Below are 69,941 nucleotides of genomic sequence, written 5' to 3' on the forward strand. Positions count from 1 at the left end.
CTTAAGTACTTATATTGGCTAAATATGCCTCTGAATCATAATGCACACCTTGACTGTTGGTACATAAAACACATGCAGTCCTATATCAGTGAAAACAACGGTCATAAAAAATGTGTGATAGACCCCCGGACCCAAGCGTGAGGATTTTTTTTGAAACTGGACCCATTAGGATTTTAATTGCCTACCCCTGCTATAGGGTCTATAGCATATAACCGCATTTTCTGATTACAGTTTAATGTAACAGCAAGCTGAACTCACCGCAACTGCAAATTAAACACAGAGATTACCATGGCAACCGGTCAAACACGACGTTCTGCGCACGCATCCGCCGTGTTGATAAACAAATAACCCCCTTATTGAACGAAGTTAAACTAAGCTAGCGTCCCGTTCACAGGCACCAGAATGAACGAGTTCACAGTAACATTAATCAGGCAGTAATACAGTACGTTCAGTTCACGTTTGCCCAAAATATGAACGAATTCATGAACTATCGTTCAATGAACGCGCAACACTGGTCATTGGAAACATAAATGGGATCTGCACATTCTTTACTCTGGATTTCAAACTTCCGTGCATTGTATTGTAGAGGAATACAAATGTTGTATTTGTGTAAAAATCGGATGCATGTTAGAGAACTAACCAGTTCCTTCCTGATTGCGCCCACCCCATTGCACCTGTAGTACAAGAAGAAGCCATCACTGAAGGTCTATCCAACACCTACGCAGGCATGCTTTTTAAAGAATGTAAAGATTTCAGTGAAGCATACCACACACAGGAAAGTTGTTGGATGTGGTTGGATGTAGTTGGGTGTGGCAATAGATGTAGCCTTATGCTATGACTATTATTGTGAATAGATCATTGCAACTGTTTGTAAAAGGAAGAAATCTTCTTTTTTTCACATTATGTCAGCAGCAGACGAAACACCATTAACCATTAGTCTTACAGAAGCGGCACTTCTTAAGATCCATCATGTGTGGCACACTTTAAAATACTAATGCCTTACATTTACCTCACATTTTCCTGAGTGACCTTTTGCATGCATCACAGAAAGGAATGGCTTCATCTGCAGGAGTGGCACCAGATCTGTGAAGGCCTCACATACCTTCTGGGTGCCATGCCGTAATTCCGGCGCCTCATTGTTCCTCATTGTACGTGATATGTAGGCCTATGTTGTATTTTGGAGAGAGAGTGAGAGAGAGCGAGAGAGAGCGCGAGAGGTATAAAACTCTTTATATGTAGTAGGCCTATTCGGCATATTGAACCGTCTGCCTAATGCGCCTCCTTTTTTATAAGTCGGACAAACTGACTTTCGGACCAATGGGTTCCGTTTTCGGAACATTGAACCGTCGGCATAGTGGCATGTCGATCTAATGGGAAATATTGCGGACCATTGAGACGTCGGAACAATGAGGTCGGAATTACGGGCAGGCCCCACCTTCTGCAGGTAAGGATAGTACTTGCACATGATGTCAGTACAGAAATATGGAATGTTATGGCCCAAAGCAACCTCATTTTGTAGAAAGAGAGGATAAGCAAATATGTCTCCTCTGAAAATGTTCAAAGCTTTGAACAGAATGCCATGACGGCAGACGGCCACCTCAACTCCCTCTTCATCCACCTTTGACCCAGACTTTTTCGCAGTCTCCCTTGCAGCTGTCCACTTGGATTTACCACACACACCTCGACCAGATACTTTTAAAACATCATCAGACAAGAGTTAGCAATTCAAAAACATGAATTGGATTGCAAATGTATAAAATTATACATTTGCATTTCAACAAGTCAATTGACACTGATCCAGTGTCCACTCTGCTGATAACATCGACTCCAAAAGGTGTGGCCTGGCATTCTCCCATTTCTCTTCAGACTGTGTTTGCCGCATATCCCAGGTTCGAGTCAACATCTCTCTTGCTTCTGAACAGGCTAAATAAAGGATCATCCTCAAGGCTTTCCTGCAGCAACTGAAGCTGCATGTCTTGAGCAGAGAGTTAAATTAATACCTTAGAAAGTATGGCCGGTTGTTATTGTCTGATTTTTATCACATATAGAATGTTACGTATTTCAAGCACATAAACTGCCCCCACATAGCCACTAGGAAGCAGGATCGAACACACACGCTGCATTACCCCCACATAGCCACTAGGAAGCAGGATCGAACACACGAGCTGCATTACCCCCACTTATACCACGGTCTGCGGGAATACTCGATTCTGATTGGATGCAGGGTGTGCATTAACTCCTAATATACGGACACCTGGACAAGTAGTTCCGTCAAATTGTCTGTTTACCGTTCTCAATTAATGCGCTAGCTGGCGTATCGTCTCTAAAATAGTAGTAACCATAGCAACGGGAAACAAAACAAAGCTCAGCGGACTATAATACCTCCCGCTACCTCCCGTTCTAAAGTCGTAGCTATGGTCCGTCCTAATTACTGGAGGAGTGAACAACGTTTCCGTTGCATGAGAACCCAACGGGCGTGTAATGGTGGTTCCGGGTGTTAGTCGGACCCTCAGGCGTAACCAGGGAAACAAATGTATGTTTTGTGGAAAACTTTATATTCAGATTGTAAAACGCATGAAAATATAAATTAATGGTCTTAATTTGGTCACCGTTGGTAAGTGACCGTGGTATAAGCGGGATAATGCCTTTCGAGGTGTCCATTATCAGGAATTAATGGACGACGTGGAGGCGTGAACCGTCCTCCGCTTCGCGTCAGACGGTTCACGCCTCCACGTCGTCCATTAATTCCTGATAATGGACACCTCGTCGGGCATTATCCCTTACATAGCCACTAGGAAGCAGGATCGAACACATAAGCTGCAATAACTACTCCAGCCACAGATGGCAGCACCTTTGGACAGGAGAGGAGGGCGGGGCAATACGTCACACAGGCCACGCCTACTTGATACTAACCAGCGTGGGAGTCAGATTGAGGTCAGAAAAACATAGGCGGACCCGTCGAGAGCATTGTCTAGCTTGAAGTAGCTCTACGTTTTTTTTCCTCCACACGTGTTAGATACAATTCCCTCCCTTTTGCTTCATAGTTACCATACCGAAATACTTTAAAGGCACCCAGTGCAACTTTCGAGGCTTAAAAATAAACATTCAATTTCTAGTCTTTTTTACACGTAGTAAGTTTCAATAACTCCATACCATTACATACCGACATTTAAGCAGCAAAGATGAGACGTCGTTGTGTGGTGAGAACTGATGCAAAATCGATAACAACAACAATGCCGCCATTTTCTTTATTTTTTGTAACCTACAATAAATAAAGCAGGCTTCCAGTCAATGGAAAAATGGCTTCTCCCCACCGGCGATTGTTGTTGTTTACGATTTTCTATCAGTTCTCACCACACAACGACGTCTCATCTTTGCTCCTTGAATGTCGATATGTAATGGTATGGAGTTATTGAAACTTACTACGTGTAAAAAAGACTAGAAATTGAATGTTTATTTTTCATTGAATGTTCACATAAAGTTGCACTGGGTGCCTTTAACAAATAAAGTGAGTTAAAAGTGACCCGGATTGGACTACTTTCTTCAAAAACGCGACAAGGCAATGTAGAAATGCCCCATATGAAAAGCAAAGCAATGAAAATGATAGTTATGTTATTATAACTCTAGTTCAATGATTGTAGGCGTAGCCGTCTAGGCTTCGCCTTATGGGCTTGTCCCGTGCGCGCGCCTGCGCGCGCTGAAAATTCAACTATGCACCTATCAGCGTGGGCACCGCCCACATTTCCCACGGTATCGTGTCTATATAACGCGGTGTATACCGTCGCTCATCCTCCAAGCTTTTCTTTCAGCAATTGGAGGGTACAGCAGGTGGGAAACTAGACGGCTACGCCTACAATCATAGAACTAGAGTTATAATAACATAACTATCGTTCTATTTCATGTAGGCTACGCCGTCTAGGCTTCGCCTTATGGGCTAAGGTGAAGCTGCGAGCGGAGCCCGATCAATGTACTCCTGCTGGACCCCAGTCAAAAAGACCTAAGTCACCAGAACACATTAAGACTCAAAAAGCCAAGGAAGTGTAAAACACAACAGCTTTATAAAAAACTAATTCCTCCTAGATCAAGCAAGGCAATGATCAAGGGAGAAAAAAGTGAGTCTGTAAAGACTCCGGCTCTATTCCGTGCTTCATGGAACCCATGAAAGGAAAAGAAAAACCAGAGCAACTAGGTTTCCATTAGGTCCGCTACCACCGGGGGCGGAGCTACGGAATTCGGCTCTCCAATAATGGGACTCTCTCGGCCGTTTCTTATTTGAAGAAAACGGCGGGAGTGCCACACTGGTAAACAAAACCACCAGACAATTGGCGAGCCAATAGAAAAACCCCCCAGCCTGTTTTTCATTTGAAAAAAGGTGGGAGAATAAGACCGGTAATCAAGTCCAACTTGCCAGCCGGCGAGAGGAAATCCAACCACGACGCTTTAAAGAACATGTCTATATTCTTAAGCCGTAAAAGGGGTCCCGGACTCTAACACAGAGTTGCCGAGTGAGCCCCTGGACATATCTAACATGTAAAAACGGACAAAGGGGCCGGGGGAAGACCAAGACGCAGCCGCGCAGATGTCTTCCACCGAAACGCCCTTGAGTAGAGCCGTTGAAGCGGCCACGCTCCGTGTGGAGTGAGCCTTAACGCCCAACGGTGGGGCCAAGCCCTGCCGAGAGTAGGCTAGGCAAACACCCTCACATACCCAGCGAGAAAACCGCTGCTTAGAGAGAGCGCGGCCCCTGCTAGCGTCGCTATAACACACAAACAACTGTTGTGTGGAGCGGAACGCTGCCGAGCGATTCACGTACATAGCCAACGCCCGAACCGGGCACAGGAGATGCAACTCCGCCTCCGCCTCACTAGAATGAGGCGGGGGGTGAAAAGCCTTAAGCACAATATCCCTCGACTGAAAAGAACTATTAATGTTCTTCGGGAGGAACGCAGGATTAGGTCTGAGCAAAGCGAAGGAGCTGTCCTCGTTTAGCAACAAGCAACTCGGGCTGACAGACAGAGCGGTTAGCTCACCGGCCCGCTTGGCAGAAACCAAGGCCAACAAGAGCGCCGTCTTAAATGACAGGGCATCCAAAGGGGCCTGAGAGAGAGGCTCGAAAGGATCCCTGGACAATCCGCGCAACACGGTGGGGAGATCCCAGCGTGGTGTAAGCACGCGTGAAACAGGCCTAACCCGTCTAGCCCCACGCAAGAATCTCTTGACCAGTGGATGGCTGAAGATCGGTCCACCATCACAGCCTGCATGGCCAGCCGAAACGGCTGCCGCATAGACCTTGATAGTGGAGAAGGCCAAACCTTTTTCCAATAAGTTTTGCAGAAACGAAAGCACGCTTCCCACCTCGCATTGAGATGGGACAGCGTGGTTCGTCTCACACCAATTAGAGAAGGCGCACCACTTCGCCGCATAGAGGGAAGAAGTAGAAGGCGCACGAGCACTCTGAATAGTGGTGATAACCGTCTCAGGCAAACCTTTGCCCTGCAGGATCAACCTCTCAGGAGCCAAACCAACAGCCGTCCCGAGACATCGGGCGGGTGGTGCACCGTCCCGTGGGCCTGTGAAAGCGCATCCGGCCTGAATGGTACTGGCCAAGGCGCCGACCGCGAGAGCGCGGCCAGCTCTGGAAACCACAGAGCTGAACGGTTCTCCGGGGCCACTAATATCAGGGACAGTCTCTCCTGTCTGACCCGTTCCAGAAGAGGAAGGATCAGCTGGAGCGGGGGAAACGCATACAAGAGAGCCCGCGGCCAAGGTGTGTGTGCCAACGCATCTACCCCCAACGGGGGAAGATCCCGAGGGCTGAGGGAGAACCACCACCTGCAGTGCGTGTTCTCCCGGGACGCGAAGAGGTCCACCTGCGCTGTCCCGAACCTCTGCCAGATCAGTCTGACAATGTCGGGATGTAACCGCCACTCGTCTCGGCGGGGACCGCCTCGAGACATGAGGTCCGCCCCAAAGTTCTGGGCGCCCGCGATATGCAGGGCTCTCAGACTGCGGAGATACTGATGAGCCCAAAGCCAGAGCTCGACCGCCTTTCGGTGGAGAGCAGGGGAGCGGACTCCCCCCTGTCTGTTGATGTACGCCGCCGCCGACACGCTGTCTGTCCTGATCAGAACGTGGCGGCCGCGCACCAGGTGAAAGAAATGCAACAGCACTTTCCTCACAGCGTCGAGCTCCAACACATTTATGTGTGCTGTAGGGGGCGTGCGCCACTCGTCTCCGACCGAGTGAGAGAGGCACGTTCCTCCCCAACCCGTCAACGAGGCGTCCGTGAAGACCACTACGTAGGACGCCACCCTGCCCAGGGGAACACCCTTGAGAAGGGAGGAGGGTCCTTTCCAATATTCCAGGTCTGGCGACACCGAACGGGGGACGAGGAGCACCCTGAGCTTGTGTCGCCTGGGGTCCAACCGTTGACGAGCAAACCACCGCTGGAGTCTGCGCATAAAAAGCAGACCCAGGGGGACCACGGGGTGGGCAGCTGCCATCAGCCCCAACAGGCGCATGGTGGACAGTGCGGTCACGTTTCTGCGAACGTGAAAACGGGAGAGCGCCGACAGGATGGCGTCTCGCCGAGGAGGCGAAAGCATCGCAGTCATGGTGGCTGAGTCTAGGCAAAGCCCCAAGTAGACTGTCTGCCGGCTGGGGAGCGGGGAGCTCTTCTCCCAGTTGATGGCAAAACCCAGGAAGGAGAGATGGTTTATCACCAACATGGTGTCCCCTCTCGCGGTCTCTTCTGAGTTGCTCAGAATAAGCAGATCGTCTAGGTAGAAGAGAATCCTCTTTCCCTGACGTCTGAGCGGTTCCAACGCCGTCTCCACACACTTCGAGAAGGTGCGCGGAGCCAGTGAATAGCCGAACGGCAGACACTGGTACTCGTACGCCATCCCCATATAGGCAAAGCGGAGAAACTTCCTGTGCGCCTGCTGAACAGGGACGTGGAAGTAAGCATCCTTGAGATCCAGGGATGTGAACCAATCGCCCTCTCTCACACACCGGAACAATGCTCCGACCGTGAGCATTCTGAACTTCCTCGTGGCAACGAATCTGTTGAACACGCGAAGATCCAGAATAGGTCTCATTTCCCCTGACTTCTTGGAAACCAGGAAGTAGCGGGAATAAAAACCTAGGTGAGACTCGTGGGGGGGAACGACAGTGATGGCCCCCTTCACCAAGAGACGTGCCACCTCTGCTGCCAGAGCCGTGCTCGCAGCCGGGTCCCGTAGCGAGGTCTCCACCAACCCCATAAAGGGTGGGGGACGACGCTTGAACTGTATGGGATGGCCCCATCTCAACGTGGTGTCCAACCACGATGGCAGAACGCACCGCTCTTGCCAACACGCATAGCGGTTGGAGAGAGGGCGAGCCGACAGCTGAGGAAGACCGTCCAGGAATAACCCGTATTCCTCTGCCCCTACCGCCTCCACACTGCGTGTGAACCAAGGGGGGCTTCCCACGAAAGGGAGGAGGCTCAGCGAGCGTAGGAGACGTACCAGAACTAGCAGCCGTAAAAACAACGAGCTGTCTAGACGTCGCGCTCGTTGAACAGGGAGCGAGCCGTCCGGCCGCAGCACCTGTGCGCATGCGCATGCGCTGTCCGCAGGCTGTAGCCACAGCGCGCGGACCCATCTCCTCACCTATAATGTGGGGAACCAGGAGACCGGTACAAGCGGCCGTATCCACGGGCTCGTGCAACGGGTCTCCGATCCGTCCATGAGGCTCCAAGGGACGCCGCTTCTTAGAAGCAGGTGAACCAGAGGCCATGTGAACACGCCGTCCGTCCGCCACCCTACAGCCACCGGGCTGAGGGGGGGAAAGAGGCAACATGGAGGGACGCGCCACAAGCGTAGGACGCAGGTGGCCTAAGGAATATCGCTCTTTGGGTACCATGTACTGCCGTTCAGTCGAACGGTCTTTATTTTTTTCTTTATTGGGGAAGGAAAAAGTCGGAGCCAGCTTCCGGAACTTTCCGGTCCGTGGCGCTGCTCCACCCGTCCGCGGTGGCGGCGGCCGCGGCTGCTGCTGCTGCGGCACCGGGGCTGGAGTCGGAGGCGGTCCCCTGGAACGCTGGGCCCGGCCTGGACCCCGCTTCCTCCCGGCCTGCTGGTGGGAGGAGCCCGTGAGAATCGCCCCGAACCGGGAACGATTCTCACGGACAGACTGCTGGTGCGCGAGAACCTCGGAAAACCGGGGACCAAATAGGCCATCCGGCGCTAGTGGACCCTGGACCAGGCTGGCCCGCTCCCGTTCCGGCACCGCAGTGTGGGAGAGCCATATGATTCGCTGAATCATGGTTGCCCACGCCATATGCCGGCCGGCCGAAACGGCTATCGGCTGGCATAGCTGGAGGATGGCGCTGGAAAAGCGGGAAACCGCCAGCCATCTTGCGGCTTCCTCTGGGCCGTAGGCCTCCCGGTCAGCCGACAAGGAGACCATGGCGGAGGAGAGCATGGCGATGTTGTTGACCGCCGCCGCAGATTGAGAGGCACAAACGAACACCCTGTCCGTTAGGCCGACAATCTGTTTCTGGAGGCGGTCGGGGGGCAGCGGCTTTTCGTTAGGGTGCCATCCGGCGCCCGGACAGAGAAGCGCTGCCAGGGGAGGCTCCAGGCGAGGGATCCCCCTCGCCTGAGTGTCGGCCCACCCTTCCACGTTGGTGAAGTCCGTGTAGGACTTCACAGGGGCCTTCAGTGTAGAAGGGTCCCCACCGGCAGCACTAAAAAAGTGCTGCACAGGCGGGAACAAGGGGCACTGGGTAACCCTTCGGGAAGACGATGGGGTGCGAAAGCACTCGCCCTGCATATCATCCGATATGGGGGCGAGAGGCGGGGCCGGCATAGGAATTCCTTTGATGGCCGCCGCCTCAGCCATGATCTCCCCGAAGAGATCGGCCATCCGGCGCGGTCTCTCTCGTTCCACGGCGGTGACGGTTGAAACCCGGGAGTGGGAAACACCGGACGCCGAGTCGTCGAAGACGTCGTCCATTGAGACAGCGTCGCCGTCGGTGACGCCATCGTGGTAGTCCGGGCTGGCCCTGAACAGGTCAATGGCGTCAGCCAGGTCCACCGCCGGGGAGAAGTAGAGGTGTCTGGAGAGGATCCCTTCTTCAGACAGCTCCCGGCATGAGACACAGGTGACAGAGGGCGCCATAGCAGCCGCGGCGTGGTCGGCGCCGAGGCACCGAAAACACGCCACGTGCCCGTCACCCGGTGCCAGGGAGGCGGGACAGGAGGCGCAAAGGAGTCCTGCGAAGGACTTAGCCCCAGGAGCGCTCTCCGGTGGCCCTGAAAAGGGCCGTTTGTCCGAGGCCTCTCCCGGGCCGCTGCCACCGGCTAGGGAGATCCGTTGTTCCGTTGAAGACATCTTAGGTAGTTCTCTAATCTGCTGACAAGCACAAGTGCTGAAAGAAAAGGGAGGATGAGCGACGGTATACACCGCGTTATATAGACACGATACCGTGGGAAATGTGGGCGGTGCCCACGCTGATAGGTGCATAGTTGAATTTTCAGCGCGCGCAAGCGCGCGCACGGGACAAGCCCATAAGGCGAAGCCTAGACGGCGTAGCCTACATGAAATAGAACAGGCAATTTATACGTCTTTCCTACATAGCCACAATAATGTACAGAATGAAGATATCAGACCTGCAAACTCCTCAGAGTAAAAAGGTGACAGTGTCGGGGAGATGTACGGCTACTCGAATTCTGAGCTACCATGGGCGGGATTTAGCATGAATATTCATTATGGAGGTTTGAGCACACAATCAGACCTGCAAACTCCTCAGAGGAAAAAAGGTGACAGTGTCACGGTTTTTTTTTTTTTTTATTGTAATATACAAATGACACTAGTCTGAGTGTGACTTAACAAAACTCAGCATACTTTATCAAAAATCAATGTCAAAACATCCTTGAGGCTTATAAAAAATATTATATTTACAACTGTCACAATTTTTTGATTATTATTTTTACTTATTATTGGAGAGACAAAAAACTATTATTATTCTGTGAAGTTGATGAATTGTCACTTTTAGGTTTTCTACCCAGTTACCAAAAAAAGAAACACTTGGAATAGTATGCGCTGTGGCAAGCACATGGTTTGCATGTGTGTTACTTCGAAGGCAAAAAAAATCTAAAATACAAGAAAACACAAAAACCTACATTCAACCAGTGGGGTATGGCCCCTGACTCTCTGAGGGAGGGGGTAGCTACCTCCAGGTACCCCCTCCATGCCAGGGTGCCCTGAATTTATGTTTATTAACAGCTCCTCCACCGGGGTCAAGACAATTTGAGGGCCAGATCCAGTCTGCCGACTGTCAGCCTTTTCACGATTGGCTTAAAAAAATTGCTTATTTCAATTTATACCAATACGATGGTGGGAAAAGCTTACCAGTTTGTATGTTTTTTATACTTCATTTTTATACTTGATCCGCTGACCGCTTGGAAGCCATCGGAGTACATATTTTTTTTTAGAAGAAAGGGGTTATGTGGTAGGATCTTTAAGAATGCTTAACTGGGATATTTATATATTCATGGCTCAAATATTAACGATCATGCTTTTGACGTGTAACTAACGCATTTACGCGGTCAGCGATCCGCTGCCAGGCTTTGGTTCTCCGGGTTGCAGAGGCTTTAGCGTTCCCTTTTCTTGTGATAATGTCCTTCTCCTCGTCATAGCTCCCCAGGAGAACCTGAAGTTCCATTTCATTGAAATAAGCGGCCCGTTTCGCCATTTCGATCAGGGTTTCCATGATCCATACATCACGTCTTTTTAGGTTTGGCGGTGACGCGCACAACCCTGTGTTAACCAACCCCGAGTTGGTTGAACTAATGCATAACCGTTGCTGTGGAACCGAAAACTCTGGGTTAGTCGGCACTGGGTAAATTAACCTAGAGTTCAGCGTTGACTCAGTGTTTGTTAAACCTCCGTTCGTGGAACACCCCTATCTAGACGAGTGTTTCGCAAGCTCTCTTGCGTTGAATGGCCGCATGCATGCGGATGCGCATGAGCGGTAGCCAGGCGACCGCCTCATCCAATGGCGAGCTCAGTTGGCGCTGTGTGCTTCAAAATTCCGATTGGCCCAGAGAAATGTCAATTATAAGAAAGATTCTGAAGCAAGTGCTGAGATTCCGATTGGCCCAGAGAAATGTCAATTATAAGAATGATCCAATAATTGTTCGCAATTCTGGACCCCCCCCCCCCCCCCCCCCCCCCAAAAAAACAAAACTCTCCGGTTCTACACGATTCACGTGAATGACCAAATTGACCAAGAAAACGGCGATTGTCGCCGAAAAGCGACAAGTTTGCAGCTCTGCACAATACAATAGAAAGATTTCAAATGACAGACTTGGACGCAAAATGTAGCCCTTTATTATACAGAAATTTGCTGTTGGTGTATTAGCCTAGGACAACATCCATACCAGATTATTTATCTAAATAGCCCTTTGTTAGAATTTATTCACTTTATGCATGGTCTACGTTCGTGCAGTACTCGGAGTTGACTCTGTCCTAAACATATCTAAAAAGCGGTAGCTAACGTTAGTTGAATCAAGCAAACAAATAGCTGGTTTTTGCTCCAAAAACTTGTTTTTGCTTGACTTACCTCGAATTTAACACAAGATAGTTCCTTCAAATTAGGGTTGTACGGTATGGACTAAAATGTATATCATGTTACGTATTTTAAGCACATAAGCTGCCCCCACATAGCCACTAGGAAGCAGGATCGAACGCATAAGCTGCAATAACTACTCCAGCCACAGATGGCAGCACCTTTAGACAGGTGAGGAGGGCTGTGCCAATACCTCACACAAGCCACGCCTACTTCACATAGGCCACGCCCACTTGATACAAACCAGCGCGGGAGTGAGATTGGAGCAACATGCAAAACAATAATTCTTCAACAACAGTAATGCAACATTAATATTGTTTCAAATGTGTCTGAAGCCTAAAATCATTAACATGGTAAGAAAAACGTATCACTTTAATTGGTAGAGAATAGCAGATTGTAATTATTGTTTAAGTTTGTGTATTAAGTTTTCTAGTTTGGTTTTGTGCTCAAACAACCAAAGAGATTATAATTTCTAACCTTGTATGATTCTGTTACATTAAAATATAATCATGGAAGAATAGCATCACTCACAGGTTTGATTCGATTCCGGATACCCTCCACAAATTCTGCAACCTCCTTGTCTTTTGAAAAAAAAAGCACCATCAAAGTAACCAGAATCATCAGTCCTAGAGGAATTTAAACCTTGAAATTACTACAGGGTACACCAGAGCTTTAATCATCCAGGGGCCGGTTGCACCAACTGGGCGTAACTAAGCCTGGTCGTAACTGCTAAGTAGGTCTTAGTTACGACCTAGCGTTAGAATGGAACTAACGCCGGTTGCACCAACGGGACTTACGACTGGTCTCAACTACGCCCGGTCTTAGCCATGCGCGGCGGCCATGTGAATGTTCCATGGAATGCGCATATCACCGCGTTGCTAGGATACCTCGTGCCAACAGCTATTTACTATTTTACCAATATCCGACATGATGGAGGAAAACCGAAAGAGGAAGGGAAACTTCACCGACGTGGAAATAAGAAAATTAATCGAATTGTACAGCGAGAATAAGACGGCACTGACTGACAAGCAGTCCAATGTTAATACTAACAAAACAAAGCAGGAGACATGGCGATTTGTCATGGAGAGTCTGAACAGCTGTTCGGACTCCGGCTGTCATCGGACGGATGGTGACATAAAAAAAAAGTGGGAAGACCTCCTGTCCCGGGCCAAGAAGGACGTGTCTGCTCAAAAGCACCATCCTACCGGCGGTGGTCCTCCCCCGAAAACGTCACCTTATAGTGACATTATTGTCACTATTTTTGGGGAGGATTCACCAGCCTTCGTCGGGTTGGACGGGGTGGACAGCGGCTGTCCTCAACCGCCGGAGCCGTTGGAAGAAGGTATGTAGCCTAGCATATTTATTGAGGATGGTTTGTTAGTTGAATAAGCAGGGCTAGCCTTATTGCCCAGAATTAATAAATTCACATTTTGTTTCAGACTTGGAAAGTGCCACTAGTACCAGGTCAACACCACCACCACCACCAATAGAACCAGCAGTGGCAACCCCTTCCTGTCCAATTTCATCCCCACCCCCGGCAACGAAGCGGAGGAGAAGTGAGGACCTACAACAGGTCCTCATGGAGAAAGAAATTATCCGGGTGGAGAAGGAGACAATTAAATTAGAGGCAGAGACCAAAAAAATTGAATTAGAACAAATTAAATTACGGCTCCAAATACAGTTGCTCCAGCAACAAATTAGGCCCCAAACCATTATTTTTGAAGACCAACCGTGACCATCCCTGTACAAACATGTAAATAAATATTTTAGAGTTAGAGGATAATTGTTTGATTATATTTATTATATTATTATATTTATATTTATTATATTATATTTTCTGTGTTTTAATGTTTTACTTTTTACTGTTCAAATGAAGATGCTGTCGGACACCGAAATAAATATTCCTTTCATTCATTTTCGTTCATCCATTGTGTTAATGCATAACAATAAAACACTGCAAACGAAAGTGAGTACAATATGTATTGTCTGGTTTACAACGAGCAGGCAGTGAACATCATCAAATGACAAGGAGCTAATTGAGGTGTTTCGATTCTGTAGGAGAGATATGTTCGAATAAATAGAAGAGCTGTCACCAGATTTACAGTTCGTGTCGGCCTATAAAAAACATATACATAATTAAAACAATATTTACAACTGATTAATGAGCTGAGCACGGACTAATCGGCCAGCGATGTCCTCAGGCCGAGTGGCTTGACGCACATCTTCCTCGGGGACTGCCGGTGGCTGATGGTGTCTGGGGAGAGGGATTCTTTTGGCGATGCAAATGTTGTGCAGAACTGTGCACGCAGCTATTACTGTGCAGACCCGTTCTGGGTGCATCCGCATCTCCCCATGAAGACAGTGAAACCTAAACAAAATAAGAAAAATTACATCTATATCTAGATATTTTTTTATGTCTTTTTAAGGGATGCATATTACTTATGGTTTACCTGCGTTTGAGAACCCTGATACATCTCTCAACAACTGACCTAGTTGCGGAGTGTATGGTGTTATACCTCCGTTCTTGGTCAGTTGTTGGAGCCATTAAGCCCAGTTCAGACCAAAGATTCACCTTGCAACGGCTTGCAACTTGCAACGCCTTGCAACGAGACGGGCTGCGACGTTCTAAAACTGGGTAGTTCACACTGGCTGCAACGCGCTGCAACGGGCTGCGACGCTAGGTGGTTTCCATAGCAACTGTGAACGCTCTGGCACAGCTGAGAGCCGCAACATCATCATTTGCGTAGGTTAGGTTAGATTAGTTAAGGTTTGCGATTAGTTAGGTTTGCAATTATTTTTATTTTTATTTTACTTGAGAGTAGGCTAGAGTTACTATGTTTTGTCATTCTCCACTACATCTGCATTGGAGTAAATAGCTGGAGCTTACAGTTAGTTTAGATTACCCGTTGTTGGATACATTGCATTTTCCGTTAGTTGAATTTCAGATTGATCTGTCTTATTAGTTCACCATCGGCTCAACTACTTGGAGATGGATAACTTAATTATAAACAGGCCTAATTATGTTAGTGAGAGTGAAATGGTCGCAGTTTTTGCTGTGGCTTTAATCATGAAAAGGAGAAGACGGCGAGTTATAAAGCAAAGAATATGGAGCCGCAGTTGGGTACTTCAGCGGCAGAAACAGGGTGCCTACGCCAATCTGTGTAGAGAGCTGGAAGTCGGGGATATGTCAGCTTTCACCAATTTTACACGCCTGTCCCCGGTCCTATTCCATCATCTGGAGGATCTGGTGAGGCCTTTAATTCAGAAGACGAACACCAATTACCGGGACTGCATTTCAGCTGGCGAGAGACTTATGATAACTCTCCGCTTCTTGGCAACAGGTGAGTGAACATACTGTCATATTTACAGTTGCGCTTAAAAACTGCAAGGCATTTGTAAATGTCAACAGATGAGCGCAACAAGCGCGCGTTAACCATAGATATATATAGGCCTACTGACAGTATATCTATCTATGCACGTTAACAGCCTATACTACATACTACCAATCATATAGTGCTGCTGTCAAAATGCATACTCATATATTGGCTTGTCATTTATAAGTCTCATGTCAACCACAATAAAATACACTTTCTCTATAGGCGAGAGCTTCAAGAGCCTGGCCTACCTGTTCCGCATGGGTCACTCTACTGTTGCAGAGATCATTCCGGCAACATGCAGCGCAATCTACAGTGTCCTAAAGGATGACTACCTGAAGGCAAGTTCTTTATCGTGTGTAAAATAGCATTTAGTGAAACTTTTTACTTTTGGTTAATGTAGGCCAGTGGTTTTCAAACTGGGGCGCGCCAGAGTTCTTCAGGGGGGGGCGCGACGTGAGAAAAAAATAAACCCGAAAAAACCCTGAAAGTCGATGATTCAAATCATCAGTCGTACTTCAACTGTAGAAGTAACATAACTGAATCAATTTTCAACCGTTTATCTTCGTGCAAACCATTTAACATATCTACACACTTGTATCTTCAAGAATATCTTAACAGAATTTCGATATCATTCAAAATTTCTTCAGAATCACAGTTTTAGTTTCATACCGCTTCGTTTTCAGCTGTTTTCATTGAAGACGTCAGCCCATTCTGATACACCTACTTCTAGACATCGTAACTCATTCCTTTTTCAACCGTTTACCATCGTTCAAACCATTAAACAAATCTACACACTTGTATCTTCAATACTATCGAAACGGAATTTTGATAGCATTTATACTTTTTTCAGAATCACAGTTTTAGTTTCTTACCGGCATCGTTTTCAGTTGCTTATAATAATTTAGGTCACTATAGCAACGCCGGTAAACAAACCCCGCCGATTAGTCTAATCTCTGGACTGAAAATGCAGATCTGATTCGACTGGCAGTTTACACAGATTAAGATGTTCAAATGTATTTAAAAAAGGTTAAAGGCCATGGTGCAGGTTTTATTTTTTTCGGATTTGCGCCATTTGCGTGTTGGTAATAAACATTTTAATGGTTACCTATTGTATTTAATGTGGTTGGGTATCACAAAACGGAATTTAATACGAAAAAGTGGGTCATATTGGAGCGGTTTGCGATAGCTTCTCATTTCTCCCGGAAACCGTTGCATGACGTCACGGTAGGGAGACGACAGACGTAGCCCTTCGAGACCCATTGAGAGTAGAGAGTACGAGAGAGATAAGAGACAGATAAGTAAGAGATAAATACATAGATACATATATAGATAGCCTAGATAGATAGATGGATAGACATATAGATAGATAGAGATAGACAGAATAGATAGATATATAGACCGATATAGATATAGACCGAGAGATAGGGAGACAGGCAGACAGATAGCATAGCATAGCGAGTTAGGTAGGTAGGTGGGTAGGTAGGTGTAGCATAGCAAGTTAGGTAGGTGGGTAGGTAGGTGTAGCTTTAGAATGGTGTACAACTGTGTTTGTGCTGGGTGTAATAATTCTAGCAGAACAGGACACAGGGTCCATGCCTTTCCGAAGGACAAGGCAACCCTCAGACAGTGGGTACAGTTTGTCCGCGTTAGACGGGCAGATTTTTCTATTCCCTCGGTCACTAAGAACTCCAAGGTCTGCAGCGCTCATTTCACGGAGGAAGATTACGACCAAGGGGATATCAGGATGGTATCTCTCGGGTTAAAGAGGCTGGCACAGCTTATTCCGAACGCCGTGCCTTCTGTGCACACGCATCTCTCTGCCTGCCCTGCCCCGAGACCGAGAGGCACCAAGATCAGTGCCGCCAGCCGCAAGCGAGAGCTGGCTATGGTAAGCCTCATGGTAATGTTTACAAGCTGTGCGTTAGCTAGCCCTGTGTATACTATAATATACCGTATTCCCTTTGACACCGCCTCCACTACAGTCATGACTCATGATCAGTCTGACATTAGAAAAGAACATTTCGTGATTCATGAATATGAACCAAAACAAAATTGTCCTGAAGTAAATGTTCAAAAGCTTGTCATATCTAACTAGAAAGCGCCATGGCTAGTGTTTGGATCACTGGCGCTCATCAAGCGGCTTTCACAACAGTGTGTGTGTGTGTGTGTGTTCTATTTAGTTGATGGATTTAATTGCCCTTTTCCTGATGGAAAGTGACTATTACGGTCCTCTTTCATATGTATTTAGACGTGACTGTGTCGCTGACGCTAATTTATTTACGCAAGATGTTGACAGATGCCTCACCGTGTGAGACCACGGACAATGCTGCTACGGTAGAGGACCCCTTGCCCTACTCCACTTGTGACACTGGGACACAATGTATTTTGAAGCCCCTTGGAAGGTCTCACGGTAAATCTTGTTATTTTTTTAGTGGTTGATATGCTGTCTAAAACATACGTTGCCAAATTATATGCATGCAGGAAATTTCCAAACACATTGCTAAAATTAATACATAACCTAGATCAAAACATAACCGCTTAGATTTGCCATGATTGTCATCTGTTTGGGTATGTTTATTGACTCTGCCACAGCTGTGCAAGTGAACCTGAAGCCCAAGATGGTCAGCATGGGGACACAAACTTTCACCCCCCTCACTAGTCCTGACCCAACGGATGGAGAAGATGATCTCTCTGTCATCAGTGATGCATCATGGGTACCAGGAGACCAGATGTCTGAGGAGGATGAGGAGGTGTTGTGTGAGGAGCCATCTCAAACTTGTGACCCCCACCAAAAGTGAGATAATTTAAAGCCAACATAGACCAACTTTGAATTTTCATTTTCGTGCATCTGTAGTTTGACTGACACCCCCCCCCCCCTCTTTTTTGTTGTAGTGGCATTGACAAATTCATTGTTTGCCAAGAGGAGCTCATGGCCCTGTTTGCCATCTGTCCGGCCTGTTGTGAGAAGTCAGATAGTAGAATCGTGCAGCAGGAAGGAACATTTGTTAAAATAGAGCAGGTAGGGTTTTGTTTACACTGCAGGCCATATCTGATTAGAAAATCAGAATATCTTACTAAAATCGAATAGCCCTGACTGTCTGCCCACATTGCTCATTGCAAGTGATCAGTGCATCCTCCTATCCACATTAGTTGCTATAACAGTCTAATATCTTGTGGATTTATAATGGCTAGCTTGGTTGGTGCTGACGTTGCTTCTTTTTCAAATTAGTCTTTCCAGTTAATTTACAATGTATGTACCAGGCTTGCTTTAGTCTGTGGGTTTATGATGCCATCATATTTGAGTGTTATACACTGATTGTCATGTTTGTTTTTTTCTAAATATCTAGGTCTGTGCATGTGGCTACCAGCGTTTCTGGCAAAACCAGCCGATCCTAAACAGGAATATGCCAACCTGTAACCTCCTTTTAAGCGGGGCCATCCATTTCTCTGGATGTTTGGCCACCCAGACATTACGGATGATGACCCTGTTTGGCCTTCAGTGCATCAGCGCAAGCACTTTCTTTCGCCATCAGCGCCGTTACACCATCCCCGTCATCATTCAGGCCTGGCAGAACGAGCAGGCCAAGAATTTTAGTGACCTCAAGGCAATGGATGGAGGCCTAGTTGTTGCTGGTGACTGCAGGTAAAGCAGAATTTGTTGATTCTATGCTAGCTGCCACTAAGGGGTATGAACTTTAATAATCTCATGTCATTGTTAATTTTGTATCCTAATACTGTTCTCCACACTTTGTTTGTGCGAGAGCTCATAGACCAGTTGCACTTTTTTTTATTATTTGTTATCATGCAGGGCGGCTTTAGTTTACATTTGCAGATGTCATGGTGGATTGTCTTTACAGACACTGGTTATTAAAAACTTGAAACATAATTGTAATTTCTAATTATCCCCAGGTCAGATTCTCCAGGGCACTGTGCAAAGTACGGCTCCTACACATTGATAGAGGACAGAGTAAACAAGGTGGTTGATGTTCAGCTTGTTCAGGTAAGCCTGATGTTATTAGACAGAAAGAAATGAACTCTCTGCAATTTGTTAAATGGACTGCATCTTAATATAGCACTTTTCCACGTGTACAACCATGCATAGGGCTACACTTACACTTATGTTATGTTGCAGAGCTCAGAGGTCCCCAACAGCTCTTGGTGTGAGATGGAGGGGCTCAAGCGCAGCATTGGCTTGCTGAGGCGGAACGACCTGCATTTGTCAACCCTCATCACAGACAGACATCGCCAGGTATTTACAAAAAGAAAAATAATGTAGATTTATGAATTTCACTGAGGCTGGACGTGGCCAGACAGTGCAAGCATCCACAAAAGTTTGCTCTTTACTCCTTAGGTTGCCAAATGGGTGAGAGAAGAGCTGTGCCCTGAAGGGACACAGCATTATTTTGATGTCTGGCACATTGGGAAAAGTATGTATCCATTGTTGGAACGTTTAAGCAGTTTTTGTTATTGCATTTCGATTAATACCATTTGTTCTAAACCAGGTCTGGGGAAGGCCTTGGATACAGCCTCAAAAGACAGACAGTGTGAACAACTACAGTTGTGGAGGCCAGCCATAGTAAACCACCTGTACTGGACTGCAGCCTCAACCCCTGATGGCAATCCAGCTGTGATGGAGGCCAAATGGAGAAGCTTGGTGAATCACATTCAGGACATCCACGACCATGACACCCCTGCCTTCTCCAGTTGCGCTCATGCCCCTCTGGAGGGGGATCAACGAGATAAAGAGTGGCTGGAACCAGGTACAGTACACAGTATGTGGCATTATGAATGCTCTACAGGGTTTCCATTTAAATCATTATTTCATACTCTGGGGATCTCATAACATTCTGTTTACTGTAAATATGTTTGCTATAATTCATATGCAGGACAATTTCATGTGTTTCCACTGAAGAAAAAATATCTGTCTATTTGTATGTCTGCTGTGTGTGTGCCTACCTATCTTGGTCTCTTGCAGGCTCAATGGCAGCAGTAAAACTGGAGGGTATCATCACAAGGACATCCTTACTGAAGGATGTTCGACAGCTGTCTCCGCAGCACCAGACTTACTCCCTTGAAGCCTTCCACTCCCTGATCCTGCACTTCGCACCCAAGCACACTGGGTTTTCATACCAGGGCATGTATAGCAGGTCAGTGCTGTCCAATGGAATAACAATGCCGTATTTGATCATACATACACCAGGTTTCGAAAGTGTTCTCAAATGTGTTATTCTGTAGGCTTCTCTTAGCGGCGCTGCATTACAACCATAATGCGAACAGAGAGACCGCACGAAGAAGCGATGGTTTGGAGAGGTATAGCGTGCGATATCCACGTTTCAGAAAAGGTGCCTGGGTAGTTGTGCCCATCAAAGAGAAGGCCTCATACGGTAGGCAGTGTCATGCAGTTCTATCATATTTTGACATTAGCGCACAAGACATCTGTGACATTGATCTTTATACAGTATTTTATCATTATTATGTCTGCAGGTTATGCAACGTCATTAATCGAGGCTCTTCGGGAGAGCTACATGGATTCACCCAAGGCTCTTCAAGAGGTTAGCGCCAATTTGTCAGCCTGTGCACCCGCCCCCATCGCCAAATCCTTCGAACAAATTCCCAAGGAGGAGGCCGTCAGCCTCTATCTAGCCCAGCAGTCACGCTACAAAAAATTTAATTAGCATAGTTTTTTTCCCCACACAGGCCAATCATTTAGTTGTGAGTATGTATATATGTATATAGTAAGTATGTTATTTTATTTGGTGGTGGTTTTCTGTATGCCGCATGTTTTGTTTTCTCTTTGTGTGCTGTTTATTGCTTGGGTTTTTTGATTGTTCCAGGAAGTTTATTATAACCTTACATTTTAACCCCTTGCGCTGACCCTAACATCTGTCGACTAACATTATCTCTTGGTTATTTTTGGCTGTAACCCATTCATTCCTTTATCAGCATCACCATGGTTACCGCCTCACTGCATGTCGCATGTTTTGTTTTTATTGCTTGGGTTTTTTACTTAGTTGTGTGCACAAATCATTCCTTTACAGCTCCATTTGCCCCATAATTCATAAAAAAAATTGTAAGAATCCGAAAGGGACCTCTGTGTGCGCTTTTCTCTTGGATCACTATGCGTCTGCTCTATGTGATATCATTGCATGTATGTGTCCGTGAGTGAGTGAGAGAATGTGCTGTGTGAGTGCTGACCCTCAGGTAAGACCACACTATTGCACGATTATTTTATGTTGGTTTCTTTGTGCCTAACCCTTTTTTTCTTGATTTGTTTACTTTATCAGGCCTTTCAACCTGTCCCTTTTTTTTTCAGTAATCGATCCCCATTACTTGGGATGACCTAATAAACTGTTTTTATATGAATTCACATGTTCTGTGTATTTTATAACATTTTAAAGGCGGTTGAGCGATCGCAACACAACTAGCATGAGTTAATTCTTGAACTGAAAAATAATTGTATTCATGTTGTACGTGCCAATATGGTTTTTATTCTTCATCCAAACGAGGCCATTGAAAGCCATGATAGGTCTGGTCACCACTCTGAAATTGTTGCCTGATGGCTGAAACCAGACAGGAGGGTAGAGGCTTCCTTATATGCAGGCCAAGAACTCCATAAGCCCATCGTATAGCCTGCCTGTATGCAGTGTACCGGTATTGCCTAGGGAAATAGGTTGGAAAATAAAAAAATTGCATGCATGTTTATTGTCTATGCAACACATCTCTAGTCGCCTATAACTGTTTAAGTTGGTTCATAGGACTCTATAAAAAGAATGCTAAAGTAACAAACAATTAACATACTCGTGCGTGCTGGCTTGAAGGGGACCATGATCCTGCTTGAAATGTGTGTACGCTATCTTAAGCACAAACGGATTCAGGCAGCATGCATCAAATCCTGGATGCTGAGTGAGGCATGTCACATCTGCTGGTCTTGGGCTGAGCTTCTCGACCAGCGACCAAAACGCACTCACTTCCCTACAGCACAAGCTCTCCACCACAGATTCCATAGGACGGCACCGCCCACACAAACACCTGCCAAACACAGCGACACAGACACGCTTACTACTCTCCCTCTCTCTGTAAGCGGTACCCTGATGGTGTCAATGACAATCAATCACGAGGAGTAGAATCGAAAATAATCACCGCTGAATTCATGACCAGCCTACGTGATCGGCGGCTACCGGGTACGTTTGCAACAACACTTTCACCGGAGGAATATGTAAAAGCTTAGAAATAAAGACTAGGCAAAATATGTACCGGTAGTTACTGGAGCTATTAGGCAACCATCAAAACGTGGGATAACTAATCGTAGGGTTTATCCGGGGAGGGGGGATAGCTCAAACGCTCGTTGCTGCATTGCTAAATGATAGCAACTCACCAGGACACCTCACCAACTCTCCACCCATTCTCCTCTGACCATGAATTTAATTGGCTTTGACGGCCATCAATCCTCGGCAATTCCTCATTCGCCCCCTCACGTCTAACAGGCTCGAAATTATACGGCTGTGGGCTATCATAAATGTAATTTGTGGTTCTTTCCACCTCTTCCTCATCCCAGTTAGACGCCATAGTTCTAGTACTAGGCTGAGGCTACCTTCCACCACGACTCCCTACCGTGACGTCACCACCGAACGACGTTAGAAAACACCCGTTTTCTAAAAAACAACAAAAACTGGACTTTAACGCAATTTTGGAGACATTTCATGAATGCGGTACATATTTTGAGTGCTTTATGTACCCATTAATCGAAACTTCCGGTTAACCTGCACCATAGGCTTTAAGCTAAAACATGCTTAGATAAAGTTGTTAAATTGTGTTAAGAAATGTGTTTAAAAACGCACAAAGATGTTGTAATGATTAAAAAATATGTTTCAAATGTTTTAAAATTATGATCAGAGATGTTTCAAATGTGTAAAATAATTAAAATAGCTTTCAAAACACAGGTATTTAGAAAAAAAAATGGGGGGGGGGGGCTCAGCTGACATTTTTTCTCTGAGGGGGGGCTCACTCTCTCACACTTTGAAAACCCCTGATGTAGGCTATCAATTGTTGTTACAAAAAAGAAAAGAAAATACTTCAAAATCCAATATCAATGAGTTTACCAAGTATTCTTGATACACCTCATCTACTTTAAACAGCAGACCTCTTTAACATTTTACTCACATGTCAATGAGGTCTGCTGTTTAAAGTTACATGAAATGTAATCCAGTTTCAAAGGTTAACTGAAAAATGCGTGCTCCCGTGCTAGTGAAGCCGTCATCAAAACTAAAACTGCGCATGACAGCCTCACATCAATTAAAGAGAACACCCGGCCTAATAATGTTCAGCATAAGATACAGTTTAGATCAAATGTTAATAATTTATAGACAAAATAGACAAATATAAATCAATTATTTATTATACATATGTTATTAGTTTAAATAATCAAAAGTTTCAGTAAAACATAGACAAGCGAAGCAAATATATACAAAATATAATATATATACATATAAATATAAATAAAATAATAAATAAATATATAGCCTATATCAAATATATACGAAAAATCCATAAAATCAGAGAGAGAAGGGGCGATTCAAATTTGCAATAACCAATTAAATATCTAAAAATTAATAAAACAAATTTAGAGATTAATATAAAATGGCCGAATTCAAAGTGACTGATATGTTTGGGGGTAATAAGGGTAACGCCTCGTGCCCACTACCTCCGTCAGTTGTCCGTTGCCCATTGACTTTGAATGGGGACGGTCGCGCAATGCATTGTGGATCCGTCCGTTGACTTGGAGCGTTCGCCACCGTCAAAAAGTTGAAAAATGTTCAACTTTTTCGGCAGCGACGGATCCGTCATCCAATCAGATCGCGTATGCAAATGTAAGCACTGTGACGCGACTCGGGCTCGATACTGGAAAGCGGGAGAGCGGCGGAGAAGTTAATTTAAAAAATGGAGGACAAACTGATAATCGCCGTTGGTTCTCGCCCGATTTTGTATGATCAGTCCATGTATACATACAGGGACACCACATTGAAAGATCGGGCATGGCAAGATGTGTCGTTGGAGGTGGGGGAAACAGGTAATATGTATTTATTTTCTAATTATTTTCAATGTATGTACTACTTTTCAAATGAATCAGTGTTGAATGTGACTGCTAGCAATACAGCATGCATGGTCCAGCATGAGCATCCTCCAAAATATATAATTAACTGCTACCTAGAATGAATAGTTGCAATTGCTGACACATGTTTAAACATGCACTTTCTGTATACATATGCGTTTTGGAAACAATATCCCTGTATTTATTAATTCGAGTTGGACCGTGTATGCAGTGCAGAATCCAAAAAAACGTAACATAGCAGCTACAGCATAGCTACTGCTACATAGATTATAAAGAGTACATAGACATAAATGTTCAAGTCTTTACAGAAAATAATAATGAAAAGAATGAAGTAGATTGTAATGTGATCAATAATTTTATTTCATATATTTATTTACAGCGGCTGAATGTGTGAAGAGGTGGAGGTCCCTCAGGGACCGATATCGGAGGGAGAGGGTGAAGGAGAAGGAAGCCCAGAGGAGTGGGGCAGGGGCCAACAAGCAGCCTGTGTGGAGGTACATGGGGGTGATGGGCTTCCTAGCGCCATTCCTACAAAATAGAGGGACCACCTCCAACCTCCCGCATCGCAACCCATCCCCGGCGTCGGTGATGGTGGTGAGAGGAGCATGGAGAGGCAGCAGATGAAGCAGATGAAGCAGCCCCGGCCCCAGCCCCGGCCCCAGCCCCGGCCCCAGCCCCGGCCCCACCCCCGGCCACAGCCCCGGTCCCAGCAGCGGACGGTGGACCTGTGGGTGGACCTGTGGGTAGGAGCCAGTGGCACGTGCAGCCCCCAGAAGAGGGCAGGGGTAGAAAGCGGCGGAGGCCAGAGATGTCCTCCTTTGAGCAGGGCATGCTGGCATTCCTGGAGCCGCTGGCTACACTGGCCTCACAGCCGCAACCACAGCCACAGCCACAGCCACAGCCGCAGCCACAGCCGCAGCCCCCCTCTGAGGACGAGACATTCTTTATGTCCCTCCTCCCAGCCATGAGAAGGCTCTCCAGTGCGAATAGAGCCCAAGTGCGGTACGAGGTGTACCAAATCGTCTCCAGGGCAGATATGGCGGCGCTACAGGGGGAGGTTAGGGAGAATGACAGTGAGTGAGTGAGTGAGTGAGTGAGTGAGTGACTGAGTGCGTGAGGTTATGTTTGTTATGGTGTTAAATTATGGTGTTTCTGTCGTTTTGTTGTTCTGTTGTTCTGTGTGTTCTTAATTAAATAAAATTTACTTTGATTGTGATGTGTTCCTTTTATAATACATTATAATTTGGAAGTGGAATTATGTTATATTAATATTAGCACATTAATAATTATTCAGTACACTTGCATAAAGACAATAGAGATTCTTGAAAGCTGGCTCGGTCATCTGTGAAAAACAAAACCAAATCATTATCAATCATTATTACATTTACTTTTAAAACTTAACCTTGAGCAAATGTACAATGTATACGCAGGTATAGGAAGGTGCAGGTGTAGTTGGAATATGCTTATTTTCTTAAGATATGGGTAGCTCTTAAAAGAGCTGTTTGGTTGAAGAGCCTTTGTGTTGCTAGGCTCTTGGCTGCCATGGCACTGCACCCTCCTCGTTGAAGAACGCACAGTAGGCCTCCCGCATCTGGATGGTCAGTCTGCTGGCGTTGTTGGAGCCCATCCTGGGTGCATCACGCAGGGCTTCAGGATCAGTCGATGGCTCGATGTTCGGTTCCACCCCGCGTCTTCTCCCCTGTAGCTTCTTCCTCTCGAGAAAGTTGTGCAGCACACAGGTGGCCCTCACACACACCTCAGCTACCTCAGGACTGGTGCCAATCACGCGCCGGTACATGCGCCACCTAGATGCCAAGATCCCGAAGGCACATTCCACTACCAGCCGAGCCCGGCTGAGGCGGTAGTTGAACACTCGCTTCTCCTGAGTGTGATGTTGTCCAGGGAATGGCCGCAGCAGGTTGGTCATGAGTGGGAACGCCTCATCCCCCACAAACACTTGAGGAAGTGGCCCCCGCTGCTCTGCGCCGGAGATGACGCGGGCCGGAGGGAGGTCAAGGGTGCCATCGCGAAGAGCTTCCCCAAACGCGGAGTTACGGAGGGAGCCGCTGTCACTCGTCCTGCCGTAGCCTCCAACATCCACAACCCGGAAGAGGTAGTCGGCGTCCACTACGGCGAGGAGGACCAGGGAGAAGGTGCCCTTGTAATTGTAATACAAGGAGCCAGAGTTACCTGGAGCTTGTATCACAACATGCTTCCCATCAATCGCTCCGATGCAGTTGGGGAAGTTCCAGCGCCACTCAAACTGCTCGGCCATGGTGCTCCAGTCCGCCCTCTTGGGAACAGACATCTCCTCCTCCACCAAAGCAGTCCAGATGGCACTGGCTACCTCCCGCACTATCCTACAAACTGACGAAGTGCCCACACGATAGCTGAAGCCAATCGTGTGAAAGGAATCGCCAGTGGCAAGATACCTAAAAAAGAAAGCATGAAAGAATATACTTCAAATATACTTTAAAATATACAGGGCATGAGTCATGACAGCTTAGTTATATTTATTATTCATACATGGTTGCTTGCATACCATGTTCATAGAAAGGCTTTATGATGGAACACATTTATCTGAAACACTCTTCATTGATACATAAATAATCCCATGTGACATCCACAACTAATATGACTAGATTGTTTACAGATAGCTCTACCACATAACCTGAGATTTAACAGGAACACTCTGCACACTACTATGGCTATAGATGGGTAGATGTCTTCCCTAATTAGGAAATCTTATGCAAACAACACCGTGGATGGAAATGGGCACCTTTTCTATAGCCTAGCAGTATGTGCACACCAATGAGCTGTATGGAAACGCTGTGTGATCATTATAAAAAATGAAAAAAAAAGTATCCTTACCGTAGGCAAATGGCGAGTCGCTCGGCAGGGCCAATTGCAGAACGAAACCGTGTGTCTGCCATGGTAATGAGAGGACCGACCTTGCCAAGCAACTCGTCGAAGTAGTCCGGAGGCATCCGAAAATATTGATGGAATAGGAGTGCATCCAGACGCAACTCCTGCACAAGTGCGTGATACTCCCCTCTCTGGTTGCGTGTCCGGAGAATGGGGTGAACCCACCAACGCCGATGCACTTGCTTTCCACGTCGGTGGACCAAAGCACCAGCAACCTGAACCAACACCATCCTTGCTACAACGGGATCCATCTTGCAATGACAACACAACAAGCAGGAAGAAGCGGAAAGAACCCGCCGGCTTTGTTGTTGTTAGCGGGAAGCGATTTGATTGGCTGACGGATGCCTCTGCAAAGACTACGCCCCCATCCGTCAGCCACGCCTTCCCACGTCCGTTGACTGACGGTGCAGTGGGCACGAGGCGTAAGGGTAGGTGTGAGAGGCTTGGGTGGGGGGGGCTTGGTTGTCTCTATCTTTAAGTGAAGCCTGGTAGCAGGCTTCCTCCAGCTGGTGCTCTAAATCGAATAAAATATTTGGGTCCTTGATTCGCCTCATTTTCATCTCGAGGTTCTTACAAAAGATTGACATTGTGTCCTCCTCCCTCTGTTCCGTCCTGTTTCTCAGAAAATTGCCAACTGCACTTAGGACCTCATCTTCTTGCTTTTCTGTTTGCCTCTTTCTTTTACTGCCTGCGACCTTCTGAACCTGAGGGACAAGGCGGTGCTGCCTTGTCCCTCAGGTTCACTGCTCTCCTCTACTTCCACGTCCTCTTCCTCGTCCAGTCCCTCCACATCATCACTCTCTCTTTCAACAATCTGTAAAAGAAAAATAATAGATCAATACAAATGACACATTATTAAAAAAATAATCTTTGTTTTTCAGTGCCCCAACACCACAGAGGAGTGGAAGAAGGTGGCAAAGGGATTCCAGGACCAGTGGCAATTTCCTAACTGCCTTGGTGCCTTGGATGGGAAACACATCTCAATTATCCCTCCACCATCCTCAGGGTCTACTTTTTATAACTATAAACATAGCTTCTCAGTTGTGTTGATGGCCCTGGTGGACAGCAACTACCGCTTCCTTTATGTGGATGTGGGGTGCAACGGCAGGGTGTCTGATGGTGGGGTTTTCAGGGGCTGCTCACTCCAGCAGTCCCTTGAGCAGAAGACAGCCAACATCCCCGACCCTGCACCACTTTCTGGTACAGAGCTGCTCTCACCCTACACCATAGTGGCTGATGAGGCTTTCCCGCTCAAGGAGTATATCCTGAAGCCCTACTCTAGCCGCGGCCTCACCCAGGAGCAGAGGATTTTCAATTACCGGTAGGGGATATAACAATTAACGGTTTCAATGACAATAGTGGTCGAATTTTTCATCCTTCTAAAAATCATAAAAACAGGCCTATTTAGTTGCTTTCAGTACTTTTTGAACAATTCAGCACATTGTAACAAAACAACGTTTAAAATGTTGGTAATGACTATCTTACTAGGAAGAAATAATACCATTATATCTCTAATTACAGGCTTTCAAGAGCACGGAGGGTGGTGGAAAATGCCTTTGGCATACTAGCAAACCGCTGGCGTGTCTTCACCACAAAGATCCACCTGCAGCCAGAGACTGTGGACAAGATTGTCCTCGCCTGTACCGTGCTGCACAATGTCCTACGTGACCAGTGTGGTGATGGCTACACCCAGCTTCCCAGCGAGCGGGATGGCCCTGGTGAACATGGTCCAACCCTTGCCCAGGCTGCACTACCACGCAGCACAAACACCACTCTGCAGGCTAAAGGCTCGATTCCACCGGAGGCGTACGCGCCGCGGTCACCGCTGCTGATCGCTTCCACTATAATCAATGAGACCATTTCCACCGGGCGCGCCGCGGAACGTTTCAGCAGCGTCCCAGGAGCGGCGTGCCGCGCCGCGGCGCTATCTTTCCGTCCAATTCTATTTTTGCCGCGAGCCGCTGCTAAACCGCGTCAATTTCGACAGAGCAGGTCGAGCCGGGCAGGAAGTGAAAAGTAAAAGCCATAGAGCATCCGGTCAATTTTCAAAATAAAACACAATACTCAGCTCATGTAACTTCACATCAACATTATTACGTCATGACCGGTGGGTCTCAGAGGGTCGGCAACATGGACGACGAGAGACTCATTGTCGAAGTTCAGCAACATGAAGTCATTTATGTACCAAATCATCCTTTTTATAAGGAAAATGTCAGAAAGGACAAAGTGTGGCATTTAATTGCAATCGTTTTGGGAGTGGAAGGTGAGTACATTAGGTTTAGGATTATCGCGTGATCTCGCGTGAATACGGCTGGCTCGCAAGGCAGCGCTACGCTGCCGTTACGCGCCCGGTAGGAATGGACGCAGGGCAGAGGACGCAGCCGTTCCGCGGCGCGTACGCGTCCGGTGGGATCCCGGTGTAAGAGGAACAGAGACATCCTCTGCAATTACATGTGCTCAGACGCTGGTGCTGTAGCATGGCAGTGGGACAAAATTTTATCATGTGTGTGGGAGTAATTAATAATCAAGCTGTATTATATTCAATTGTTTTATATTTCATATTCCAGCACAGATCAATTGTATATAGTTGTATGTAGCCTATTCTATTATCCATCTCCAAGTTGTAGTTGAGCCGATTGTAAACAAAGACAGATAAAACTGAAATTTAACTAACAGGAAATGCAATGTATCCAACAACAGGTAATTTAAACAAACTGTAAACTCCAGCAGTCGGTTGCACCAGCAGAACGTAAGGCCGATCGTAAGTTCGGGTGTAAAGTCCGCCGTAACCCTACGCTCGACGTAGCTAGTGTCAAACTAAAGGTGTTCTAAATTTTGGTTGCACCACCATAACTTAAGTTGTAACGTTACTGGTAGTGCGTAAATTGTACTAGTGTCGCTTTTAATGACGTTTAGATAATTTCAAGCCAATCATTGACAGCTAACAATGTAAACAGGAAATACCGGCAAGTTTCCAACTTATCCGAGTGAAGACGCGTTAGCACCCAAATGGGCAAACAAAACAGTTTCAGTCATTTATTCTCTAAAATTAGCTTGGACGGTATAGGCTATTTGATGCCGGATTTTATAATAAATAAATAAATATGCTTTGTATGCTATTCGTTGTGTGTGTCGTGAGTTTTTAACCTCTACCTGGCTATGCATTGTATGGAATAGCTCTAGAAATGTTGGGTTGTACGTGGGCTCGAGGAGTTTTTTATTTTAAGACAGTTGATTAGCAACTAATTTCACGTGAAGAAGGTATTAACGGAATTAACTGCCAACTTCTGCAAAATTGCCAAGCAAGAAAACTACTCTACGACGACGACGAGAGATCATCAGTCCTAGGTAAGTCAGTTTCACACTATTCAATCAGCAACTGTGCTTAATGTTATTATTTTGTTTGGTCTACTTCTCGTTGCTGCCATTTGTGTTAATAACATGTTTACAATGTTTCTGAAGTGATAACGTAAAGTAACGCTAGCTGCTAGTGCTAGTAGTTACGCCCCTTTTGGGGCCGTTGACATGGACTAAAGTGTGTATAATGGCAGGAGTCCGTTATTTTGTCTGCTGTAGGAAATAAAGTATAGAATGAGCTAGTAACAAGTCATGCTTTGATTTTCATGTGTTTCAGGCTTGACCATGTCTGACCGCCGTGCTCGCAAGAAAAACTTCACCCATGATGAAATTGTGCTACTGTTAAATCTATACAGTGAGAACAAAACACTCCTTGAAGCCAAGCTAAATAATTTTATCACTAACAAAAAAAAAAATGAGACATGGGAACAAATTACCGAAGCAATTACTGCCAAAGGGGTAGAATTGAGGGAGGTAAAAGATGTGCGCAAGAAATGGAGTGACCTAAAGATGCAGGCAGCTGAAGATTTCCCGAAGAATGTGCCAACTGGGGGTGGTGGAAAAGGGGATATGGGGCCATACTCCTCTATGGTTTTAGATATAATTGGGGACACCTCTCCTTGTCTTAGAGGGATTGTTGGGGGGGGCATGGAGAGTGGCGTGGTGCAACCCATGGTCCAGGAGGAGGCCGAAGCTACTGCTGGCCTGGAGAACACCACGTCCAACGTGACCGTGGAGGATTCTGCACCCATGCCCGTGGAGGACCCTGGGACTGTGCCCATGACGAGCCATGAGGAAACTGCGCCCATCACCATCCCAGAAAGCCTTCCACCACCACCACCACCAAAACGTTTGAGGAGAGGAACTGACATTGACTTCCTTAGAGAGGAGCTTTTACGAGTAGAAATAGAGAAAAGTAAGCAAGAGACAGAAAAGATAAAGATAGAGAAGGAGAAATTAGAATTGGAAAAACAGAAACTAAATTTAGAAATATTAAAGTTGAAGGAGGAGCTGAGAATCTATGGTTACAAGACATTCACTGAGATTTAATAAATTAATTAACTGATGAATCTGTTTATGTTGTTCTTCATTCCAAAAGGCAAGACGTACAGTTTCAGTACAATCTGAGAAATACTCAGGTATTTAATTGCTGTATTAGTCCAATCTGTAGTAATTCAGTGTATTTTGTGTCATTGACAACAAGTAAGTTCACATTGTAATAAGAGTACATCTGTAAATGGTATTATGCAGTACCACTTTTACGCCATTAGATGGTGTAATGAGTATTCAGGAACAATCAAGCTTTAGTAATGTGGGGCTTTCCAGTGTTTGTTGTCAGATAAGTCAACATGCATATTGATAATAGTAAAGAAATATTGTGTATGTAGATTTGGCTACTTCGTGTATGGGAAATTAGAACTGCATTCTATTTATTTTTTTGGCCTACCCCGGGGGAAAAATGGGTTTAACAGACATTGGCTGCTGTCAAAGGTTGTCCTACAAAAATCAAATCTATGATGTCTAAGGATTATAAACTGGGTTACTGTAGATCACATCCTGAGGGTGTATGCTTTCAGAAAAATATTGTTTGTATGGTTGAATCAGTCATTCATGCTAGATAGGACTACTTTTTCAAAAAATTTAACTGGTTATAAGTCATCTGCATCTGAGTAAATCATCTATGTCTACTGAGGAGTAACCGATGCACCTTGTCTGTTCATGAACTGTTGCTCTAGTCTTAACCTATCAATATGGTGTTAGTATGACTTATTTATACCGTATAAGAACACTTAGAACACGTAGAATTTAGGGTGGCTACATAGTAGCTTAATTTATTACAGCCTTCATCCAAAATAGGTGGTAGCGAGGTAGTCCCGGTTAGCTACTGCCCCGGCTGGTACAACCACATTATGCAGGGGGACGTCTTGGTCTCCTTCGAGGTCCTGCAATCCATCAGAGGCACCTTCCACTCCATTGCCATGTTGTGGAGAACAACGCAGGCACCTGCTACAACAGCTGCCCTGTCTGGCTCCATATTGATGCCTGTTAGTGATAATAATTAATTAATTAATTAATTAATTCATACAGGAGGAATAGCCTTAGACCTGCATATAACTTCTTACATGTACAGTTTTTCGAAAGACTTGCAAATCGTACATCTTAATACAGATTTAGGACTTTTTAATCACAGAAGAGTCTCTGACAATAGGATTTCACAAAGACTAACTAATTTAGAATTAGAAATCAGCAATATTTTTTTAGTCACCTCTGTGCAAACAGGCCCACCGCTTCTTCAGCACTCCTATGCAGCGTTCGACCACATTTCTTGTGCGAATGTGGGCAACATTGTAGCGCTCCTGCGAGCGACAAATATGGGGTCATAAGCCAATCCCTAAGGGGGTACCCAGAGTCACCGAGGAGCCTTACAGGGTGTCTCCCTGCCTCAAAGTCTTCCCCGAACTGTGAGTGCCGTAATACGTAACTGTCATGTTTAGATCCTGGCCATTTTATAACACAATTCGTAATCTTAAGGTCGGCGTCACAGACTATCTGTGCATTTATGGAATGGTATCCTTTTCTGTTGACAAAAACAGGTTTGTGGTCCGTTGGGGTCTTGATACGGATGTGTGTTCCGTCAACACAGCCTGTCACATTTGGGAAACCAGCGATCCGGTAAAATTGTTGACGGACATGGTTTAGTTCCCCAGGCTGTACAGGGAAGCGAACATATGTGTTCAGATGCCTGCACAAAGACACTGCCACAGCTCGAACCGCTCTGCAGACAGTAGACTTGTGCACATGGACCGAGTCACCAACTAGGTTTTGAAAAGACCCAGTGGCAAAATATCTCAGAGCCAAACACACTTGCATCGCTGGACTTAGAGCCGAATTTCGGTTGGTGTTGTGCCGCAGGTCGTTGTCCAGAAGGCCGGTTATTCTGAGTAATTCCGCCCGGCAAAACCGAAATCGCGTATGTAATTCTACATCATCGTAATAAATCATCGATACGGTCACGGACAATCCGTTCCCGGCGCAAACCGCGTTGAAACTCCTCTTCCCATTGCTCAAAACGAATAGCCATCTTTACCCTGCGTTAGTGTTGAAATCTTTAAACGTTTTTTTCTTTTAACGGTTCTTTATCTTATATGGAACTTACACCAGCTAGAGGGGAGGTGTAGAAGATAAGTTATAACTTAGTGTTACGTCGAAACTATCTGCTTGGTGCAACTGCTATTTTTTTAGTAGAGTGTAAAGTCGAACGTTTGGGCGATTTACGTTCAACGTAGCCTAAGTTGGACCTTACGTTCTGCTGTTGCAACCAGCTGCAGCTATTTACTCCAATGCAGATGTAGTGAAGAATGACAAGACACAGTAACTCTAGCCTACTCTTGATACCTAGGCCCATATATGTGTTAATGTTAATTAATATGTGTGATAAGTTTTACTTTAAATAAATACCTTTTCATTCACGTTGGACGAAGAAGCTCTCTTCCTTATATATGGCTCCAGGAAAGAGAGCCTCCTGAGAACCCAGTCCTGCCTGCCAGTTCTCCCACCGGCACTCCCCGAAGCTGGTGCCTTGCTGTACCGATTGTACTGAGTCCTGAGGGAGTGGATTTTCTTTCCCACCTCTTTTTCTGAAAAAGAGAGTAGCCTAATGTTAGCAAAAAAACATCGCACATTTTAAACTAAAGACTATTTTACAAACATGTTTGACCCCACAAAGCATTAGCGGATGGAGTAGGACTATTACCAGCAGTAAATATTTATTTATTAAGCCTACCCGCTTTCCAATAGGCATTTTTAGTCCCTTGTTTTTACACAGGAAACATACATATAGAAAAAATATAAAGATACTGAGATACCGTTGGGAACCGTTGGTCCCGTTAAAATAACTAAATCAGCTCGAGCCTAAAGTTATCTACAATCGTTATCTACAATCGTTCTTCCGAAACAAAGATAAATACCGTTAGCATCTACAACTTGTGTTTAATAAGCCTATATATTAGGCCTACAGCCTAAGCTACGCCTTTATGAAACGAAAATAAAAACAGGAAACAAGGAAAGGAAAAAGTAACAGAAAAGAAAAACAAAGTATTGCCTCCTTACCGGATACACCAATTGCCACCGCAATCTCACAACAGGCTCTCCTCTTGCTGTCCCTGTTGCTGTACCCCTTGCTGGCAACATCGTATAACACAGGTTGATCCTCCAACAACCGAATAAATTTTTCCTCCCTCTCCTCGGACCAGAAGTCTGCCATCTTCGGATATTTGTGTGGAGTGGACAGTACGGTACCGGGACGGAGTAAGGCCGTGACGTACAAGTTGTTCTGTGCTGTGATTGGCTGAAGAGGAATAGTTAAATCGCCGCGTTCTAAAACCGGACCTTGCGATTTGACATGTTCAATCTCTGGCGACTCCTTGCAACGCCTTGCGACGCCTTGCAACGGCTTGCAACGGCTTGCAACGACCCGTTCACACCGCCCCTGCGACGTTCTAAAACCGTCTCGTTGCAAGCCGTTGCAAGGTGAATCTTTGGTCTGAACTGGGCTTTAGCGGGGTCATCAGCCACCGTTTCAGCGGGTATCCACTGTCCCCGAGGAGCAGCCCGAGCCCGTTGCACCTATGAAAATAGACTTTAATTAGGTTGCTGTTCATTACTTAAAGTGAAGCTCAAATTGTTTCAGTGTAGCTGATTAGAAAAACACTAGGCTATAGCCTACCTTCCTTCCTCGAAGTCCTGCAATAACGCACTCTCCCGGAGGATGCGGGAATCGTGGGTGGATCCAGGCCATCTCGCCACCAAATTAATGATCTTATCATTTGCGTCACAAGCTATTTGTACGTTAATCGAATGGTAACCTTTTCGATTAACGTACAAATACTCGTTCTCAGATGGGGCCTGGATCTGCACATGGGTTCCGTCTATGCAGCCCACGATCCCAGGCATACCGGACGCCTGGCGGAGCCGTTGCTTCATCGCCGCCGCCTCTTCCTCGTTCGGGAGGTGGACATAACGAGCGATGCGGCGGCTCAACGCCAGGGAAACCCTCCGGGTAACCCGACAGGCGGTCGATCTATGGACCCTCACCATGTCGCTTACTGTGTTCTGAAAAGCCCCGTTTGCGAAAAACGAAGCACAATCAGCAGTTGCAAGGACGGTGATAGCGCTGCATTGCGGTCCGACACGAACTGTAAATCCGGTGACAGCTCTTCTATTAATTCAAACAGATCTCTCCAACAGAATCGAAACCTCTCAATCAGCTCCTCGTCATTATAAATGTCCAATGGATTGCTTCTGTCCCTAATTACCCTTTCCCGTCTAAATGCCCGCTCGTTGTACACCCTATGTATCATACGTGCCATGGTAGCGCTGGATGGATTGATTGTAACGTTTTTTTTTATTATTGTAATTGCTATGGAAACAGCAGAAATTTCGACTCTACGCCTCCCCCTGACCAGGCGTAGGATTTACGCCTTGGTTTTAGTGAAAAGAACGCTAAGCCCAGTTGGTGCAACCGGCGTAACGGTTAGGTTGGACTTAGAACGCCAAGTTACGACCAGGCGTAGTTACGACCAGGCTTACGCCCAGTTGCTGCAACCGGCCCCAGTAGTTTCTGTTAGTGTAACAGTTTTACAATCATATTCAGTGACAAACCCACCACAATAAAAAAGCCCCAGCTGGTCAATTGAGCAGCTTATTTGATACGACTGTATATTTCACGTTGTGTATGTTGGACAACCTTGCAGCTTCAGACCAAATTTTTGTACTTCTTTTACTGGGACGTTACCGGGATTAAATGCAGTAGCCATTACCCTTTAATCCGACTGAAGCGGTACATCTTGCGGTTTCCATAAACAGAAATTGCTGCAATGTCTTCTATGCAGGCTGGACAAGAGAAATGGTCAACAGCCAACAGCTTTTCCTTTTCATGACTGCAGTAGGTCCAATCCAGGAAACTACGCTGGAAACTATCACCAGATTTTCTTCCTTCCAGTTACATTTGAACAGAATGAAGAGATGTTTTATTATGTTATTAATGCAACAATCCAAAATGGGCACAGCAGAAGTAGAAGGTGTAACACCATTTACCCTGCCCTGAGTTGATGGTGCGATTATCAAGCATTTTCACAAATGCTTGTCGAGATAACCCCGGTGCACGGACTTTGAATTCCTCAAATGTGTGAAACACATCAGTGGAATAAACGGTCTGAAAATCCACATTGCCGGGCCAGTAACCATTGGACTGAAGGTCTTTTAATCCAGGTGTCCATGATTTGAAGCAGGACTTGCATGTCACCAAGGGAAGCGAAAGATCATATCGACCTGTTGAAACAAAGCTTTCATTACAATATGTCATTAAACGAGTAATTCAAATAAAAGTCCAGAAAACCGCCATAGTCATACATGTTTCCATGGTATTGCAAACTCACCACTTATGGTCACAAGAATGATGGCTCATCCAGCGTTTACTGCAATGTCTTGTTTGTCACAATTGCAAAGATTGAGTGGCAAAGCTATGGGTAGAAGACATGCTAAAAAAACAACGAAGTGACAATATTCAATAGAATAAAGTATTTAAATTGAAATGAAATAGATAATATGACAAAGCATCAAAATTCATTAAAGACATATACCTTGCTCACATAATTGATGTGCTCCACTGCCGTCTTGCACAATATAACATGTAGGTGGAAGTGCCTTGTAAAAACCTTCTACAACAGAGTCCCTATTGTGCAAAACGTAGTTTTGATGCAGACAAATCACAGTCATTGCAGAAAAGGTGATGTGTTTGGGCAGGCAGTCATGACATCTAATCAATTTGGTATTTTATTAAAAATAAAAAAGGAACGAGTAAGGAACGAGTGTTTCTGTAAATGTAAAAAAATGTAATTTTCGCTTTAAATGTAGTGAAGTAAAAGTATAAAGTCTTACCAAATAAATGTACTTGAGTAAAGTACAGATACATGGAAATGTTACTTAAGTACAGTAACGAATTACATGTACTTCGTTACTGTCCACCACTGTCCAGGACTGATCCAGTGTCCACTCTGCTGATAACATCGACTCCAAAAGGTGTGGCCTGGCATTCTCCCATTTCTCTTCAGACTGTGTTTGCCGCATATCCCAGGTTCGAGTCAACATCTCTCTTGCTTCTGAACAGGCTAAAGGATCATCCTCACGGCTTTACTGCAGCAACTGAAGCTGCATGTCTTGAGCAGAGAGTTAAATTAATACCTTAGAAAGTATGGCCGGTTATTACTGTCAGGTTTTTATCACATATAGAATGTTACGTATTTCAAGCACATAAGCTGCCCCCACACATAGCCACTAGGAAGCAGGATCGAACACACACGCTGCATTACCCCCACATAGCCACTAGGAAGCAGGATCGAACACACAAGCTGCAATAACTACTCCAGCCACAGATGGCAGCACCTTTGGACAGGTGAGGAGGGCGGGGCAATACGTCACACAGGCCACGCCTACTTGATACTAACCAGCGTGGGAGTCAGATTGAGGTCAGAAAAACAGGCGGACCCGGTGAGAGCATGGTCTAGCTTGAAGTAGCTCTACGTTTTTTTTTTTTTTTTTTTTTCTCCACACGGGTTACAATTCCCTCCCTTTTGCTTCATAGTTACCATACCGAAATACTTTAACAAATAAAGTGAGTTAAAAGCGACTCGGATTGGACTACTTTCTTCAAAAATGCGACAAGGCAATGTAGAAATGCCCCATATGAAAAGCAAAGCAATGAAAACAGGCAATTTATACGTCTTTCCTACATAGCCACAATAATGTACAGAATGAAGATATCAGATCTGCAAACTCCTCAGAGTAAAAAGGTGACAGTGTCGGGGAGATATACGGCTGCTCGAATTCTGAGCTACCATGGGCGGGATTTAGCGTGAATATTCATTATGGAGGTTCGAGCACACAATACAATGGAAAGATTTCAAATGACAGACTTGGACGCAAAATGTAGCCCTTTATTATACAGAAATTTGCTGTTGGTGTATTAGCCTAGGACAACATCCTTACCAGATTATTTATCTAAATAGCCCTATGTTGTTAGAATTTATTCACTTCATGCATGGTCTACGTTCGTGCAGTACTCAGAGTTGACTCTGTCCTAAAAATACAATATTATTGTAAATTATATCACATCTAAAAAGCGGTAGCTAACGTTAGTTGAATCAAGCAAACAAATAGCTCTGGTTTTTGCTCCAAAAAGCTTGACTAACCTTTAATTTAACACAAGATAGTTCCTTCAAATTAGGGTTGTACGGTATGGACTAAAATGTATATCATGTCACGTATTTTAAGCACATAAGCTGCCCCCACATAGCCAATAGGAAGCAGGATCTAACACATAAGCTGCAATAACTACTCCAGCCACAGATGGCAGCACCTTTAGACAGGTGAGGAGCTGTGCCAATACGTCACACAAGCCACGCTTACTTCACATAGGCCACAACCACTTGATACAAACCAACAAGTTTTTGAAGAAATAGAGAGTGGAATGGGTTTTTCATTATTTGCAGATGATGGGGCAATATGGAAGAGGGGGAAACATATGAAATTCATTGTTAAAAAATTACAGGAGGCAATCAATAGAGTGGAGGAATGGTCTTATAAATGGGGTTTTAAGTTTTCGGTAGGGAAGACAAACATAATGTTTTTCACCAGGAAAAGAGTGGGAGATGAGATTAAATTAAAACTTTATAAACAAGACCTAAAAAGAGTAAAACACTTTAAGTTATTAGGAATGTGGTTTGATGAAAGGTTAACATGGAATATACACATTCAGAAGGTTGTGGGCAAATGTAAAAAGGTTATAAATATAATGAGGTGTCTAGTTGGAAAAGAGTGGGGGGCGGATAGAGTGGCACTAAAGGGTATATATGATGGTTTAATTAGAGCATTTATAGATTATGGGAGTGTGGTATATGGGGCAGCAGCAGAGACACATGAAGAAACGAAGGTATACAGAATCAGGCATTGCGTTTATGTACAGGCGGTTTTAAAACAACACCTATAGCTGCGCTGCAGGTAGAAATGGGGGTCATGCCTATTGATTTGAGAAGGCTGCAATTGTCACTGACATACTGGGTGCATTTACAAGGACATAGCAAGGACCATCCAGTGCAAGACACGTTAAAACCTAGTTGGGAAAAAGAGAAAGCAGTGCAGAGGGCAAAAGAAATTGGAATTGAAAAGATACAGTTTAGTCCAACAGTACCAATATCAGCACTCCCACCCTGGATTCTTCCAGATGCTACAGTAGATCTGACAATTCTAGAAAGGAAAAATAAAGATAGAGAGTTTGTTTGTAATGCCATAAGTGTGCAAGAGTATATTGATAAATTCTATGGTTATGTAAAGATATATATACAGATGGATCAAAGAGTGCAGAAAGTAAAGTAGGAGTAGCATTTTGGGTCCCAGAATTTCAGGTGCGGGTGGGTAAAAGGGTCAATGATGAAGTATCGGTGTATACAGCAGAAATGATTGCAATATTATTGGCAATGCATTGGGTAGAGGAAACTAGACCAGTAAGAGTAACTATATGTTCGGACTCAAGTTCAGTTCTAACCAGTCTACAGAGCAGTAAGTCAGATAGCAGGCCGGACATTCTAATAGAGATAAAACAGATTTTATATAGAATAGAGATGATGGGTATAACAGTGGTGTTTGTGTGGGTACCGGCACATATTGGAGTGAGAGGGAATGAGGTGGTAGATAAGGTGGCAAAAGAGGCAACAAAATGTGAAGAAATGGAATTACGCATAAATATCAGCAAGATGGAGGGTAAAAACATAGTTAAAAGGAAAATGAAGGAGAAATGGCAGAAGAGGTGGGAGGAGGAGAGGAAGGGAAGGTGGTTTTATAAAATTCAGAGGAAAGTAGGAGAGGCCAGGGGAACAGGAAGGAGCAGAAGGGAAGAAACCGTAATATCACGGTTAAGATTTGGACATACAGGGCTAAATGCATCGTTGTTTATGGTTGGAAAACATGACACAGGGAGGTGTGATCATTGTGAGGAGCAGGAAACTGTAGATCATGTAATGAACATTTGTAGAAAGTATGAAGTAGAGAGACGACAAATGCAGGATAATTTGGCAGAAATTAAAGAAAGATATGAGTTAGAGAATATATGAAGGAAAATGTCAGGAGATAGATGCTATAGGCACGTATTTGGATATGATAAAGAAAATATGAAATCCGGGTAACTCAGGGTTACAATAGTAAATAAAGATGCATAAAGAAACCAGTAGGTGGCGGTAATGCACATGTTTGTTGGCCAACCGCCAATAAAACCAAATAGAAGAAGAAGAAGATACAAACCAACGCAGGAGTGAGATCGGAGGTTAGAGACATAGGCGGACCCGCAGAGAGCCTTGGGCTTATGCCCCGGGGCTCGAAGTAGCTTCAGTATCTCTCTCCATGAGTGTTAGATACAATTCCCTCCCTTTTGCTTCATAGTTACCATGCCGAAATACTTTAACAAATAAAGTGAGTTAAAAGCGACCCGGATTGCACTACTTTCTTCAGAAACGCGACAATCACGGTATGATTTGAGGCATAGACGGTAACGGTATATCACGGTATGTTAATTTCATCTTCTAATTTCGATATAAATGCCTCTGAAGGAGTCAAATACTGGTAAGGCAGAAAAACTGCATAAAAAAGTTAGTGACTTCCATCTCTGAAAAACACTAATGTATAATAGTATGGATTTGTTTCTCCACTTGCTTGCGGACCTTGCTGTATAGTTTTGGCATCTCAATTTGGCTGAAGTGTGTGCGGGCAGGTAACGTGTACCTGCACAGCAAAACTGCGGGTGTTAATTTTTCAGTGTTGGTGTTAATCAGGGCGCAGTGTTATTTTAACACTGATCAAAATGTACACCAGGGGAGTTTTTTGTGCACCCTGAGTGATAGCGTAAACCCACCTATGTCCTCTCCTTCCTCCACTGTGCCCACACTCTCCGGCTCTCCTCAGTTTACTCGTCAGCAAAGTGAAACTTATCTTTTCCATGTTTGCTAATAAAAAGAAAGACGAGCACTTTTAATAAAAAATAAAAAACAGTCGCAGATATTACTGATATTATACCCTCGCAATCGCCAGTTCGACAAATCTATTTAAAATGGGATTAGAAAGTAACAGACACCATATATCCATACTAGAGCTGTCAAGCGATTAAAATATTTAATCGTGATTAATCGCATTAATGTCAGTTAACTCACGATTAATCGCAAATTCTTTTTCTATGCTAAATATCCCTTGATTTTTTTGTCCCATAATTCTTCTCATTTTAATTCTCTTATCAACATGGTGAAGTGCATCGGCTTGCCTTGTGCAAATGATTTTTTATTGATAACAACATTGGCATATACTGATCAAAACAGGATGATACAAAAAAAGAGCCTATAGTGCAATTAAACGACTGCTTTGAACAAATGTCATTTGAACATAGCAGTCAGGCTACTGCTTCTTTGTTTTGAGCCAAATTATTATTATTTTTTTAATAAAACAATTGTGTTAATCGCGCAATATTTTTTTTAACGCCGTTAAAATTGGTTTGCGTTAACGCCGTTAATAACGCGTTTAACTGACAGCTCTAATCCATACAAAAGCAAACAAACTGAGATTTTTCGAATTATATAAGCGTTTGTCAACCGCACAACATTAACCCTAACCAAGTTTAACTTACCGCAGCTGTTAGAAAGATGGCTACCGAAAGTTCTGGATCAGCACTGGATGGCGCTTCTTTGCCAGAAATGTAGGGGTGTGGCCAAATCAACACTCACGACAAAAATCTACACCAACACTTTCATCAACTACCACCAACTAACTAAAAAAATAAATATTATCCTATTATATTATATTATCCTATTGTTCGCCGAATTCAATTTCCAAAAATAGGGTTTGCATCCTCAGCCTTGCCATTGCCTGTCTGCGAGAATCAAGCCTTCGCAGTGCAGGGGCAAAACTTAATAAAAATAGCTCTTGCTCGTCCTGCTCCCTGTTCATAGCCTCCAGCACCCGTTGCTGGTATGGTGTCACAGTGCTCTCCTGCGACCTCCTCCTCCCTGGGACTCGTGTAGCTCCTCGTGGTGGTGGTGGTTGGCGCCTAGGACTTGCACTGCTGTACACAGAGTCATCCATTGCAGCCTGTCAGGGTCCAGAAAACACAATTACATAAATTAACCTTCACGGCTCATACTATTACCATACCAGGTGAGACTTGTTAACAGATATAACCCTTCAGTGTCATAGCATCACAGCAGGCTACTGTCTTAAATCACCTACTGCAATATCCTACAGCTTCAGCTACATTTGACTTAATGACTTGATTTAACCTACTTATCATAACCTCACTCTCCGGCTGTTCCTTCTCCTCCACTCTCGTATATGGAATTTAATAAACTCGGCTGTCTCTGTAATTTCTTCCTGAGGTTTAGAGTAGTTAGAAGTTGTTTCTCTGTCCTGGACGTGGGGTTCCAAGAAAGACAGGATCCCCATATACTTCCCCGGACGTTAGGTGCCTCCCTCTGATCCACTTCGTTTTTCTTTTTGCTCTTTTCTCTGCCTCCGGTAGATGTCCCTTAAATACTTCTATTTAGCCTGACAGGCCTCCCCTATGTAGATAGGTAAACAGTTAGCTACTTCTGGGTCTAGGTCTGCTTGTTGTGCACTGTAATCAGATAAACTTTATTTCTTTGAACTATCTCTCAGAACACATTTATCAACCGTCTCCAACGACATAACCTACACTGAAAAAAAGGAACATAGCAGGGGTCTCATTTATAACCGTTGCGTACGCACAAAACGGGGCTGAAATTGGCGTACGTGACTTTCCACGCCAAGGTTGTGATCTATAAAAAACCAACTTGGCGGGAAAATGTGCGCAGCCCTAAGCAAACTCTGACCCATGCGTACGCATGGTTTGGAGGAAAAGGAGATTTGGCGACACAGATGGTGTGGTGGTGAACTGAAGTCAGACTGAAGAAATGTAGAGGGAGTAGAACGATTATGTTTTATCAACCCCCTTCCTAAGTTTAATTTCAACCCGTATCATGTGTTAAATCATAGTAGGGCCTAATCAGAATAATTTTAGCCAACTGCGTTATTTCTCAGTTATAACTCCAGAAACATCTCCTTAGAATCTAAATTAAAATTCTCTATAGGCCTATTTAATCCCGTCACTCCCGGATCGCAGGAGGAGGAGAGGACGGCGCGACTCCATGGAATAAAGCATCTGTCCAACATGTGTCAATAACATAATATTTTTATGTGACACGGTAAACACATAATCAAAATCAAATGTCAATTAAATCCCAAGTGTGGAAAATCAAGCCACACCCACACCCACAATACGTGTTTATCGTATGCTCTTGGATCTATGTGCTGAACTGGGTCCAGCATCGGAAAGGGCAACACGTAGGAACCACGCAATCCCGGTGCAGACGCAGGTCCTCACCACTTTGGGGTTCCTGGCAACCGGCTGTTTCCAACGGGAATTGGCAGACAGGTAAGTGTTTCATATAGCTGCATCTTACAACCTGCTTTCACATTTAAGCATAATTGTGCTAATTTTGTTTGTTTTCCACCCTGTAGATCCGGTATATCACAGCCATCCCTCAGTGCCCTAATGCCCAGCGTTTTGAATGGCATCATACATATGGGCAGTCGATACATAAGGTTTCCCTACACAGTGGAAGAACAGGCCGAGATTAAAAGGCAATTTGCAGCAATGTCCGATTTCCCAAACGTAATCGGCGCAATTGACTGCACTCATATTGCTATAAGGGCTCCATCTGAACGTGAGTTCGCTTACGTCAACCGCAAGCACGTGCACACTATTAATGTTCAAGTTATATGTGATGCCCATATGAACTTCACAAACATAGTGGCACGTTGGCCTGGTGCAACACATGATTCATTTATTCTGACGCACAGTAGTGTAGGGAACAGACTACAGGCAGGTGCGGGGCGGGATGGCTGGCGAGTTTTTTTTAAAGAGGAATGTAACATTGTGGTTCTTGACATAACTAATGATTTTCTGCATTGCAGGAGACAGTGGATACCCCCTGAGACGCTGGCTCCTCACCCCAGTTTTGAACGCGCAAAGCGCCGAGGAACAACGTTATAATGAGGTCCATGGCCGTGCTCGTTCAGTGGTGGAGCGCGCCATCGGCCTCCTGAAGTGCCGGTGGTGCGCTCTGGATGCGTCGGGGGGGAGGCTTTTATACCAGCCTGCCAAAGTGTGCCGCATTATAAGGGCTTGCGGGGTGCTGCACAATTTGTCCCAGAGGAACGGCATCCCTCTCCCCCCCGACCTCCCTCCCCCCGAGCTTGACCCGGAGGCCCAGCCCCCTCCGAGGCAAGTCGGATTTCAACAGGGTGCAAGAGTACGTGCGGATGTCATGCGGCGTTTATGAAATGAAGACGACTCAAGGTTAATTTTTTCACAGCATCTTTTAATATTGTGGCAATTTCGGTGATGACATTTCGAATCTGCCTCATCTCCTCAGTCAAGTTGTTGACTGCATCTATAGTTTCCCTCTGTAGCTGCAGAACTTCGTCTGTGAGGACCCGACCAGCGGACTGACGCTTGGTGCTGGGGGTGGGGGCAGCCGGATGACCTGCGGCCGAGGGCCCCTCGCCGGCATCATCGTCCTCCTCCCCACCGACCGCTGACTCTGGAGGACGCACAAGCAAAATAGCTTGCACTAGGCCTACATGATCGATAATAAATTATAAAAAACAGAAATCAGCTTTACCTTGTTCTTCTGTGTTGTCAGTGTCCCCTTCCCTTTCGGACACGATGCCACTCACGCTTGCGGTGCCAATTATGGATGCAACTTGCCTGTCAATTGGGGTTAGGTCAGGAGTACTGGGTCCCCCTCCAGTTGCAGTCACGCTCTGGCGGTGTGAGGACAGCCTCTGCTTTGCACCCACCTGTAATTAACGATCTTCACTATACGACCAGTAACATTTGAGCAATTAATTACAAACATGTGCTGTGCGTGAGGAAATAAAAATGTACCTTTATGTCGGACCACTTCTTTTTCAATTCGGGTACTGTCCGCTCCGTACCACTGACAGCGTTCACTGCCGCAGCAACATGTTGCCACTCATTCTTTTTTTTTTTATATTGGTGAACCCGATTCCGTGACCGCCGAACAAAATTTCTTTTCGGGCCTCCACCTCACCCACAAGTGTCTCCACCTCAACCTCCGTGAAGTTTATTTTTTTGGTTCTCTGTCCTGCCATTGTTTCCAACAAGACATAATACCGGCACCTGAGTCTGTTTTATATGCAGATCGCATTCATGAGGTCATTTGCATTGACCATTTATGGTTAAAAAGGGGCGTGTAGAGGGCGGAACGTGAAGCTGATTCAGCTGCGCACAATTGTAGTCAGTATGTGATTTATAAAGCAAAGATTGCGTACAGGTGTGCGTACGCAGTGTTTTATAAATCAGAATATTTTTTGGCGCACGCAAAACTTGCCTTTTGGCCGTACGCATACTTTTAGTAACAATCCCACACACAGTTTTATAAATGAGACCCCAGGGGCCTCATGTACTAAGACTTCAGATGTATCAAAGTGTGCGAACGCATGGATCCAAGCACGTTTCTTTTGTACATCTCAATCAACGTGGAATTGAGCGCACATGCCGACGTGCCAAACTCCTCCCTGTCCACGCCCTCATTTAAATATGCAATTTCATTTAAATAGGCCTCTGGACCTGAGATTCACCTCTTAATCCGATCACCTGGCACCATGAACAGAGTTAAAAAACGCAACTTCACGGAGTCCGAGCTCGAGATTTTGCTCCACGAGGTAGAAATGCGCAAGCATATGTTATTTGGTACCCTGTCAACAGGGATAAATGCTAAACAAAAGAAAAATGAGTGGGAGCGTGTTTGCGAGGCCGTCAATGCAGTGGGGTCTCAGCAGCGCACACACTCTGAAATAAAAAAAAAGTGGTCAGACCTCAAGGTGGAGGTGAAGCGGAGGGTTTCTGCCCACCGCCGAAGCGTGACCGCAACAGGTGGGGGGACGGGAGTGGGGGAACTCTCCCCCCTCGATTTGAGAGTGGCCGCTTTGATCGGTGACACAGCTCTCACCGGAGTGGTGGGAGCCCATGAAGGGGACACCGATCATCCCCAAGGTAAATATGCTGAAGTCATAAATGCTGTAATTATACTGGTCATACAATTGGCTGCTTACAATACACATAAGTCGTGCGTAAAGATGCCAGGATATTAAAGACTTTGACTCGTGTTTATTAACTTAAATTTTTTATTTTTGAATAGACAAGCAAGGAGAGGGCACGGTTTGCCCCGTCGGCCCCGGCGTCTCCTCCGTCGTCCCCGGCGTCTCATCCGGCGTCCCCGGCGTCTCATCCGTCGTCCCCGGCGTCTCCTCTGTCGGCCCCGGCGTCTCCTCTGTCGGCCCCGGCGTCCCCAGCCCCGGCGTCTCCAGTCCCGGCGTCTCCTCCGTCGGCCCCGGCGTCTCCAGCGTCACCGCTGACTCCGGTTTCTCCACCGGCTCCGCTGCACGCGGCGCCTCCAATTCATCTGCCAACCACCCGACCGGCCGTGTCGGAGTCACAGGCAGAAATAGTCAGAGCCATCGGTGGCATTAATGATCGCCTTGATCGGCTTATAAATGTACTCGGTGACATAAGCGCGTCAATAAATACAATAAATACACAGTCAATTCTGTCCTTGCCTCTTTACATGCTTGAAATCACATTCTGCCGGGCCCGTATGGCTCCTCGGGGTGGGTTGCAGTTGACGGGTCCGGCATCCGGTTCCTCCAGTGGGGGGTTGTGCTGCTCTGGCAGTGGTATGCCATGGCGGTGTGCCACATTGTGGAGGACGCCACAGGCCATCACAATGTGGCACACCTTCTCAGGTCTGTAGAGTAGCATCCCCCCCGACCTGTCCAGGCATCGCCACCGTCCCTTCAGCAGGCTGATTGCCCTCTCCACAATTATTCGCGTCCGGGAATGGAGGTCATTATACCTCCTCTCTTGGTCGGTGTTGGGGTTCGTAAGAGGGGTCATCAGCCACGTTCTTAGGGGGTAGCCACGGTCCCCTGGGGTCAGATGAAGCCGCAGAATACAATACACAACGTAAAAACCACACAATGAATGAATGCAGAAGTGCACCGCGGGCGACATTTCTAACTTTACGCCCGCTTTTACTGACGTGAATACTGAACACGTCAGAGAAACATGATATTTGGATGTGCACAAGCCCCAGATGTGCATTACGCTGGTTTATACATACGGGACAATTACACGAATAAAGCATTTACTCACCCAGAAGCCACCCATCGCGCACAGTGCCAGCCTCCAGCCTGTTCCCAACCATGCTGTTGGTCAGAATGAATGAATCGTGCGTTGAACCAGGCCACCTTGCCACGATGTTAAGGAGCTGCATTTGCGCATCACATATCACTTGGACATTGATAGAATGAAAGTGTTTCCTGTTAACGTAAACAAATTCATCCTGTGATGGCGCTTTTATGGCAATATGTGTGCAGTCAACAGCTCCGATTACATTAGGGAAACCGGCTGTTGCTGCAAATTGCGCTTTAATGTGGGCCTGTTCAACAGCATTGTATGGGAATTTGATGTACCTGGATGACATTCGGATGATTCCGTCCCACACAGCTGGCATGGCTCGGCTCAGGGTGGACTGGCACACTCCTGACCGATCGGCCAGCTCCCGCTGGAAGGCCCCTGTTGCCAGGAACCCCAGCGTGGTCAGCACCTGTGTGGGCACGGACAACCCCTGGCTCCTGGCTGTGTGGCGCTCTAGGGCCGGCCGCAGCTCTGCGCACAGCTCCAGTAATACTGGCCTGGGGAAACGAAATCGGCTCATGAGCCAATCGTCATCATTTGCGAGTAAGTCCTCGCGTTCCCTAAATATACGTTCCCTTCGGATGTGACCATTTGCGATGTCCTCTAACAACGCTAACACAGCCATTGTTAAAACAATTTTCTTCATCCATTGCGCATGCTTTTATAGCCACCCATATAATTGCAAGGTGTGTTAATTGTTCATTAGTGTGTCTCTGATTTGCAAATCACTCTGAGTCATTGTTTTTCCCAGTTTCCCAGCGTCACCTCTAAGTGTCGCCAAAGGAACAATAGCTGTAGAAACGTGCGTACGACAGCTCTGGAGCTGGCGTGGGGACCGCACATTTTTACGGTCATTTCACGTTTTGTACATCTGAACGTGAGCGTGGAAAAGGACGTACGCCACGTTTTTGTGCGTACGCAACCTTAGTACATGAGGCCCCAGGTCTTTAAATTGACAAAAAGGAAGTACGTAGATGCAACATGATCAATTCATATTCTTCTTGTGGACGTGCTATAGTCATGTCAACTTTGATTGTTTATGGAGAATGTTAGATGTACTAATGTCTCTCACGTTGATTGAATCAAAACACTCATGTCGATGTGATTGAGTTTGGTGCTTTTCTGGCGCCAAAGTGTAATTTGCATTACGAGCAGAGGGTGGCAGTAGTGCGCCCATAGGCTGGATTCAAATTGTGCTGAAGAAAAAAAGAGACGAAGGAGTGCATTTGACCCCGAAAATTCTGGAAGCAATCACATTTCCCCCTTCAGCCACAACGGAGACCAGCCCATTTACTGATAAAGTAAGTTTATGAATTTGGAAACATTTGCGTAACTATTTAAATATTTAGTGCACTCGTTTGTGCGTAGGATATGAGTACGTATAGGCTATATTTTCTTTTTAGAGCGCTAATTAGCCTGGGTCCGCGTGTGTAAGAGCCTAACGGCAAAAGCTAGTGGTTAACTTAGGGCCTATATATTGGAGGTTTTGCATTTATCATTACATGGGGGGACTGCGTGTGCACTAACGTGTATGTCAGTCCCTCCAGAAGAATGCCGCGTTTTTTTGTGATTGTTGCGGCCAATAATCCTTGATTGTGCGGCACGTTTTCTTAAAAAATGCGGCATATTTTTGCAATGAAACTTCTGGAACTTGCGAAAAATGCAGCTTGACGATGACGTTCACGTCGCGTAATTACGTCACTTCATAACGTTCCCATGAGAACAGGGGGAAATGGCTGCTCTTGTGTGAAGTAAACGCAACATTTTTAAACTTTCTGCTAAGATATGTCACTCTTTTGCATCGAAAACGCAGGGATTATGAAATCATGCAAGCCCCGCATATTTTGTGCGGAAAATGCAACTCCCGCATGAATATGCAAACTTCGGCTGATTATGCGTTGAATTATGAGATCGCATAATCGCTTTTCTGAAGGGACTATGTGTTTGAGCGCCATTCTTTTTCTAACTAGCTGTTATTGCCTGTCATGACCGTTCATGCAAAGTATGGTCCAACAAGCATTCTCCTGAATTGGTGACTCCACCTTTTTAATATATATTTCCATCATTTGTGTTAGTCCTTGTATTTAAACACGTTAATCAGGTAATTAGAAAGCGATAACAGATTTACAAGTGCTTTGAATTTTGGTATTGCAGCAGACCTTTGTTTCTGAATTGATGATTGGAGCTTTGAAGTTACTAATAATAATAATCTTGATGTATGTTACAGGGTTTGGTGGCAGTAATGTGGAGTTGTAAAAGCGGCAAAGAAACTGTATCAAGTAGGTCCGAGCTTTTGCATCACTACAAGTTAAAGCATCCACATTTTTGACGTAGTTCTCGCTTTCCATGCACATACACACGTGGACAAAATTGTTGGTACCCCTCTGTTAATGAAAGAAAAACCCACAATAGTCACTGAAATAACTTGAAACTGACGAAAGTAATAATAAATAAAAATTTACTGAAAATTAACCAATGAAAATCAGACATTGCTTTTGAATTGTGGCTCAACAGAATCATTTAAAAAAAAAAACTAATTAAACAGGCCTGGACAAAAATGATGGTACCCTTGACTTAATATTTTGTTGCACAACCTTTTGAGGCAATCACTGCAATCAAACGATTTTTGTAACTGTCAATGAGACTTTTGCACCTGTCAACAGGTATTTTGGCCCACTCTTCATTAGCAAACTGCTCCAGTTGTCTCAGGTTTGAAGGGTGCCTTCTCCAGGTGGCATGTTTCAGCTCCTTCCACAGATTTTCAATAGGATTTAGATCAGGGCTCATAGAAGGCCACTTCAGAATAGTCCAACGTCTTGCTCTTAGCCATTCTTGGGTGTTTTTAGCTGTGTTTTGGGTCATTATCTTGTTGGACGACCCATGACCTGCGACTGAGACCAAGTTTTCTGACACTAGGCAGCACATTTCTCCCCAGAATGCCTTGATAGTCTTGAGATTTCATTGTACCCTGCACAGACTCAAGACACCCTGTGCCAGATGCAGCAAAGCAGCCCCAGAACATAACTGAGCCTCCTCCATGTTTGACAGTAGGGACAGTGTTCTTTTCTTGGTATGCTTCATTTTTGCGTCTGTGAACATAGAGCTGATGTGCCTTGCCAAAAAGCTCCAGTTTTGTCTCATCTGTCCATAGGACATTCTCCCAGAAGCTTTGTGGCTTGTCAATATGCATTTTGGCAAATTCCAGTCTCCCTTTTTTATGATTTGCTTTCAACAGCGGTGTCCTCCTTGGTCGTCTCCCATGAAGTCCACTTTGGCTCAAACAACGACGGATGGTGCGATCTGACACTGATGTACCTTGACCTTGGAGTTCACCTTTAATTTCTTTGGAGGGTGTTCTGGGCTCTTTGGTTACCATTCGTATTATCCGTCTCTTCATTTTGTCATCAATTTTCCTCCTGCGGCCACGTCCAGGGAGGTTGGCTACAGTCCCATGGACCTTAAACTTTTGAATAATATGTGCAACTGTAGTCACATGAACATCAAGCTGCTTGGAGATGGTCTTATAGCCTTTACCTTTTACATGCTTGTCTATCATTTTCTTTCTAATCTCCTGAGACAACTCTCTCCTTCGTTTCCTGTGGTCCATGTTCAGTGTGGTACACACCATGTCACCAAACAGCACAGTGACTACTTTTCACCCTTTAAATAGGCAGACTGACTGATTACAAGTTTGAAGACACCTGTGATGCCAATTAGAGGACACACCTTAGTTTAACATTTCCCTATGGTCAAATTATTTTCAATCTTTTCTAGGGGTACCATCATTTTTGTCCAGGCCTGTTTTATTAGTTTGTTTTTTTTAAATTATTCTGTTGAACCACAATTCAAAAGCAATGTCTGATTTTCATTGGTTAATTTTCAGTAAATTTTTATTTATTATTACTTTTGTCAGTTTCAAGTAATTTCAGTGACCGTTGTGGGTTTTTCGTTCATTAACAGAGGGTTACCAACAATTTTGTCCACGTGTGTATATGAACTGCCCATGCACATTTAAAGGCACCCAGTGCAACTTTCGAGGCTTAAAAATAAGCATTCAATTTCTAGTCTTTTTTACACGTAGTAAGTTTCAATAACTCCATACCATTACATACCGACATTTAAGCAGCAAAGATGAGACGTCGTTGTGTGGTGAGAACTGATACAAAATCGATAACAACAACAATGCCGCCATTTTCTTTATTTTTTGTAACCTACAATAAATAAAGCAGGCTTCCAGTCAATGGAAAAATGGCTTCTCCCCACCGGCGATTGTTGTTGTTTACGATTTTCTATCAGTTCTCACCACACAACGACGTCTCATCTTTGCTCCTTGAATGTCGATATGTAATGGTATGGAGTTATTGAAACTTACTACGTGTAAAAAAGACTAGAAATTGAATGTTTATTTTTCATTGAATGTTTACATAAAGTTGCACTGGGTGCCTTTAAGACATGGAATGCCCTGAATTCAGTTTGAAACCTGAATCCTTTGTGCTTTTTTTGTGCTTGCTACTATTTAGTTCAACGCTGAGTTCAAGAGAATCACCACCGTCCCACTTCAATCCAGGTTCCTTTCTCAGCTGGACGTTCACTCTGACAAACTGACGAGGCTGTTCCAAAGGAGAGGAGGACATCTAGGGCAAAAGCTAAAAAAAAAACGTTGCAAAAATGGCAGATGTAAGTTATACGGAAGTCCAACTTCATAAAAAAAGAATTGACTGTTTTCGGAAAATATTATGATTTTTTTTTTTTGGAATTGTTGAGACGTTATGCAACACAATATAATTTTTTAGTTGCCACATAATTGATTGGCAAGGAGGGTACATGAATTGTACACAAAGCCAGGGAGACGATAAGTGCATTTATTTTTCATCTTCCCCTTCCACTATTTGTACATCTATTTTGTCTCACAGCAAGGCTCTTAATCATATGAAGAAGCCAGGCGCAATCCCAGCTAACAAAATGACGTCCCTAGGACGTCCCCTGAACGTCCCCGAAAGTAATAAGGACGTCGCAAGGGAACGTCCCCACAACGTCTTTTTGTAGGGTTCCCTAAAGGTCCCGGGGACGTCGCAAACAAACGTCCCCGGTACGTCCCCATGACGTCCTTTTGTATGGTTCCCTAAACATCCCCGGGACGTCTATGTAACGTCCTCACAACATTTAGGGGACGTTCAGGGGACATCCCCAGATTTTGGTAGCAGGTCATGCTTTGGACCTTTATATACCAAAATGCAGGATCAATTTCTCAACCTAGTCACATGCATTTAATGGATATTTTTCTGTATACAAAGTATCTATGCATATTAACTAGTAAAATGTAGCCTATAGTGAAAAACTAAACTAAATGTGTTCACTCAACAATGTTATTTAACTTCTTTATTTAAAATAAATCTACTTACAGTATAACAGGCTGTATTGTGTATGTAACTTATTATGCATATGCTTATAGAAGAAAAAACACTGTTTAAAGTATAAACAAATTCTTTATTTATGGGTTAAAGCCTGGATTGACGCCTCTCCCTCCTCCTCCTCCTATTCCTCCACTTCGTCCTCCCCCTCCTCCTCCTACTCCTCCTCCTCCTCGTCCTCCACCAGGTCGTCCGGAATCAATACCTGCAACAATTAGCTACAGTTAGACAACAGAGCAATTTTACCTGCTTTTACTAGTGAGAATTATAATGTAATGCATTAGTATATTAACATAAAAACATCCGATAATGGAGGATTCACATGGAGTAACTGCAGAGCAAATGCGAACATTAAGGCTTCAAGAACATTATTATGAAGAGTTTGCCTGATCTGATCTGCTATCATTTGATCATATATTCGTTAAAAATATTGTACAAAATCTCAGACGAATCAACAAGCGGTAGGCTACTCTTCAACCGTGTGACGCCATCGTAACAACGTAGGTCGACTGGTGCGTGCGCACGTTAATAGTGTGGGGAAAAACGGTCTGTCTAGCTACTGGACCAGATAAAATGAGACGGAGAGGTAATAAAGTCTATCGGCACGAGGACCTTGGATTTATTAAGTAAAGTGGCAACGGTTATACAGAGTCATAAAGCGTGAGAAATCGAATATGTCTAAGTCCCTAATCAGCGCTGATGGTTCGTCTGGAGCTTCGCCTCCGTGGAAGGTCTGCTTCAGAAGAAGGTGAAGAGTCCCTGTGTGATGCAGTCTTATGCTGTATCCTCCTCTCGATGAGGTGTGTGCGTTTGAGGTGTGTGCGGTTCTGTGTGTTTTGGCTCCCAGGCCCTGAGAGAGCTTCGTAACGGGGAGAGTTCCTCGTGTCTCCGGTGTGATAAATTAAAACGGGGAGTGCCCCCCTGAAATGTCTCGTGTGTGATCATTTAATGTGGCTCTCAGGCCCCTGGTGTGGGCAGAGGTATCTCTTGGTTCCTCCTAACGGGGAAGAGCTCTCAAAATGTCTCCTGTGTGATAAATTAATGTGGCTCTCCCGTTCTGGAGATGATACTGGTGCATTGTCTGAGTGTCCACCATCTGCCTGCCTGGGAGATGGGGCCTTCAGCTCCGGCCGTGCCTGCCATGTGATGTGCTCATCAGGTTATTTTTCCCAACAATAGCGACGATAACCTTGATAACCAGATAACGTCGTGGCAGTTTGTGACCAGCCAGTCACACAGCCAGTCACACATGGATTTGTCGCTGCCTCGCCCTCAAAAAAGGTGATAATTTCCTCACTTGGATTCAACAAAGGGTAAGTGGCCTTATTATTTATTTTCTTATAACAATTGATCTCAAACCGTTTGTAGGTCAATAGAGCTTGCTAGCTGAAATATGACACGTGTGAATGCAAATAAATCGTATGCTAGCTAGCTGAAATATGACACGTGTGAATGCAATAAATCGTGTGCTAGCTAGCTGAAATATGACATGTGTGAATGCAATCTTGTGAATGCAAAACAATACAAAATGTTAATAAAATCGATGCCAACCAAATTGTAGGCCAATAGAGCTAGTGAGATGTGAAATAAATGTGAAAATATACTTCAGACAGCGAAGGTCTCATTCCGTCAATTCAACAAACAAGTCATCCTATTTAGCGCAATTCCACAGTTATTCAGATGAGGTGAACGAGAAGAAAGGTGATTTTTTTTTTAAGTGCACAGATGTCTCATTACTTTGTGAACCTAATGTAATCAATCTCAAGTACAAGAAAGTATAGTTTAGATTTTGGGGACATGATAAATGTCGAACAGTAATTTTTAGAAAGGCCATGCAGAGACCGTAACAGATTGCGCATGGGCAGAGATCCGTTGCTCAGCAGCATCTTGTGATCTGGTCAGTTCGCGGCAAAACACCAGAGGAGTCTGCACGGTTTTAGTTTGCTTGTTACTGACAGTTTAATTAGTAGAAGTTAGTCCTGTAACATATTATTCTTAGACATGTTTTTGCGTCACTGCGAACCGTAAGTCTGTTTTCTTCCTATTATATAATGTACGCGATAATTCCGTACTTTAATGACGTTAGTTTAGTTAGCAGCTAATATGTAAGTGTTAGTTAATATGTGGAGATGTATGTCTGGCTACTCTAAACGAAGTTTAGTTTAACTGACGCACGTTAATGGCAGTTAAATTATAATTAGAGATTACCAAAACGGATTTAAATGACGATGTAGATGGCAGTATAGTCACATAGTAATCACCACTATTTCCTTTTATTACCTATTTGCTGTGTGTCAGAGATATGTATATATTAAGCCTTTATGTTAATGTTATTTATGCATACTTAAGCAATATAGCACGAGTGGGGTAGATAAGGGATAATCCCACGGGTGGTGTTCGGAGGCCGAGTTGCGTATAGGCAACAACACACGTGGAATTATCCTAACCTACCCCACTCCCACGAGTGTTATATTGCTTTTTTTTTAAACAATTCTACAGTCAACAAATTAACATTTCAATACGAAGTTATTGATTAAAAATGGTTTATTTCGCAATTGTTCCTCTGCAACAAAAAATAGTTATTGTCAACGTCCTGGTTTGGAATTATAAGAATTTTTAATTAACGGTTGTAATCAATGCGCTATAATTTCATCATTTCTAAGTACTGAATTTTGAGAAAAGCTAAATGACAAAAAGTGTAAACAACTGTGTAAAGTTAGTAATTATTTTCAAGAGCAAACTTTTAGATTTTTTTTTTTTGTCTTTTCCAGACACAGTGAGAAAGATCCCACATCCTCACCCCTGCAATATCGATTGTGGAGGTCGTCATGAACATTTAAAAACCTCTGTGACAAAGGTGAATTATGTTTTTTAAGTGCACAGATATCACATACCAGTCTATGACCTTTTGAAGCTGCTAGTGAATTTTGAGGGAAAGTTAGGCTCAATGACAAAAAGTGTACACCTGTGTTAAGTCAGTCATTGTTTTCTAAAGGAAACTTTTTGATTCAAGAAACCCGTAACCTTTTTTTAGTAAAAAGAGGCAAATTACATTTATGTGCTCATGTGGGCCATTGCAACACAAATGCACAAACAATGACTGTTTTTTATTTTTTTTATTTTAAATCTTTTCCAGACCACTTTGCCAGTCCGCACCATAGTCCCAGAATGCCAGCCCCATCCTCACCCCTGCATCTCACCCATCAACCTCCGCCTACTTCCCACCCGATGTAAATGTTGTTTGGATGTTTGATACCTACTTTGCCTTTTTTTTTTCAGTTTCATTTAGTCTTTTAACAATTTTGGACCAGAGCCGTTCATGTGCATACGAGCAGTGGGCTTGCCGCAGGCTTGGAGAAATGAGCATGCACACCCCCCCCCCCCCCTCACAATCTCCCCCCACACCACCCCCTCACAATCGCCCCCCACACACCCCCTCACGCCATCCCCTCTCAATCACCCCCCACACACCCCCTCACAATCACCCCCCACACCATCCCCTCACAATCACCCCCCACACCATCCCCTCACAATCACCCCCCACCACCCATGGTAGGCGCCGAAAGTACCATTTCAAGTTGATAGGGCACATTCATTCGAAAGACACATCGCCGCCAAGGGCGTGCGATCGGCCCGAGGTGTGGTCATGGGGAGAGAGAGACAGGGGTCACAATCTCCCCCCACACCACCCCCCTCACAATCACCCCCCCACACCACCCCCCTCACAATCACCCCCCCACAACCACCCTCTCTGCTGAATGAACTAGTAAACCTCTTGATAGGTCATCCGTCCATCCCAGAACCATCCCAGAACCATCCCAGAACCACTTTATTTTCTATTTTCTGTTCATTTGACCACTTTGTAACTTGTTAAATTCAAAGCATTAATAAAGAACGTGATTTGAAATTCCCTTGTTGCGTCGTGCTGAGAGCTGGGCTGCGACAGTATGTATTGCCTGGTGGTTTACATACAGAATATCCCATATTAAAATGTATATTCAATTGTGCATGGTTGACGTATGTAGTGCAGTTGAAATTAAATGAAATGCAGTTAAAATAATTAAAAGTTATTTTAAATTGTAATGGACAGCTGATCATATGTTTGGATAAGTGTATATAATATGTGTATATACCTGGTTTGTTGATCTGCGGTGGGGAGCATGTTTGAGGGTAACCGCAATGGCCTCCTCCACCTTCTGGCAGTCCACATTCGGAAAGGTACGGCTGCAGGCACCTAAACAAAAATATTCATATGACTGACCTAGTAATGGTGGGACAAGTGTAATCAAAGGAAATCTCCATTACCGCCCAAGGAGTTTATGTTTTCATTGTGGTTTGTTTGTTTGTCTGTATTTGCCAGCAGAGTAATGGAAAAACTGTTATACAGTGTACTATTTAAAGCATTGTAGCCTACAGTGAATGTTTAGCACTTGAATGTGCTGCAATATATTTTTTGATGAAGGCTATACGTGTGTGTGTGTGTGTGTGTGAGAGATTTAACTTACGTATCACCACGTCATAAATTAATAAACTGTGGAAGGGTCTCTTCCCCTTTCTCCCCTTTAAACTGAACCCCTTCCACAGCTCATTAGTGCCGATTTTTTTCAGCATCCTTCGAACCCCATCCCCGACATTGCTGCCTCCAAGAAGGCTCAGGTGCCGAATCTAAAGAAATAAAATAATAAAAATCACCTCAAAACCATTTCATTTCAAACAACATATTTGACACATTTAACAAGTTGTACATATTAATGTTCTATTAAAGAATGTGTCCCAGCAATATAAAGAGAAAAATAAACTTAGACTGTAGGTCTATTGGTTTCTTGGTCTAATTTCTAATATTCCAGGACATACCATTTTCTTTTTAAAAGAGCGGTCTGCAATCTTTTTGCAGAGGTCCTCCAAGTCTGCGAGGTTTTGACATGGACCCTCTAACATGTCCTCTTCAGCTGCCTCAGATGTCCTTCCTGGCCTGGACTCCACAGCCTCCATGACTCTACCATTGCCATTTCTTAGGTCCTCGTGCATCCTTTCCAACTTAAGCATAATCCTCCTCTCCATACCCTCCAGGAAACTGAAAATCTCTGTGGAACCAAGCATAATAATTAACATTACAATCGAGATTCATTAAATGCTTCCTCAGTCGTTGTAATAATCAATGGGAAGGGATGACTTTTTCAAAGATACCTTTGGAGACTGTATCCGTTCCATCTTGATGGTTCCCTAAAACCAAATTATTTCAACAATCAAGTCATTGAAAATGTAAATGCAGGGCTAAACTGGGAACAGGTACAAATAGGTTTATATAGTGTAGCTATGTGTCTGTATTAAGGTACCTTGAAAGGCCTCATAGGTTTCTCCCCCGATGGTGGAGGATTCACATGGAGTAACTGCAGAGCAAATGCAAAGAACAATAAGTGATGTAGGCTAGGTAGCCTAGCTCTGAATAATTGCCAACAAACTAGTTTGACCAACTAACAAACTATTACTATTATGTGGTTGGATTCCAGCAGCTGATACACCAGCCATGCCTTCATCATCGACCCTGACAGGTGTGATGATAGGTGGTGAAGGGACTGCAAAACAAGAAAAAGAAACAGTTGGCAAACAGAATTAACAACTTTTTTGTTTTTCAACCATAGCTACTATTGCAAATACTTACACTCTTGGCAACTTGTTGTTTTATTGTTCTTTTTTTTTATTTTTTTTATTACTTCTTCCTCATCTTCATGAGGCATGTATGAATTTTTTTTTTTTTTTAAAACATGAGTCTTACAATATATTCAACAGAGAACTCATATATATATATATATATATATATATATATATATATATATATACGTATAGACACATAATTACCGTCACTATCAGGCTCCTGGTACCTGGCAGGAACGTTTATCCTCCTCGAATTTATTTCCACCGTTTCCACCTGAGAGGTGTCTTGCCCCTTTCTTGCCCTCTCCCTGGCCAGGCTGTAGCTGTCTGTTAATGGAAAGGTGCAACAATTAGAATTTAAATGTAAATTACAGATATGCTATCAGTCAAAGGCGATTCTAGGTTTAAATTGTTTTATTTTATTTATCATTCGAGCACAACAAATGTATTTGTCATTATGGGGGTGAAACACATCTTACCTGTTGTAGAGAAAACGCGAACTTTGTACTTTTTCCAAAGTACCTTGTCGGGCAGAGCACAGCGTCTTACCAGAACGCTGGCATTATTTGCCGGCCAATAGCAATTCAGAACCTGTAAGATATTTGCAATTGTTGTGTATGCTTTTCTTTGTATGACACCATGCAATTTATGCAATTTTCAATGAGTTGCCTTACCCCATTGCTCTTCGCCAACCATAATGATGGTGCCACATCCACCTCATTTTCCTCAAGAAAATGCACCACCGAAAACTTCAGACGATGAACCTGAAGTACAAAGACATTTTGATGGAAACTGGGGCGATGCTGCTGGCAGGTATGTCAGTGATGGAGACAGAGGCGATGCTGCGGCCAGGTCTGTCAGTGATGGATACTGGGGCGATGCTGCTGCCAGGTCTGTCAGTGATGGAGACTAAGGCGATGCGTCAGTGATTGAGACTGGGGCGATGCGTCAGTGATTGAGACTGGGGCGATGCTGCGGCCAGGTCTGTCAGTGATGGAGACTAAGGCGATGCGTCAGTGATGGAGACTGGGGCGATGCTGCTGCCAGGTCTGTCAGTGATGGAGACTGGGGCGATGCTGCGGCCAGGTCTGTCAGTGATGGAGACTGGGGCGATGCTGCTGCCAGGTCGGTCAGTGATGGAGACTGAGGTGATGTGTCAGTGATGGAGACTGGGGCGATGCTGCTGCCAGGTATGTCAGTGATGGTGACTGAGGCGATGTGTCAGTGATGGAGACTGGAGACTGGGGCGATGCTGCGGCCAAGGTAGAGTCTCATGAAAAGGAGTGGAGAATGGTAAAGAACACTCGTGAGCCATATTCCTCCTCAAACATGATTGCCCTTTGTTTGAGGCATATCTCTGATAACAGTTTCATGCTTGTGTTTCGGATGTTTGTCCGTATTGCTCCATAAAGGCGAGAGTCACAGGGACTCGAGGTGTAGGGTTCAAGGTGGTTATACACCCTACAAAGGAACATTTGTGTGCCATCATTTTTTTCTGGGGTTGTTGACAATACCTCACAGCATGCTTTGTCATTTAGCATGTAAATGTTGTTTGGATGTTTGCTACTTACTTTGCCTTCTTTCTCAGTAAGTTCCCTCCTGAGACTTCCACCCTCATTCAGTCTTTTCACAATTTGGACCAGAGGACTTCTTCCCGAGCGGACCAGTTTTTTCAAATGGTGAAGATAATTCTCAAAGGGGAATGCACTGCAGTTGTCCAGGCAGCCAATTTTTTTTGCATCAGCAGCAAGGTGCAGCATGGAGTGGACGTTGTAGACTAGGAAGCACTCCCCATACAAAAACCTTCCTTGCTGTACAAAAAATGAGAGCAGTTCATGTACATACGAGCAGTGGGCTTGCACCAGGCTTGGAGAAATTAGCATGCACATTGCAACGCTGAAAGCCATGAAATGCTCAAACAGGTCATCTTGAAGAACTCCCCTCAGGACTAACTTGCCAGTGTAAAGAGCAAACTGACGGAACTCTGTGGCCTTCCAACGCTCAAGATGTTCCAAACCCCTTGGCTTTCTTGCGAAATTGTTTGGAATAGCTGTCTTCAGTTGCTCAAGTCTCACACTCACCTCCTTAATCTGCCCTGAGGACATTCTTGTCTCCTTCTTTCCTTTTGTCCACAAAAGCAAAAGCTTCTTCATTACCCCAAGGCAACACTGGTGCATATAGTCCACAGGAAAGGATGTGACCATGTCAATAGAGAGGTTGGAGAAAGGTGATGTTTTTCCTTCATGGTGATGTTCCAGTTGAGTTACCTCTCTGAAGGATTGGTCAGTCCTCAGTGTGAGGTTTTCAACCTCTTGATAGGTCATCCGTCCATCCCAGAACCCCTTCTGTGTACACCTGTCACAACCAAAGTACCCCGAGTACTGCTTGATACACTTGACAAGTGCATTCGCAGGAGCGTCACAAGTTATGCACCTTATCTGGACACGTATCACCTTGTCTCCCCACTCCAAGCCATTCTGCATCACGTTCTCCAATTTGCTGACTGTTTCGCTGATGAAGTTGAGGGAGGTTGGTTTGGATGACACCAAAGCCAGAGACAGGGGGAAAATAGATTTAGGTGACAAATTGATGCAGCAGAGAACAGGCCAAAGAGATTGGTTGTTGCTTTCAAAAAGAGGCAAGCCATCAACATTCAGGGAGATGTCTACACTGTCTAATTTTTCAAGCACTGCTTGGGGATACTTTTTAAGATGTTCCAGAATCTGCCCTCTAACATCAAACTGAACACACTGCATTCCAGACTCAGTCTCCACATCCACTTCATTGGTACTCTCCAACAAGGTTCTGGATGAGCTCTGGATGACCATTTTTTTTCAGGACCTTCAATAAGGCATCCACAGCATTGTGTTTCTCTCCAAAATCAATGGCCCATTCTTTAAGTTGCTCCCTAAATGAAGAGGCAACTGCACTGTCCTCATCACCATCACAGGAATCCTCTGATGTCTCCATTTGTTCCAATTCAGTCTCAGGGACAATGTTGGTATCGTCATGCAGCTGCTCTTCGATGGTACATCCACCTCCACTCCCAGGGCTATCATCACTGTACATCTCCTGATCATTGTGATTCTGCAGCTCATTTGGTTCTCCATCACGTGTATTCTTTTTCTGGGCTCTTGACACCCTTGCCCAGATCCGGTTGTATTCTCGCCTCTGATCAGCTGACGACATCTGCTCACTGGATACAGCCCTAAAATGGTGTGCCTTGAAGATTTTGAGCCACATTATAAAACCTTTTATTTTTTGGTATTTGATTGAAGAGTGACAGTACTAATTTCAAAATAATATTAGTATTATCCTACCTTTTTTTTTTAACATCTTAAGATCGTCAGATCTTCCAGCACTGTTTGCCATATCTTCAGAAAGTACATCCACCCGGAAATACAGAAGTTGCAAAATGAAGAAAAAAAAAAGCATAAATTGTTAAACTCTTGCCATTGAGAACTATAATGTATACATTTTCAAGCAACAAAACCATAGCAAAAAGCCAATATAACCATATGAGTAAATTGACACATTATTTTCTATATTTATATATTGCCTGGTGGTTTTTATACAGAATATACCATATTAAAATGTATATTGAATTGTGCATGGTTGACGTATGTAGTGCAGTTTAAATAATACAAAAGTATTGGAATTGTAATGGACAGCTTGTGGGTCATTTTGATAAAAGTAGTATTTTTTTTTTTTTGTCTAACTTAATTATTGTAGTTACGTGTCTGTAGGTTATGTAGCCTGTTCAGAGTTTCATTAAACTATGCACTGGAAACTTAAATCCTACTGTAATTGACCTATCGCTAAGCCACAAATACATTTTCCAATGACTCCAATCATACCATATATATAAAAAAAATAAAAAAATAAATTGATCTTAAAAAACAAAACAGAAAATACAGGTCTATTACCCTCTGTGGCAATTTAGATTTGTGTATTTCTGCCATTACTTTCAATACATAGCGCTCCGGATGTCACGTGACTTTACTGTTTTGCCGTCATTTTGGCAGGAAAGTAGTGGTAACAACGAACGTAAATGCAGCCACTGTTATAACTTGTATAGCTATAGCGTTAGCTAATCTGTAACATTCGCCAACGTATAGCTACTAAAGTTGGTTAAGTAAGGAATAATCACTGAGAGGCCGGGCAATAAACAGTTTGATATGCCCGGCTCGTGGACGGCTTACCGCCCGAGACGAAGTCGAGGGCGGTAACCTTCCTGCGAGCCGGGCATATCAAACTGTTTATTGCCCTGCCTTGAGGTGATCATTCCGTTTATTCTACTTCGCGCCGGCCAACATAATAATAATAATAATAATAATAATACATTTCATTTAGAGGCGCCTTTCAAGACACCCAAGGTCACCTTACAGAGCATATAGTCATCATAATTCTTTTTAAAAACAAGACATTGTGGAAAAAAAAATAAACATAAGCAATAAGAAATAAATAAAACAAAAACAAGACAAAACAAAAAAACAAAACAATCAAAACAGTGATCAGTTAGACGTTGTGTGCGAGTTTGAACAGGTGAGTTTTGAGTTGTGACTTGAAGGTTGTAATGGTGTCTGACTGTTTTATGTGTGGGGGGAGGGAGTTCCAGAGCCTGGGTGCTGAACAGCTGAATGACCGGGCACCCATTGTAGTGAGTCGTGATGTGGGGATACATAGTAGTCCAGCAGAGGTTGAGCGGAGGGAGCGGGAGGGAGTGTATTCTTGGAGGAGGTCGCAGAGATAACTGGGGGCTAGGTTGTGGAGAGCTTTGTAGGTGAGGAGTAGGGTTTTGTATTGGATACGGTAGTGTACTGGGAGCCAGTGAAGTTGAATGAGGACAGGGGTGATGTGGTCAGATGATTTGGTGCGGGTGATGATCCGGGCGGCTGAGTTCTGAATGATCTGCAGTCTGTTGATGAGTGGTGGGGAGTCCGGTGAGGAGGGCGTTGCAGTAGTCTATGCGTGATGTGACAAATGAGTGAACTAGGATTTCAGTGCTGGATTGGGTCAGTGATGGGCGGAGTCTGGCGATGTTGCGGAGGTGGAAGAATGCAGTCTGGGTGATGTTGTGAATATGGGGTGCGAATGAGAGGGTGTTGTCCAGGATGACGCCGAGGCTCTTGACTTTGGAGGAGAAGGGTACTGGGAATCCATCGATAATTATGAGTGGAGCTGGGGTGTGTTGTGATTTAGTGAGGGTGGATTTGGATCCGATGAGCAGGGCCTCGGTCTTGTTTCCATTGAGTTTCAGGAAGTTCCTGCTCAACCAGCTCCGGATCTCTTCCAGGCACGTGATGAGGGAGGTGGGGGGGATGGCAGCGGTGGGTTTGGTGGAGATGTAGACCTGTGTGTCGTCAGCGTAGCAGTGAAAATGGACCCCATGGTGACGGAGGAGTGTGCCCAGCGGGAGGAGGTAAGTGGTGAAGAGGAGTGGACCCAAGACTGACCCCTGGGGGACACCCAGTGAGACACCTGAACACCCAGACTTGTGGTTGCTTAGTTGAACAAATTGTTGACGGCCGGTGAGGTAGGATGTAAACCAGGAGAGTGCAGCACCAGTGATCCCAATAGCTAGGCGGTCAAGGAGCAGAGGGTGGGAGATGGTGTCGAATGCTGCGCTGAGATCGAGGAGGATGAGAATGGTGAGTAATCCAGAGTCGGCTGCAAGGAGGAGGTCGTTGGTGATTTTGACTAGGGCTGTTTCAGTGCTGTGTTTTGGACGGAAGCCAGATTGGAACGGTTCATGGAGATTGTTAATGTCGAGGTGGGACTGTAGTTGTGCGGCAACCACCCTTTCAAGTGTTTTGGAGATGAAAGGGAGATTGGAGATGGGCCGGTAATGGTTAAGGTCAGTTGGGTCAGCACCAGGTTTTTTCAGGATGGGAGTGATGGCAGCCAGCTTGAGAGTGGGGGGTACAGTACCAGTAGTGAGGGAGGAGTTAATTATGTTGGTGATCATGGGGGAGATGGACGGAAGACATGCTTTGACAAGGGAGGTGGGAAGAGGATCGAGCTGACAGGTGGTGGTTTTGGCTTTGCGGATGAGTTCTGAAACGGTCTGTTCTGTTACTAGGGTGAAGTCAGAGAGGCTGATGAGAGGTTGGCCAGAGGTGATCATCCAGGGTGGGTCATCAGAGGGGGTGCGAGATGAGGCCAGTTGTTGGTGAATGGTGTTGATTTTAGAGCTGAAGAAGTCAAGGAACGCAGTGCATTGGGTGGTGGAAATATCTGGAGGGAGAGATTTAGGAGGCTGAAGTAAGTGGTTGACTGTTGAGAAGAGGACTCTGCTGTTGCCTGTACCAGTGTTGATGAGGTTGGAGGTTCTATAATGAAACAATCAAGGGCATAACTTTGGGTCTACCATTGGGGGGGTTAAACTCGCAGCATATTTATTTATTTATTTAATCAATCATCTTCTTGTGTAAAAGGTAACATGCCAATTTGCCGTTCCTGTATTAGAAATACATTGCGATACCTTTACTGATTTTGGCTTCTTTTTGACTATTTATGCCATAATGACACAGTAGTAAAATTCAGTGTTTAAGCATTAGTCAGCAGTGGCAGCTTCCACTTAATTGATTTTGTGTGTGTCTATCTTATGGAAAAAACACGCAAGAACTTAAAGATTAATCAATTGCATCACTGTATTATTGACACCTACATCCAGCAAATTCACACAATTCAATACAAATGCACAATTCAATAAACATATTGTCGGGCATCACCAGCTCAAACTATCAACATCTAAACAAAAGCAGGTAAATACAAAAGAAGTATAAAAGCATTTCACATAAAAGCACCAAACACCTGTTTGCGTCTTGGTGTAAAAGAAATGAACTGTGCACAAATTGACTTCTTAGTTAAGAGGTCCAATTTGTCCTGATGGATGTTGCACACTGCAACATGGTTCAGCCTCTGCGGTGACATACTTGTGCGTAACCAAGTTTTAAATCGTCGAAGAGCACTAAAGCTCCTCTCTGCCTCAGAGGATTTTTGGACAAACATTTGGTCTCTGTACTCACATTGCATTTTACCCACCCGTAACCGAGTACGTTTGAGGCAGTGGGTTCTAGAATCTTAGTTTGAGGACGTCTATCGCTGCCATTACAACGTAGCCTATGCTAATCATATAAAGTTCACATAGTTAGCTAGCTAGCTCTTACAAAGCGGGAAATAAATATCTGGCATGAATCAGGAATTATTCAGATCGTCTGGTTTTACTGCACATAGCACACCAACGATACTGTTTGAATGTGAAATTATGCTCTCAATCGAAAATTATTTTGTTTCTCCACTGATACCTCTTTATTCTGAGGGTTTGTATGGGGAAAGTGAAGGTCCCTCTCCACTTTAAATGGAGGCGTAAACTATCCAGGTAGTGAAAAAATATAGAGTGGATGATAACACCTAACTTAACAATACGGGTATTTACCTCCTTATCATCAGGATTTTTACTCCTTTTGGCTTTTGGCTCCTTTGACGACCAACAATTAAAAATTGTTGTCTGGCCCTGGCTGCCTTTCGGTGTCCTTTTCATATCCATTCATGTACAGTTAGCATTAGTCTTCTCTTACTATTCATCCCAGCGACCTTGCGAAATAGTTCGGGTAATACCAAGTAGTCGGTGGGCTGGGGGGGGGGTACATTACAGATTATCAAAACATGATACTATCTTGCTGACAAATTAAATTAATAAAGAAAACAAACGAGGTATTAATTCAGAATATTTCATTTTTTTGTTCATCTGAATTATGTGTGATGATATTGAGGGGGTTATATTAGCTGGATCTGATTATTGAGGAGGTTATAACCCCTCTAACCCCCCCGTAAATTACGCCTATGGAAACAATTCAAATACTTTAATAATTAGCCTTTTTCTTATTCGTATTGCATGCTTATTAAATGTATACTCTGTTTAAGTTCATCTCCCTCGAAAAGTAGTTCCCTTTAGAACTACGGTGAATAATGTTAGCTCAGCTGTAGGTAACTCGTTTCTATAGCAACCACACAAGGCTGGATCTGATCACTAGTTTAATAACGTAGCTGCTACATTCGTATCAAGTCAGCTTTAATGACGATCGATCAAACATGCACTCCTTGGTTTATTTTTACTATGGACCTCATGTTGGAAATGTATGTGATAGAAAACGATGCAAGCGGCATATTGATCTACTGTGCTCAGTCAGCAGCAAGTAGAACCGACAAGTCAGCGGGCAATATGCCGGATTAATGCACCCCTCCCAGCCAATCAGAATCGAGCATTCTTAAATGAAGTAGAATAACGTACATTATATCACTGCTCTTTACATCACAAAAATGCCATTACATCTTTATTACAGGCAGCATTACATAGGAGCAACACGACTGGCGCTCCACTCGGCTCTCCACTCTACATTTTGTTCGACGTAGCAACAGTAACTAAGAGAGCATGCGCGTCTGAGTCCGTAACCAGGACAACAATGTCAAATGGCAAAGGCAGCCAACTGTCATTCTGATACTTTTCTCGCTTAACGTCTTGTGGCTCTTGTCAAAAAGTAACTAGCTTTTGAGCTACTAGACTATAGCAGTAGTCTTCACCTGTCCAAAAGTAGCCTATTCAGCTGTTTTTGTATTTTATATATCCTTAATGGGGCAACACAACTGGCGTGTAGGCATATTCCTACTTAGTGCTATCGATAACATTGTTTATACGCGTATGTCGCGGCATCTCAATTTAGCCGACTTCGTCTTCACAGTTTGAGCTAGTTGTACAGTTATTAATATCGATATTCATAGCTATGGCATTTGCACGTTAGATAAACATACAAATACATAGATACAGGTAGAACGTAAGTTTGTATTAAAATGTATTGACCTCAAATGATGTCCTTCGGGTGTCTGTCCTTCCCACCTTCACAAAAAACTAATCTAAACTATTCAACTATAACACTATACACTATACTAATAACACTATACACTAAACTACACTATAACATAACACAATAACAACTAAATAACTAAACTATCAATACTAAAACTTAAGTTAAATATATATTTACACAAAATGATTATAAAACTGTACTTTTACTAGCTGGATGTGGGATCAAAAAATTGCTGTCTCTCTCTCTCTCGACGTCTCACTCTACAACAGGGTTCACGAGCGTTGATAGGGACCCAACCAAGTAACCAGGCAGGTCCACGAGATGTCATGTCAGATCAGCAGCCAGGGAAGTTTCTGGAACGTCCGAGTGTCCCTCGAAAACTTCTAACATAATGTCATTTCATAACCAACCAGGGACGTTGCTGGAACGTCCCGAATGTCCCCCGAAAGTGTTTAATATAATGTAATTTCATAACCAACCAGGGACGTTGCTGGAACGTCCCGAATGTCACCCGAAAGTTTTTAATATAATGTAATTTCATAACCAAACAGGGACGTTGCTGGAACGTCCCGAATGTCCCCCGAAAGTTTTTAATATAATGTCATTTTCATAACCAACCAGGGACGTTGCTGGAACGTCCCGAATGTCCCCCGAAAGTTTTTAAAATAATGTCATATCATAACCAACTAGGGACGTTCCTGGAACGTCCCCTGAAAGTTTAAAATTAAATTACTAATTGTGACATTTTAGGAACTTGAATAACGTCTAAACAACGTCCTAAGGACGTCCTAAGGATAACGTCACGGTATAACCTATAGGGGACCAAACAGGGACGTCTCCGAACGTCCCCAGGACGTCCCTTGTTAGCTGGGGCGCTGCCTCTCGGTAAACCTCAGATGATCACTGGCCTTAATTTGTGTTATTCATTTCTGTTCCTTATTTGGTGTATAAACATGTGTTGCTCTAGGTATTCTAGGTTTCTATTGATACAGTGATACGTTTATTTTTTGTGTGTTGAGCCACTGCTGTTGATGGTATCCAGTTTGTGTGTTCAGCCAGTGCTGTTGATGGTATCCAGTTTGTGTGTTCAGCCAGTGCTGTTGATGGTTATCCTGTTTAGTGGAAGAGGCAATGTGCTTGTTACTATGTGAATGGATCTGCACTCTCCATATTTTGTACGGAAGCAAGTGTATGTTTGTGAATTACCATAATGTATAGCTGTTGGCTAATGACATGTTGCAACACAAAGGGAGAGCAGTAAAAAAACAGGCCAGAAATTCCCAGTATATTGCCTTATGTTCAGTCAGGGCCACTTCTGATAACTTTGACTGTTCTAGGCAAATACATTTTTATATTGAGACAGCGAAAACAGTAAATGTGGTATTTGACAGTGAATCCGCTGCTGTTGATGCAGGGTATGCAGTTTGAATTTTGATTAATCTTACATCTGTTTACGGCAACTGCACAGATTTGTCTGTTTTCCTGAATGTTTTAAAGCTCAATACAGAAAATTTGAGTACAAATGACTTGAGTACTTTTTCTCCTGTATTTTGTATTTCCACACACTAAATCATGAAATTGATCTATTTGAGCTTTCCCGCTTTCCAGTATCGTCAGAGCCCGAGTCGCGGCTCTGACGGTGGCGAACGCTCCAACAACGGACGGATCCACAATGCATTGCGCGTCCGTCCCCATTCAAAGTCAATGGGCAACGGTCAACTGACGGAGGTAGTGGGCACGGGGCGTGACTCGTTCTCGCCCCCTAGTGCAATTCGCCAAGTTTTTCACCCAACTTTGAGAATAGATTAACGGCGATATTTTTTTTATCGCCGATAAAGAGTCTTGCGTTAACGCGAGCGTTAACGCCGATAACGGCCCACCACTAGTTTAAACGTAACATTATAAACAGCCCTTGCCACCACATTTAAAGTAAAAAATCCACAAAAAGTAATTTCAAAGCTTAAAGAGCCCATGCCATTAAAATCACATTTTTCCTATTGTTTGTTAAATAACATAGGTCTGAATAAGTTTGTGAGCTGTGGTAAGTTTGAAATCTATGCAGTTTGTCTGCTGAATGCAATAGGCAATGAAAGGAAAAAGGCAGAAGAAATGAGCCGATCTGGATAAGGTGAGCGTTGTCAAATTATTATTCATGGCCCTGCCCACTTGGTTGGTTCGTAACCACCCACAAGAATTCTGAAGGAGTCGTGATTGAGCTAGTGCTA

General features: G+C 44.5%; 6 protein-coding genes and 3 long non-coding RNA genes across 11 annotated transcripts; 3 read left to right on the forward strand and 6 right to left on the reverse strand.

Moving 5' to 3' along the window:
• Positions 1-1,297: 1,297 nt before the first annotated feature.
• Positions 1,298-12,295, reverse strand: LOC132463536 (uncharacterized). The gene is made up of 2 exons (XR_009527045.1): positions 11,697-12,295; positions 1,298-2,165 (listed from the first exon to the last, which is right to left on the reverse strand). It is a non-coding gene; the product is annotated as an uncharacterized LOC132463536 (long non-coding RNA).
• A 5,040-nt stretch (positions 12,296-17,335) lies between these two features.
• LOC132463307 (uncharacterized) lies at positions 17,336-20,669 on the forward strand. The gene is made up of 10 exons (XM_060059361.1): positions 17,336-17,788; positions 17,887-18,013; positions 18,342-18,637; positions 18,904-18,994; positions 19,127-19,243; positions 19,346-19,421; positions 19,497-19,754; positions 19,970-20,141; positions 20,230-20,378; positions 20,479-20,669. Exons 1-10 carry the CDS (start codon positions 17,544-17,546, stop codon positions 20,667-20,669), a joined length of 1,722 nt encoding a protein of 573 aa, XP_059915344.1. The 5' UTR covers positions 17,336-17,543.
• Positions 20,670-21,327: 658 nt separating this feature from the next.
• Positions 21,328-22,495, reverse strand: LOC132463537 (uncharacterized). The gene is made up of 3 exons (XR_009527046.1): positions 22,370-22,495; positions 21,793-22,023; positions 21,328-21,652 (listed from the first exon to the last, which is right to left on the reverse strand). It is a non-coding gene; the product is annotated as an uncharacterized LOC132463537 (long non-coding RNA).
• A 2,313-nt stretch (positions 22,496-24,808) lies between these two features.
• LOC132463538 (uncharacterized) lies at positions 24,809-27,453 on the reverse strand. The gene is made up of 2 exons (XM_060059804.1): positions 26,975-27,453; positions 24,809-26,535 (listed from the first exon to the last, which is right to left on the reverse strand). The coding sequence occupies exons 1-2, from the start codon at positions 27,277-27,279 to the stop codon at positions 25,629-25,631; spliced, it is 1,212 nt and encodes a 403-aa protein (XP_059915787.1). The 5' UTR covers positions 27,280-27,453; the 3' UTR covers positions 24,809-25,628.
• Positions 27,454-27,837: 384 nt separating this feature from the next.
• Positions 27,838-29,448, forward strand: LOC132463539 (uncharacterized). The gene is made up of 2 exons (XM_060059805.1): positions 27,838-28,349; positions 28,550-29,448. The coding sequence occupies exons 1-2, from the start codon at positions 28,078-28,080 to the stop codon at positions 29,046-29,048; spliced, it is 771 nt and encodes a 256-aa protein (XP_059915788.1). The 5' UTR covers positions 27,838-28,077; the 3' UTR covers positions 29,049-29,448.
• A 17,562-nt stretch (positions 29,449-47,010) lies between these two features.
• Positions 47,011-48,532, reverse strand: LOC132463541 (putative nuclease HARBI1). Of its 3 annotated transcripts, none has more exons than XM_060059810.1 (3): positions 48,056-48,532; positions 47,736-47,788; positions 47,011-47,509 (listed from the first exon to the last, which is right to left on the reverse strand). In XM_060059810.1, the coding sequence occupies exons 1-3, from the start codon at positions 48,424-48,426 to the stop codon at positions 47,145-47,147; spliced, it is 789 nt and encodes a 262-aa protein (XP_059915793.1). In that variant the 5' UTR covers positions 48,427-48,532; the 3' UTR covers positions 47,011-47,144. The 3 variants fall into 3 exon arrangements, with proteins under 3 accessions (XP_059915793.1, XP_059915792.1, XP_059915791.1); XM_060059809.1 differs by having other exon boundaries at positions 47,736-47,902; XM_060059808.1 differs by having other exon boundaries at positions 47,015-47,509; positions 47,736-48,532.
• LOC132463543 (uncharacterized) lies at positions 48,201-52,714 on the forward strand. The gene is made up of 4 exons (XR_009527047.1): positions 48,201-48,323; positions 48,532-49,081; positions 50,008-50,059; positions 52,301-52,714. It is a non-coding gene; the product is annotated as an uncharacterized LOC132463543 (long non-coding RNA).
• Positions 52,715-53,144: 430 nt separating this feature from the next.
• Positions 53,145-58,838, reverse strand: LOC132463542 (uncharacterized). The gene is made up of 7 exons (XM_060059811.1): positions 58,681-58,838; positions 58,528-58,581; positions 58,379-58,414; positions 58,046-58,275; positions 57,697-57,856; positions 57,325-57,425; positions 53,145-53,396 (listed from the first exon to the last, which is right to left on the reverse strand). Exons 1-7 carry the CDS (start codon positions 58,718-58,720, stop codon positions 53,349-53,351), a joined length of 669 nt encoding a protein of 222 aa, XP_059915794.1. The 5' UTR covers positions 58,721-58,838; the 3' UTR covers positions 53,145-53,348.
• A 32-nt stretch (positions 58,839-58,870) lies between these two features.
• Positions 58,871-61,639, reverse strand: LOC132463540 (uncharacterized). Its single transcript, XM_060059806.1, has 4 exons — positions 59,521-61,639; positions 59,326-59,437; positions 59,051-59,173; positions 58,871-58,916 (listed from the first exon to the last, which is right to left on the reverse strand). The coding sequence occupies exon 1, from the start codon at positions 61,600-61,602 to the stop codon at positions 60,118-60,120; it is 1,485 nt and encodes a 494-aa protein (XP_059915789.1). The 5' UTR covers positions 61,603-61,639; the 3' UTR covers positions 58,871-58,916; positions 59,051-59,173; positions 59,326-59,437; positions 59,521-60,117.
• Between the last annotated feature and the right edge of the window lie 8,302 nt (positions 61,640-69,941).

The sequence above is a fragment of the Gadus macrocephalus genome, chromosome 8, assembly GCF_031168955.1.
Source record: "Gadus macrocephalus chromosome 8, ASM3116895v1".
Taxonomy (NCBI): Eukaryota; Metazoa; Chordata; class Actinopteri; order Gadiformes; family Gadidae; genus Gadus; species Gadus macrocephalus.

Bases quoted from the DNA above. Each gene is read 5' to 3' on its own strand.
- LOC132463538 (XM_060059804.1), bottom strand. From the start codon at position 27,279: ATGGATCCCGTTGTAGCAAGGATGGTGTTGGTTCAGGTTGCTGGTGCT. The intron at 26,536-26,974 runs GTAAGGATACTT...TTTCTTTTTTAG, and splicing joins CGACTCGCCATTTGCCTACG to GTATCTTGCCACTGGCGATT.
- LOC132463307 (XM_060059361.1), top strand. From the start codon at position 17,544: ATGATTGTCATCTGTTTGGGTATGTTTATTGACTCTGCCACAGCTGTG. The intron at 18,638-18,903 runs GTAAAGCAGAAT...AATTATCCCCAG, and splicing joins GTTGTTGCTGGTGACTGCAG to GTCAGATTCTCCAGGGCACT. The intron at 19,244-19,345 runs GTATTTACAAAA...TTTACTCCTTAG, and splicing joins TCACAGACAGACATCGCCAG to GTTGCCAAATGGGTGAGAGA.
- LOC132463539 (XM_060059805.1), top strand. From the start codon at position 28,078: ATGGCCCTGGTGGACAGCAACTACCGCTTCCTTTATGTGGATGTGGGG. The intron at 28,350-28,549 runs GTAGGGGATATA...CTCTAATTACAG, and splicing joins CAGAGGATTTTCAATTACCG to GCTTTCAAGAGCACGGAGGG.
- LOC132463540 (XM_060059806.1), bottom strand. From the start codon at position 61,602: ATGCAGTGTGTTCAGTTTGATGTTAGAGGGCAGATTCTGGAACATCTT.
- LOC132463541 (XM_060059808.1), bottom strand. From the start codon at position 48,426: ATGAAGAAAATTGTTTTAACAATGGCTGTGTTAGCGTTGTTAGAGGAC. The intron at 47,510-47,735 runs GTGAGTAAATGC...ATCTGACCCCAG, and splicing joins GCGCGATGGGTGGCTTCTGG to GGGACCGTGGCTACCCCCTA.
- LOC132463542 (XM_060059811.1), bottom strand. From the start codon at position 58,720: ATGGCTGGTGTATCAGCTGCTGGAATCCAACCACATAATA. The intron at 57,857-58,045 runs GTATGTCCTGGA...TTATTTCTTTAG, and splicing joins GCTCTTTTAAAAAGAAAATG to ATTCGGCACCTGAGCCTTCT. The intron at 57,426-57,696 runs GTAAGTTAAATC...ATTTTTGTTTAG, and splicing joins AATTTATGACGTGGTGATAC to GTGCCTGCAGCCGTACCTTT.